The 52500-nt window shown below is 42.6% G+C and overlaps 1 protein-coding gene and 1 pseudogene across 2 annotated transcripts; both read left to right on the forward strand.

Annotated features, from left to right (window-relative positions):
• Window positions 1-5490: 5490 nt before the first annotated feature.
• LOC306825402 (NACHT, LRR and PYD domains-containing protein 3-like) lies at window positions 5491-30890 on the forward strand. Its single transcript, XM_079346129.1, has 10 exons — window positions 5491-6301; window positions 7235-7550; window positions 15858-16090; window positions 16322-18188; window positions 20271-20444; window positions 22232-22405; window positions 23709-23882; window positions 28326-28499; window positions 28889-29062; window positions 29841-30890. Exons 2-10 carry the CDS (start codon window positions 7246-7248, stop codon window positions 29848-29850), a joined length of 3285 nt encoding a protein of 1094 aa, XP_079202255.1. The 5' UTR covers window positions 5491-6301; window positions 7235-7245; the 3' UTR covers window positions 29851-30890.
• Window positions 30891-46405: 15515 nt separating this feature from the next.
• On the forward strand, window positions 46406-48416 carry LOC306825773 (carbohydrate sulfotransferase 1-like; annotated as a pseudogene). The gene is made up of 2 exons: window positions 46406-46563; window positions 47422-48416. The product of its transcript is annotated as a carbohydrate sulfotransferase 1-like (transcript).
• The last annotated feature ends 4084 nt before the right edge of the window (window positions 48417-52500 follow it).

Raw genomic sequence — 52500 nt, forward strand, 5'->3', positions numbered from 1 at the left:
ATATTTCTCTGTGGATGGATTGTGACGTGAGCTCTCTGTAGAGACGATAACACACAGTCTGCTCTGAAGCTGCTCCTCATGTGAGCTTCCTGAATGAACTCTTTTTGTGATCTGCTTTAATTAACATCAGACATGCAGAAGAAGAATCCCTCCCACACAGTGTCTTCATAACCTGGTGATTTGGAAGATTTTTAAAATGCTGAGATCCAAGCAGGACATGAGAGGACAGATGACCCTGTGTTCAGACTGTGATGTTGACTGATTCTCTCTCATGTTCTCATCCTGATTCATTTCTAAAACAGTAGATATTTTGTCCCATCTGCTGTGGGACATGAACACAGGAGCCAACATTCATTATCATGAAGCGTCTCGTCGCCTTCCTCTCTGCATACGCCTCGGCCCTGCAGACGCCTCGACCCTGCAGACGCCTCGGCCCTGCAGACGCCTCGGCCCTGCTCTCTCCTGCAGACGCCTCGGCCCTGCAGACGCCTCGGCCCTGCTCTCTCCTGCAGACGCCTCGGCCCTGCAGACGCCTCGGCCCTGCTCTCCCCTGCAGACGCCTCGGCCCTGCAGACGCCTCGACCCTGCAGACGCCTCGGCCCTGCAGACGCCTCGGCCCTGCAGACGCCTCGACCCTGCAGACGCCTCGGCCCTGCTCTCTCCTGCAGACGCCTCGGCCCTGCTCTCTCCTGCAGACGCCTCGGCCCTGCTCTCCCCTGCAGACGCCTCGGCCCTGCTCTCTCCTGCAGACGCCTCGGCCCTGCAGACGCCTCGGCCCTGCTCTCTCCTGCAGACGCCTCGGCCCTGCTCTCTCCTGCAGACGCCTCGGCCCTGCTCTCTCCTGCAGACGCCTCGGCCCTGCAGACGCCTCGGCCCTGCTCTCTCCTGCAGACGCCTCGGCCCTGCAGACGCCTCGGCCCTGCTCTCCCCTGCAGGCCTCCTGAGTTGTCAAGTTTCACAGATCACTCTGTTCGCTTCACCTTTACTGTATTTATCAGCATGCACACCTGAACCTGCTCCACCTGCTCCCACTGAAGCTGCCAACATGGAGCCAAAGCTGCTAAAAACATTGAGGTACTGTTTGAAAGTGTGATCTTTTCTCTGACTTGCACTGAAACAACAGGAAATCAGAATGTGTTGTTTTAGACTGTGACATTGAGTCGAGCTGCGGGAGCTTATTTCTCTGATCAGTGAGCGTCTTTTAAAGCTGTGTGCACTTTGTCTCTGTTTTCTCTGCTTCAAGGAGTGCATCTATAATGGATCTGAACACTGATGAAGGAGCAGTTATTGGTTTATCGGGACACATCACATCTCTGTAATGGGATCAAAAAAAACCTCAGATGGTAACGTGTGTGAATCCACCGCTGCCTATAACAAATATATTCTCTAAGATCGGAGCGCTGGAGCTGCATATTCTTCTGTTAGTCTGATTGAAATGAGAGAACCATGTGCCAGCTGAAACACTTTCCTTTCAGACGGCAAAGAATCAAATGAAACTTTAAAAAGAAATATATTGTGCTTTTAGTGTTAATAATACAGAATTATAACTACAGTGGCTGGGAAGTCAAAAATAATAAAAACTTACAAAGCTGGAGAGAGATTTAGATTTTTATAAAACAAATGTACAAGTGGCAGAACACCTTCAAGAAACAAATTTACAAATAAATAAAATCTTGTCAGACACGAGACGCACCAAGCATCAACCTCCAATGCTGAAGTGCAAAATCCTGCAGTTCCTTGAGTGTCCACTAGGGTCAAATGACAAACAGAATTTGAATTCTAAAATGATTTAGCACATTTTTAACATCTACTGAATATGAGAGATTTATTTATTTTAAAATTCTCCTTCTGTTGCCTCACACCTGCTGAAATCAGCACCTCACTATGTGGTCGAAGGCACAGAACACTGAGGTGCAGGAAGGCTAATACATCTAATACGATCAGGTTACACTCTGACAGGCCGACATGGTCACAACACTGTTTGCTCTCATTCACACACCTGGCTGTGATCACCTGTAGTCTTGGCTTTCAACACATTAAGTTAAAGCTCCACATAGTGTTCAGGAGAGGAATTACACACTTACACAAAGGAAGACAGAAAGACAACAACTAAAGAGGGTGTAGTGGTTGTCATGGTGATGGTGTTATAAAGGTGGGATCAGTTGGAGGTGACCCGGCCAGGGCTGAATGTGAATCTGGCTCCAGCAGAGTCATCGGGCTGCACATGATGCAGCTAAGCTTGGCTGCTGTTTGGAGAAAGCTTTCAATATTTGTCCAGCAGGTGGCGCTGCTGCTTTAAAATGAGCTAAATCTCAAACACATCATACTTTCAAATCCAATCGATGGGGATGATCTCAAAATCTGAAACTTTATGCAAAGATAATTATCATATTGATATCAAACAGCTGTGACATAGATCACAGGTTAGTGTTCATCTTTACTTAATTTAATTTTCAGAGAGGAATCTCCTTCAGGAGTTTACACTTCTGTAGGATCTCCTTCACACACCTTCATCTTCTTCTATTATTTATTCACAGATTAAAAAGAATTACAATTCCATTAATCCAAAGTCTGTGACCTGGTGACCAGCTGCCTGAAGAACCACAACATGTTTTAGTTCCTCCATTTCCCTCATACTAAGCAATATTTATATTTTTGCTACAGTTTAGTTCATATTGTGTGATATTTACATTTTATATTTCAGCAATATCTATCCATAGTTTACTATGCTGCTACCTGTAAATAACTTTACTATACAGAGCCCATTTTACCTTAATTAGAGTTACTTTTTTATATTCCTCTTCTGTGATTTCTTTTTAGCTGTGTGCACTTTAAGATGAAGCCAAATTATGTATTGACAATAGAGACACTCTATTCTATTATTTTCTGGTAATAGAAACACTAACCTCTAATCACTGAACACATGAACACAATGAGACTAAAGGCTAGGCTATAGAAAGCATTGAAGATGGTGATACTGTTGTTATGTAGGACTGTATGTATGTATGTAAGACTCCTGCTTCTTCATTAATCTCTATATAAACCTGCAAACATCTTTGTAATCGACTCAAACTGACAGATGTCTCATCTTTGTCACTTTGTTGTGAAATTAATAAAAACTCTGGAGAAGTTGTTTTTATTCCGACGCTGACTGTTGGTCTTGAACTCATCAACACAAACAAGACGTGTCCTGCGCATGCGCCGCACCTTTTGACGCAGCCGTTACCTTTTGAATCCAGAAGAATCGACAGAAATCAAGAAGGAAGAAAGAAAACAACTTTACATTTTTCTGTGAGAGAATACAGGGAGACTGATGTGTGAGTAAGCTGGGGTTTGTTTTAATCTAAAGTAAATTCAGTTTAAGTCCAAAACCGGAGTTAAGACTGTTCCTAGCTAGCAGCAACCAGACCAGTGTTTGAGTTTAACACAGTGACCGTCCTATCAGCTCTCTTTCAGTCAAGTGTGTGCAGTGCATGTGTGGTAGTCAACAGCTACTGGAAACAGAAGATATAATATACTTATTGGATGTATCTTTAATGGAAAAACTGTAAAAACAGACTCGCTGACTGGAAGACAGCCCTTATCACGGTCACACTTCAAACCTAAACACCGACATCTTCAGTAAAGATGACTGAGTGAAATAACTGCATTCCTGTCGGTCCACTAACTCACCTGCCTTTCTGCACACTCTTGACCTGTTCACTCATTACACATAACCACATGAAAACGGTTACTGAGGACAATGTGCTGGTGAGATTGTCTTTTCTCCGACGTTCATGAACGCCTCATCGGACACAATATTTGGCGGTAAGCGCGAGCGCTTTTTGTCTTCATCCACTTAAAGCCAATAAGTGATGGTTGGCAAAAAGAAGGAAACATGACACAAGAACTGAATATTTTCAAACTTTTCAGCGAGACAAGGACAGGAGAAACGTGTGAGTACACTGAGGTTTTATTATATTAATATTAATGAACGTTTAAACTTTAAAGTACTGGTTTTAAGTTGAGCTAGCTAGCAGGATGACACAGCTAATATTAGCATTAGCCCTCTTAGGGACCCTTCCAAAACATGTTTTACTGATCTTTTTGTCATTTTGGATGCTCTGGCATTCATTTTTCACAAAGTTGTGTATTTCGACTCAATTTTTATAAATGGAAATGATTAATCTCTATATAAACCTGTAAACATCTTTGTAACAGACTCAAACTGACAGATAGCCCAGCTCTGTCACTTTTTATGCCTTGACTAAAAACACTGTAGAAGTTGTTTTATTACGTTGCTTAATGCTGCACTTGAACTCATCAACATGAACGAGAGGTCTCACTGACTTTATTGTCACAAAGAAATGATGTGTTGGATTCAAAATATAAAGATATAGATTCTAACTGTGCTCCCTGCAGACCAGACAACAAGACTTCTGATAATGTCCAAAAGTTTTTCTTATGGAATCGTATACCAGTCGGGGTCCGGGAGGCAGACACACTAGGTACTTTTAAGAATAGACTTAAACCTTTTCTTTTTGATAAATCTTATAGTTAGGGCTGGCTTAGGACCAGCTCATAGTTATGCTGCTATAGGCCTAGACTACTGGGGGAACTGGCACCAGGATCTCTTATCTCTCTCTCCCTCTTTCTCTCCCAGCTTTCTTATCTTATAGTAATAAGATATGTCTATAGTGACAAGCAGTAGCTTGTCACTATCTTTGTATTCTAACCTCTCCTTTTGAGCTCTCTTAGGTTCCTTGAGCTCTCTTAGGTTCCTTGGGACTGTTGGTGAGGATGGCCTGCCCAAACACCCCCCCCCCCCCCCCTCCCCCTGAGGATGGCCTGCCCAGACCCCCCCCCCCCCCCCCCCAACCTATCCCATCCTATTCTTCTTTCTGCATCTTGTCCCATCTCCCCCATCCCATTTTCAAGCCCAGCACAGTTTAGCAGATGACTGTTCCGTCATGAGCCCGGGTCTGCTGAAGATTTCTGCCTGTTAAAAGGAAGTTTTTTCTTGCCACGCTATGACGGATTAAGCTGGGCTCTTGTAATATAGCCATCAGTAAGGTCCTTTACCTGCTTTTTGTAAACATAACAATGAGCATGGTCTTGTTACCTGCCCTTTTGTTAATGTTAACAGACAAACAGTAAGGTCCTTTACCTGCTTTTGTAAAGTGTCTTGAGATAACGCCTGTTATGAATTGACGCTATATAAATAAAGATTGATTGATTGATTATGTTGTGTTGTGTGCCTTGTGTTTATTTTGTTGTTGTTTGGCACTGAAACCATCAATAATATAATTTCTTTGTGTGTTTATTGAGGAACATGAAAGCTCAAGTACTGAGCAGGCAATGAGAGAGTGCAATAAGATAGTTAAAGGAAAGGAAGCATTAGTGAAGGTGCACATGGCACCTTCAGATGGTTAAAGTTGATTTTGTTTGCAATAAGTAGATGTTTCATTTCCATTGTTTTAGCGATGTATGTGAAGTGGATTTCAGTTTAAAAATATATATATATATATATTTTGTGTGTTATCTGCATTTCTTTAAAATAATAAAGTTTTGCACTTTCATTTGAAGAAATATCCCAGCTCTGATTGAGTATATTAAAGTAGAGACCATGTCAATGAACTATGAGGGCAAAATACTAAAACAAAGTAATCGTTCATTTATCGTAATCCAGGTAAAATGTAGTGTTCACTGAGATCATTTTTCTCTACTGTTCTTCTTTTAATGTTTCTAAAATCTAATACATTTTTAAAAACTTAACTTACACTATAACATATGACCCGTTTCTTAAAAACATCATACCTAAATGTATTTTAAAAGACTGAAATACTTCCTGTTTGCGTCCACATGAACAACTTTAACACTGACTTCTTTTCTCTCAGACGCTGCACAGGGATTTATCGGCTGTGTATTTATTTTACACCATGATGATTCTGATCCATGGATCACATGTGGCTTGATACCATGGGGGGTGATCTGATCATGGATCATCTGGAAACTGTTTCATCACCAGTCTGACGTCCACAACATGCTGAAGGTAGGTGATCCCAACTTACTCTGTTAAGTTTGCTGACTTACTATCCAAACCTAGTTAGCTTAATGCATTTTACTGTGAGCTCAGCAGAGAGGTCATGAAGAAACCTGAACTGATGATGGTAAATTATTAATTTTTATTTCTTGTTATAACAAGGGGAGGAGAAGAGACTCTGACCTGATATGGGTTTCTAATAAAACAATAAAACTGAAAGAGTTCCTGACAGTCTGAGCTCAGACTCTATTTTGAGTGGACCGAGCAGAAGGACACAGGGTGAGTTTAATTTAACATTATTCTGACTTTACTGTTCTAACCTCAGGTTCATGCTGAGTAATAATTTAAACTGATCAGAGACAGTACAGGATCAGCTCTGTGAACGTGGAGTACTTCCTCTTTTCTCAGCTTTTACTCAACAAGTAAGGTCAAGTAAAAGTTGTGTAGCTAAAAATCGGAATCGTCCAGAATCGGACTTGTTTGTCAGGACTCCTGCGGTCGACACTCTCAGTCTGTGTTGCTGGTTTTCTCTCAGATGAAATAAAGTCCAGAGGACGACATGTTCCACAGTATTTCATTTGATAAGTTAGATATTCTCCTTGATAAAATAATGCATCTTCATAAAATGTTATCAGTAACTAACGTCTCAATAAAACATCTATCTGACCAAAGGTGGTTTTATGACATGATTTGATCCTTACAGGCATCACAGACTTTGTTTTATATCCTTCTAGAAATAAAACTGTTGGTCCAAAGGTCATAACTGCTGTTAAATATTAACATACTGCTTTAATGTTTGAAGTTTAAAATTCAAAACCTCGATATTATCAGACACACAGGAAGGATAAATGTTTGAACTAAATGTATATCAAATCCTAAAAGCAGACCAGGGTCAAATACCAAGCAGGGAGTCAGATCAGAAGGACAAATCAGGTTAAGATCAAAACAAAGTGCAGTGATGTGTTTGATCAGGTACTAAGGCAGACAGGAAGAGAGGCTGAGTCACATAAAGGTTCACATTAGGGGGCGCTAGTAGCCAAGTGGTTGGTGTCATTTCCTGCTCTCTCTCTCTACCTGATTTATGAATCTGTCTCGACTATTAAATCATTGATAAAAGGACCACAGTAGGTATTAAAATATGGAGGCTTGACCACCTCTATTTAACATAACCTTCCTGTTTGTGTCTTACCTATATGTCTTCCCTGTCCTCAGGTCGATGTACCATGAACGTCATTGATTGTCCTGAGCAAACTGGAGATCAGAAAATGAATGATGGAGGAGACAAAGAGGAGGACAGAGCAGAGTCTCCTCTGTCCAGCTGTCTCTCTATGAAGAGTGACTGGTCTAAAGGTCTTTCTCCAGACTTCAGTAATGAAGCAGGACCCTCAGATCAGAAGATGAGTGATGGAGGAGACAAAGAGGAGCACAGAGCAGAGTCTCCTCTGTCCAGCTGCCTCTCTATGAAGAGTGACTGGTCTAAAGGTCTTTCTCCAGACTTCAGTACTGAACCAGGACCCTCAGATCAGAAGTAAGAAAACTTCTTTAAATCCCCAAAATGTCAAACTACAGAAATGTGCTTGTTGTTAAGAACAAGAGTTGAAACAGTAGAATAATTTAATAGACATTTGATGCATGTTTGTGAAACAGTGATTTTATTTACACCACTGACTTGAGTCAAGAAAATATAGTAACACTTCCCAAGAGACTCAACAGCATTATCAATGAACTCAAACACGTTAATTTTTAGTTTTTTTTAGTCAAAATCTTTTTTTATTGAAAGTCAAACATGGTGTACATAAAATATAAAATCAATAAGTCAATAAAAAATAAAGGTAGTTAGCGCAGTCAACAGCCACACCTGCCAAGGCAGAAAGAAAGCACACGCACAAAAACAGAGCTATTGACTGCACCTAGTCAGTAAGTAAAGCATGGACCTACAGCAGCAGTCTGTGTTACTGTACTTATTTTAGGTAATGGGAAAAACAAACGGCAAACACAACAAAACAAAATATATATCCGTTATAAAACAATCCCTACCCCGTCGCTGCCAGTGTTGCCACGAGAAGAAATAAAATCCCCAGTCACATTACAGATCTAATTATGCATCTGAAAGAGCTAAATAACCAAGCTGCATCTGGATCAAGGCTTTTAAAAGTTCCTTACAGAGTTCAACAAAGGTCCCCAAATTTCATCAAAATGAGCATTTGAATGTTGGAGTGAAAATCTAATTTTCTCGAGCTTTAAGTAATGCAAAACGTCTGTTAGCCATTGTGCATGCGTGGGCGGGGCAGCGTCCCTCTACCTGAGCAGCACGGCGCTCCTGGCCAGAAGAGAAACAAAGGATAAGGTCTGCTGTTTCTGTGTCGATAACTGTAACACTCCATCAGTGACTCCAAACAGAGCAACAAGAGGATTGGGTTTCAGTTTAACATTTATCATCTTGGAAATAGTATAAAATACCTCTGTCCAAAACTTGTTAAGACTAAGGCAAAGCCAGTACAAATGAACAAGTGATGCTTCAGCACTCTTGCATTTGTCACAGTATGGGTCAATGTCAGGATAAAAACGAGATAGTTTAACTTTAGAGAGATGAGCTCTGTGTACCACTTTGAACTGGATGAGGCAGTGGCGAGCACATAGAGACGATGAGTTAATGCGCTTAAGTATAGAGCCCCAAGTGTCTTCCGTTAAAGACAGACCCAAGTCTTCCTCCCATGATCTTTTAAGTTTGTCTGTAGTGTCCAACTTTAGGTCTGCCACGAGGTTATAGAGGACTGAAATGAGTCTTTTCCTAGAGGGGTTCAGAGACAGGACCGAGTCAACAAAGGATGTTTCTGAGGACGAGGGAAGACGGGGAAACTTTAAAATGAGAAATTGTCTTGGTTGTAGGTACCTAAAGAAGCTAGATTTAGGGAGATTAAACTTTTTGCTCAACTGCTCAAATGATGCTAATGCCTTATCAATGAATAGATCTTTAAAGTGTATAATGCCCTTCCTGTGCCAATCACGAAAAACAGGGTCATGCATTGATGGTTCAAAAAGATGGTTTGAGTCAACAGGGCTTAAAAGAGAAAAACTGTTAAGGCCAAAGAATTTCCTGAATTGAGCCCGTATTCTTAAAGACTGTTTAACCACTGGGTTATTAATGGATTGGAACGGAGGGAGAGGAAGAGACGATCCCAGCAGCGCAGGAACAGACACCTTTTTGTTGGAATTTAACTCCATACCCACCCAGTTAGGGCAGTTAGGCTGGTTGAGAAAAACGACCAAAATGAGAAGCAACGCAGATTAACAGCCCAATAATAGAAACGAAGATTTGGGAGCGCCAAACCACCACTGACTTTGGATTTCTGAAGAAAGGTCTTATTGAGGCGAGGATGTTTACCCTGCCATAGATATGATGAAATAATTGAATCAAGCCTGATAAAAATCGCACTAGGGACAAAGATCGATAAAGCCTGAAATAAGTACAACATTTTTTGTTGGATGTTCATTTTCACGACATTAATACGACCCATGAGAGATAAGGACAGAGGCGACCACTGGGAGAGTTTAGTTTGGTCCAGCAGTTTGACATAATTCTCCTTGAATAAGTCTTTATATTTACGAGTGACTGAAATACCCAGATAAGAGAATTTGCTATTTTCAACTTTCAAAGGGAGGTTGCTAAAGTCTAATGAGCGTGCTTTATTGTTGATGGGGAAGATTTCACTTTTATGGAAGTTTAGTTTATATCCAGAGTGTTGACCGAACTGATCAAGCAGTGATGGGGCAGAGGGGTCGTCGGGTCCGAGATGAACAGCAGGAGGTCATCGGCGTAAAGACAGACCTTGTGTTCTCTGCCGTTCCTCTCAACACCTGATATGGCCTTACAACTACGGAGGGCAATGGCTAGAGTTTCAATAGCTAAATAGCATTGGGCTTAGAGGGCAGCCCTGGCGAGTTCCCCGATGTAGATGAAGTGGTTTCAACCGCTGGGAATTTGTGCGGATTGAAGCAGAGGGATTAGAGTATAGCAACTTTATCCATGAAGTAAACATTGGACCAAAGGCAAATTCATCTAAGGTACTAAATAAGAACTTCCATTCGATGCGGTCAAATGCTTTTTCAGCATCCATGGAGACCACACACTCAGGGGTCTCCCCGGAGCTCGTATAGATAATATTAAACAAACGCTGCATGTTAAAATAAGATTGTCTGTTTTTAATAAAACCAGTTTGGTCCTCTGAAATAATAGTGGGAAGTATGTTTTCTAATCTGTGAGCTAAGATCTTGGCTAGGACTTTGTCTGTATTCAAAAGAGAGATGGGTCTATAGGAGGCGCTGTCCAGCGGGTCCTTTCCTGTCTTAGCTATGAGCTTTATACAAGCCTCATTAAATAATGGTGGGAGAGAGCCCTTTGAGTGTGATTCAGACAAAACTGCACATAACTGTGGAGAAAGTAAAGATGAGAATTTCTTGAAAAAGTCAACCGGAAAGCCATCAGGGAAAGGACATTTTCCAGACTGCATTGAAGAGATGGCTGAGATGATTTCTGATTGGGTTATGGGCTCTTCCAATCTCTTTCTACAGTCTGGAGAGAGTTTGGGAATTGAAAGATTTCTTTGGAAGTCGATGGCAGCGTTGTGATCAACATGAGACTCTGAGGTGTAGAGCTGTGAGTAGAAGTCTCTGAAAGCTTCATTTATTTTGAAATGCTCCAAAGTTGTGAGACCATTGGGCATCCGTATCTCAGGTATACTTTGTTTAACTCTGCTACCTTTGAGTTGGTTGGCGAGTAGTTTTTCAGGCTTGTCACCATGTAGGTAAAACATGGACTTATTTTTCAGAAGTAGATTTTCAGTAGAATGAGTTGTGAGATCTAATTTGGTTTGAAGTTCTACACGTGTTTTATAGAGGTCTGAATTTTTACTTTGGGCATAATGTTTGTCGATGTCTTTAATTTGGGCAGCCAGCTCAGAGTGCTCTCTACAGGACCTTCGTTTCAATTGTGCAGTGTATGATATAATCTGCCCCCTGAGATATGCTTTAAGCGTGTCCCACACTATTAAGCTAGACATGTCAGGGGAGTTGTTAGTAATAAGAAAAAAGGCAATTTCTTCCTCCATAAATTTTACAAATTTATCGTCCGACAGGAAAGTTGTATTCAGTTGCCAATGCCTGCTTTTCTGTGGGACTCCAGGCAGGGACACTGTCAGAGTGACAGGAGCATGGTCAGAGATAATTATACTTTCATAAGCACAGGAATGGACAAGCGGGAGAAGCTGGATTTCTGGATGCTATTTCTGTCTGAAGCTGTTTGAGGTGTGAGAAGACCTTTTCTTCTTTTAATAGGATGGTTAAGGCCCTTGACATTCCAGCTTACAAATTTCAGATGCCTCTCCATATAGCTCGACAAAGAGGGATGAAGTGTAAAAAAGGTAGACCATAAAATAGTCCTATGCTAAAGCTGAAAAAGGTGTAAACTGGTTTTATGTGTGGATAGCTAAAATATTGCTGGCAGCGACTATACCCGTTACCTCCCTCCCCACCCCAAAAAAGAAGGCTGCTAAAAAAAAAGCAGCGAGCTCTTAAAAACCATTGTCAAAACGAACACACTTCCTATCTTGAACTAACTATAGAGTAACTCCAGTAAAAAAGAAAAATAAACGTGCGTATAAGCCCTTATAGAATTAGAATAAAATTATGCTTCATTTTTCCACAGTAGTGGCAAAAAATGAGAGGGGGGAAAAAACACAAACAACCCCACGGTAGGATGCTGGGAATACAATACAGAGCTACAGTGATAGGGAATTAAATCTTATAGAAACAAGTAGGTTCTGGACCGTCATATCTGAACTAAACGTTATGATGAGCAGGGGACGGTTATATAAAAACTGGTAGAACGAACACAGTATTCATGTGTAATAAAACTGACACAAGAGAAGTATACATGAGCAGACATTTCTGGTAGCTGACTTAATTATAGACTGCGTACTGGCCTTAACAGATGTAACAGAACAGAGTTACTCACGTGCGGGCGAAATGAATGACATACTGACAGGTAACAGAGTGCATAGTGCTGCACTTGCCGAGCACCGTGCGTTACACTGTTGCAGATATTGCTACCATTTATGTGTCCACATACACCAGGTCGCCCATTCAGGTAGAAGTCGGTGGCTGAGAGAGGTTATTGATGTAGTCTTGTGCCTCCACAACGGAGCCGATCTACTTTCTGGCTCCACTCTGCAGAGTGAGGCGAAGCCGCGCCGGGTAGAGTAGAGCAGGCTTTAGGCCGCGCTTGTAAAGTTCTGCCATGACGTCCTTATATTCTGCTCGCAGGTTGATGATTTCTGGGCTGTAGTCTTCCACAACACAAATCGTTTGTTCACGATATTCGAGTTTCCCTCTCCGCCGCGCTTCCCTGATGAGGAGATCTTTCGTCTGGTACCGGTGCAACCGCAGAATGACCGGGCGCGGTTGCTGTCCGGGGGCCGGTTTAGCTGCTAGCGAGCGATGAGCTCTATCAATGTCAGGAGGGGACGGCAGCGTCTCGGTTCCAAAAATCTCACACAGCAAGTTAGAGAAGAATTTAGTGGGTCGCCCACTTTCTATGGACTCTGGAAGGCAGAGGATGCGAATATTTTGGCGTCTGCTGTGGCTTTCCAAGTCTGTCACTTTGGCCTTTAGCTTCATGTTGTCCTCACGCAGAGCGGAACAGGTGCCTTCGAGGTCCAAAACCCGCTGGCTCAGGTCTTCAGTGACAAGCTCGAGGGAGGAGACACGCTGGCCATGTTCTTCCACTGCAAGTCGTGTCTAGTCGAGTTTGGAGTCCAGCTGAGTGAACGAAGTTCTGAATTCAGCAGCTATCTCCTCTCGGTGTTTTTCAAGCAGTCTCCAGTGTTAAGCTAGCCTCGTATTTTTTGCTCAATTTAGTGGCTTTGGAAGCCATTTAAAAAAGGATTTGAGCTACGTTGAGGGAAAGAGTAGGAAAAATATCAAATTATTCCCAAATTTGAAAGGGATTAAAGGGCAAAGTGGTGTGGAAAGTCAGTCTTTTATTACAATCTTTATTTATATAGCGTCAATTCATAACAGGCGTTATCTCAAGACACTTTACAAAAGCAGGTAAAGGACCTTACTGTTTGTCTGTTAACATTAACAAAAGAGCAGGTAACAAGACCATGCTCATTGTTATGTTTACAAAAAGCAGGTAAAGGACCTTACTGATGGCTATATTACAAGAGCCCAGCTTAATCCGTCATAGCGTGGCAAGAAAAAACTTCCTTTTAACAGGCAGAAATCTTCAGCAGACCCGGGCTCATGACGGAACAGCCATCTGCTAAACTGTGCTGGGCTTGAAAATGGGATGGGGGAGATGGGACAAGATGCAGAAAGAAGAATAGGGTGGGGGGGCGGGGGGGGGGGTCTGGGCAGGCCATCCTCGGGGGGGGGGGGTTGTTTGGGCAGGCCATCCTCACCAACAGTCCCAAGGAACCTAAGAGAGCTCAAGGAACCTAAGAGAGCTCAAAAGGAGAGGTTAGAATACAAAGATAGTGACAAGCTACTGCTTGTCACTATAGACATATCTTATTACTATAAGATAAGAAAGCTGGGAGAGAAAGAGGGAGAGAGAGATAAGAGATCCTGGTGCCAGTTCCCCCGGTAGTCTAGGCCTATAGCAGCATAACTATGAGCTGGTCCTAAGCCAGCCCTAACTATAAGATTTATCAAAAAGAAAAGTTTTAAGTCTATTCTTAAAAGTACCTAGTGTGTCTGCCTCCCGGACCCCGACTGGTAGACGATTCCAAAGGAGCGGTGCCTGATAACTAAAGGCTCTACCTCCCATAGTACTTTTAGAGACTATAGGCACCACAAGCAGGCCTGCATTCTGGGAACGTAATGTTCTTGTCGGATAGTACGGTACAATTAACTCTTTAAGATAGGATGGTGGCTGACCGTTTAGAGCTTTGTAGGTGAGCAGAAGGATTTTAAATTCTATTCTAGATTTTATAGGGAGCCAATGGAGAGAAGCCAATACAGGAGTAATGTGGTCCCTTTTCCTCGTTCTAGTCAGAACACGAGCTGCAGCGTTTTGGACGAGTTGGAGGGTCTTTAGAGATTTACCATAGCACCCTGCTAAAATAGAATTACAGTAATCCAACCTGGAGGTAACAAATGCATGAACTAATTTTTCAGCATCATTTTTTGACAGGATCTGCCTGATCTTAGAGATATTACGAAGGTGAAAATAAGCTGTCCTTGAAATTTGTTTAATGTAGGAATCAAAGGACATATCCTGATCAAATAGAACTCCTAGGTTCCTAACAGTGGTACTAGAGGCTACACTAATACTACTAAGGGCAGTCATATCGGCAGAGAAAGTCTCTCTAAGGTTCTTAGGTCCAATCACTATAACTTCAGTCTTGTCTGAGTTGAGCAGTAAGAAGTTTCTGGTCATCCAGGTCCTGATGTCCTTGACGCAGGCTTCTAGTTTACGAAGCTGGTTGGTGTCTTCTGGCTTCATTGCTATGTAGAGCTGAGTATCGTCTGCATAGCAATGAAAGTTCATGGAGTGTTTTCTCATAATACTACCTAGAGGAAGCATATATAATGTAAATAGAATCGGACCAAGCACTGATCCTTGAGGCACTCCATGGCTAACTTTGGTGTACAAAGAGGACTCATCATGAACATGCACAAACTGAGATCTGTCTGATAAATAGGATCTAAACCAACTTAAAGCAGTCCCTGTAACTCCAAGCAATTGTTCTAGTCTCTGTAACAGAATCTGATGGTCAATTGTGTCAAAAGCAGCACTAAGATCTAACAGGACAAGCACAGATAGAAGTCCCCTGTCTGAGGCTAACAGAAGATCATTTGTTACTCTAACTAGTGCAGTCTCAGTGCTATGGTAAGCTCTAAATCCCGACTGGAACTCCTCAAACAAGCTGTTGTTGTGGAGAAAATCACACAACTGATTAGCTACCACTTTCTCTAAGATCTTGGAGATAAAAGGAAGGTTAGATATAGGTCTATAGTTAGCTAGAGTTCCTGAATCAAGAGTAGGCTTTTTAAGGAGCGGTTTAATTACAGCTACTTTAAATGACTGGGGTACATAACCTGCTGCTAAAGATATATTGATCATATCTAGTATGGAGCTGCTAACTAGAGGAAAGACTTCCTTAAACAACTTTGTTGGGATTGGATCTAAAAGACAAGTTGACGGTTTAGACGCAGAAATAATCGAATTTAGTTCTGAGAGGTTAATTGGAAAAAAACAGTCAAGGTTAGTATCAGAATTTGGAACCGTTTCTGCCGAATCGAAAATATAGGAGGAATCTGCACTAAGTAAAGGTAGTAAGTTGCTAATTTTGTCTCTAATGTTTAGACTCTCTGTCAGCCTGGCTACAGTGCTGAAGAGGTATCTAGGGTTGTTTTTATTTTCTTCAATAAGAGACAATAATAGGCAGTGCGGGCCTGCCGTAGAGCTTTCATACATCTATTATGACTATCTGGACAAATTAAACGAGATTCTATCGTTTTGGTGGAGCGCCAAATTCTTTCACATTTACGTGACGTTAGTTTTAGAGTACGGGTTTCTAAATTGTACCATGGAGCTGATCTCTGTCGTTTGATTGGCTTCTGTTTTAGGGGGGCGATTGAATCCAGAGTAACTCTAAGTGAATCCACCGCACTATCTACAAACTGATCTAACTGAGAGGGACTAAAGTGATTATAGGAGTTTTCAACTAGGTTAGGGGATGGAACTGAATTTACTGGAGCACCTGCGCCATGCATCTACTCCATCTGCCTTTCTCCCGGAAGTTCCTCATCTTATCTTTTATCTCTACAGAAAAACAAAGAGGTCTGTTTCTGTGGAGGAGCAGCTGTCCAGATGTGCTTTGTGTCGGGACGTCCTGAGAGATCCAGTTTCTACCAGCTGTGGACACTGGTTCTGCAGACAGTGTCTCACCTCATACTGGGACCAGTCCACTTCATCAGGAGAGTCCTCCTGTCCCCAGTGTGGACAAAGACCTGTAATAAGACGAGGACTGCAGATATCCAGTCAGTCCAGCACTGAAATCAGTAAGACTGAAGTCACTGAGTCTGAAAACAAGACTTTATCATTTATTACATTTCTTGTTAATGCTGTTAATATTTTCATTAATATAGTCAAATGTATCAATATAATTTAACCTGGTTATATTTAATATGTTCTTCTTCTCTTGTAGCAGCACACATTTATCACAGGGAGGTTTTTGTGTCAGTCAGTTTGTTTAATAAATCCAGTCTCAGGATATGTTTCTTCTCTTTCAGCAGATAGAGGTCTGCAGGAGGTTTTAGATGAATATAAGATCAGTCTGAGGAGGAGATATGAACATGTGACTGAAGGAAGTGATGAAACGGGAAGGAGAATCCTCCTCAACAGGATCTACACTAAGCTCTACATCACAGAGGGGCAGAGTGAAGAGGTGAACACCCAACATGAGGTGAGACAGATGGAGACAGACTCTAAAAAGAAGACCCTCCATGAGACTCCAATCAGGTGCCAGGACATCTTTAAAGCCTTACCGGACCAACAGGAACCAAAGATAGGAGCTCAACCCGACCAACAGGAACCCATCAGAGTGGTTCTGACAAACGGCGTGGCTGGTGTTGGAAAAACCTTCTCAGTGCAAAAGTTCACTCTGGACTGGGCCGAGGGCTCAGAGAACCAAGACGTCAGTCTGCTGATCCTGTTTTCATTCAGGGAGCTGAACTTGGTCAGAGATCAGCGCTACAGTCTTCTTGAGCTGCTCCGTGTTTTCCATCCAACATTACAGAAGGTGGCAGCAGAGACGCTCGCTGTCTGTAAACTGTTGTTCATCTTTGACGGCCTGGATGAAAGCAGACTGTCATTGGACTTCACAAACAGGGAGGTTGTGTCTGATGTCACACAGAAGTCATCGTTAAACACACTGTTCACAAACCTCATCAAGGGGAATCTGCTCCCCTCAGCTCTCATCTGGATCACTTCTCGACCTGCAGCAGCCAATCAGATCCCTCCTTCATGTGTTGACAGGGTAACAGAAGTACGAGGCTTCATTGACACCCAGAAGGAGGAGTACTTCAGGAGGAGGTTCAGTGATGAAGATCTGTCCAGCAGAATCATCTCACACATCCAGTCATCCAGGAGCCTCCACATCATGTGTCTGATCCCGGTCTTCTGCTGGATCACTGCCACAGTTCTGGAGCACATGATGAGCACAGAGCAGAGAGGAGAGCTGCCCAAGACCCTGACTGACATGTACTCACACTTCCTGCTGGTTCAGACACAGAGGAAGAAGAACAAGTATCATCAGATGAGTCCACATGAGCTGACGGAGGCCGACAGGGAAGTTCTTCTGAAGCTGGGGAGGCTGGCGTTTGAACATCTGAAGGACGGAAACATCATGTTCTACCAAGAAGACCTGCAGCGGTGTGGTCTGGATGTCACAGAGGCCTCGGTGTACTCAGGAGTTTGTACAGAGATCTTCAAAACAGAGTGTGTGATGTTCCAGAAATCAGTCTACTGCTTTGTTCATCTGAGCGTTCAGGAGTTTCTGGCTGCAGTCTACATGTTTCACTGTTTCACCAATAGGGAGAGAGGTGTAGTGGAGGCGTTCCTTAAAGAATCATCTGGAAATACTTTTTTAAAGAAGATTTTGAACTTTTTCAAAACTCCTGAAAGCTATGACTCATCTCTGGAAGTCTTCCTGAGAGGTGCCATGGAGAAATCCCTGAAAAGTAAGAACGGTCACCTGGACCTGTTTGTTCGCTTCCTTCATGGTCTTTCTCTGGAGTCAAACCAGAGACTCTTAGGAGGCCTGCTGGGTCAGACAGACAACAGTCCAGAAATGATCCAGAGAGTCATCAACAACCTGAAGGAGATGAACAGTAAAGATATCTCTCCTGACAGAAGCATCAACATCTTCCACTGTATGATGGAGATGAAGGACGTCTCAGTCCATCAGGAGATCCAAGAGTTCCTGAAGTCAGAGAACAGATCAGAGAAGGAACTCTCTGTGATCCACTGCTCTGCTCTGGCCTACATGCTGCAGATGTCTGAGGAGGTTCTGGATGAGCTGGACCTGCAGAACTACAAGACATCAGAGCAGGGACGACTGAGACTGATTCCAGCTGTGAGGAACTGCAGGAAGGCAGAGTAAGTCCAGATGTGATTAAATATGAGTATAAATAAAGTAACAATAAGCCGTTTAGTTCTTCATATATATATAATATATAATCTCTCTGTTTGTGAAAACAGAGTTCATCTATATTCAGTAAATGAAGAATATTTGTCTCTGTCTTGATTCAAAGCACTAGGACATTTGTGTTTTCCTCCTTCATGGACTCAAGAGTAAAGTCTGAGTTGTGTTAGCGTGCGTGAAAAGGGACATTTGATGAGTTTGTCTGTCCTGACTTCATGCTGACAGTAAGAAGTTAAAGTAACACAGCTAACGAGAGGTTGATTAGTAACAGTGACATGATGAGTGAAGTTACCAACAGTCATGTCTTACATCACGTTACAGACAGAAGGTGGATCAAAAAGTCAAGCAGCCAAAATAATAGATTTCAGTACATTGAACTGTGTTAGTCAGGTATTATGTTGTGTTGGATCAGATCACAGATTGAAGTCATGGATGATTTTATTGGCCGCTCTCCTCTGAACTGCCCCTTTATTACAACTTTACAAACCCCGAACAAGAATCCATCTGAGAATAATGAATTTACTAAAAGCTACAAAAACAAGATTTATTTCTCTGTTGAGCTTTGATAAAGTTGAGCATGTGACAGCGGGGTTAGAGGTAAATAAAAGTAACAGAGTGATTTATGACAACAAACAACATAAATTGAGTCCCCGGTCTGCTGCTTGTTCTGCTCTGACTTTATGAGCAGATGCAGCTTGTCACAGGTTCGTTTTTAAAAGTGAAAAGATGATGGCTCAGTCGGGAAAACTTCTGTTGGTGGGTTTTTATTCACCAAAGAAAATATATACAACCATGTAAAAAATGTGCCAAAATCCCGGTCAGTGAACAAACAAAAGAAAACAAACAAAGTATTTACAATATTTTACAGAAAAGGGCAACACGATGTGTTGGGAACAAACGTGATCTGGTCACTTTTTCTATTCGCTCTCATTTTGTCTCATTTTGACACAGAGGGTAACAAAGACAAAGGGTGCGTTCAGATTGTCCCTCCTGTCCACTAACACTCACATTTCTTCCTTTAACCCTGGAAGCAGTTAAGTGGCGGCCATGATTAGAGCCGTCCATAGTCCATTTTCTGTAAACTGTAGTTCCACCACGGCAGACTCACGTCTCTGACCTCCGCCGCCGTCACATTATTATGACATCACCGAGTGAAGTTTACTAACGCCTTTCCTAAATCCTTTATGAAGTTTCCTAACACCTTTCCTAAGTCCTTTATGATGTCACCTAACACCTTTCCTAAGTCCTTTATGAAGACTCCTAACACCTTTCCTAAGTCCTTTATGAAGTCTCCTAACACCTTTCCTAAGTCCTTTATGAAGTCTCCTAACACCTTTCCTAAGTCCTTTATGAAGTCTCCTAACACCTTTCCTAAGTCCTTTATGAAGTCTCCTAACACCTTTCCTAAGTCCTTTATGAAGTCTCCTAACACCTTTCCTAAGTCCTTTATGAAGTCCCTAACACCTTTCCTAAGTCCTTTATGAAGTCTCCTAACACCTTTCCTTCACCCTGTGATGTTTTCACGGGGTGAAGGAAAGGTGGATAGTGAAAGTAGATAGGAGGGACAATCTGAACGCACCCAGAGACTAAATAGACATGGGACAATCAGACACAGGTGAGACTAATCAGGGTCATCAACAAGGCGGGAAACACAAGAAACACAAGACCAGAACACTTGAGCACAAGTACAAATAAAAACCTGACACTGAAAACACAACCTCAACAAGATATTACAAAATAAAACAGGAAACACCAAACTAGGAACCTTAACATAGGAAAACATATTACGGACAACATACTGTAGAAGGACACAAGGATACAAAGTAAGACAGGAAACAGTGAAGACTAGAACTATAATATAAATCTGAAAACACACAAGGAACAATGAGAACTAAAAACAGGAAATCAGAACTAAATCATGACATAAGAGAAACACGTTTACAAGTGATGGAAATGTTTGTTAACAAAATTAAAATTGGATGAAAATATGAAGACGTTCCTTTAAATAACATTATCTACCATTTGTTTTACAACAGGTTTAATAACTGTGGACTATCAGAGACTCACTGTGAAGTCGTGGCCTCAGCTCTGAAGTCCAACCCCTCCCATCTGAGACAGCTGGACCTGAGTGAGAACGAGCTGCAGGATTCAGGAGTGAAGCTGCTGTCTGCTGGACTGAAGAGTCCAAACTGTAGACTGGAGACTCTGAAGTAAGACTACAGGTTTCATTTCTCTCTTCACATTAATATGATGAGAAGCTAAACTTTAAGAGAGTCAGTCGAGGATTTAAGACATAAAGTACAAACATGAGATGATGTCAGTCTTTCAGACAGCGCTGTCATCAAAAACAACAAACGTCTCTCTGTCATCAGAAAAGGACGAACACAAGATGAAGTGAGAAAATCAAACCTGAGGGGGAAATCACTGAGAACAAGAGAGAGATACTGATCATATATTAAAGAAAGATGAAGATGTGACGGTACATTTCTTCTGACAGCTGCAGCTGTAAAACCTGGAATCAGGGTTCCCACGCGTCCTGGAAAACCTGGAAAATGATCAATGCATTTTCCAGTCATGGAAAACGTAAAATGAGAAAAAATGTCAAATGTCCTGGAAACGGTTTAGTTTCCCTGGAAATGTATTTCTCCTCCCCCGGCCAATGTGAACGGATTAAAAGTTCTGCGCATGGATTTGTCCACTTATCTTCTGACAACATGAAGACACAGCGCTTCTTTGCCGGCGCAGCGCCCCACGTGACGCTACCCAACACAGTCACATGAATGATTGTCATTATCAGCACATCATCACCATTACTTACTGTATGTTTAGACTGGTGCCAAGAAGGCAGACTATCAGACAGAATGCTATTTGGACTTTCAGAATAAAAGACAGTCTTAAGATAACCTGAAGAACTCCTCACAGAAGATCACAACAGATGGATCAGTGTTCCTGTCTCACCACAGCCATGACAGCACACATGTGAGAGGGAGTTTTACATGTTCTTAAATCTGCTTGGTGTGATAAAGGTCATATGTGTCATTTTAATTCTAGGAATTGTATATGTTACACATTTAGATAAGGCTGTAGTGTTTTAAAAGCAGCCTCCCACAGTGGTCAGGGATAAGCCCAAGTCCCTCTCTCATTGGTGTTTGATGCAGGATAAGCTGTCAGAGGAGGCAGTGGACCAATCTCCTCCCTGAAGTTCTCTCCCTCAGTCTGAAGTCAGTGAAAGGCCTCATCCTTTATGATGTGTCCCAGGTGGTTTAAAGGCTAGTCTAAGCCTACCCTGGAAGTTTCCATGTTCAGTTTGTCAGTGTTCTAGCAGCAGCTGTTAATAAGGGCTTATTCCATACAGGGCGTGATGGTTAAGACCACCCATTAAAGGATTCTGTAAGGATTGAACAACATCACAGCTGAATGAAAGAATTGTCTCTTTTAAAAGAGTTTAAGGGTGGAACCATGAAGCTGATAAAGAGACAGACTTGCTCTGTTCATAAAGGAGATTTTCCTTCATCCATATAGACGTAGACTTCACATGATGATGCTAAAACAATTCAAGTAGAAAACAGGAAATGAAGCGTCTGACCCTCAACAAGAATGACACATGACCATGTTACCTTTTTAAAGATTTGTTACTAAACAGTCAGAGTTTCATTATAAATACATTTAAATTATAGATATTTTATAGAACATGTTTGGTTTTACACACACACACACACAGACACACACAGACAGTCCCAGGTGTGTGTAGCTCAGTAGAGTAGTGGGTGTGTAATCTTGACTGAGATCAGTAACATGTTGGTGTCTTTATTGACATGAACAGCTGGATGAATGTTTGGATGATGTCTGTAGAAAGCTGACATTTGAATGATCCACAATAACACAATGACAAAGTCTCTCTACTTATTTTAGGGACACACTCACTGATTGGACCTAGTTATGTTCTTATCATCTCATTCATCATTCTTTTTATTCTCTGCTTTTATTCTTTATTCAGATTGAGTGACTGCAGTTTGTCAGAGATCAGCTGTTCTTCTCTGGCCTCAGCTCTGAAGTCCAACCCCTCCCATCTGAGACTTCTGGACCTGAGCTGGAACAAGCTGCAGGATTCAGGAGTGAAGCTGCTGAGTGATTTTCTGCAGAGTCCAAACTGTAGACTGGAGACTCTGAGGTCAGTTCACTTCTTCTCTGTTTGTGTTTTACATCTCATGTGTTTGATTATCAGCTGAAACATTTTCATGTTCACATGTTTCTGACCTCCATGAAGTTTTAGATTGAATGCTGTTCATGTTATTTATTGGCACCTTTCACGCCACCCAAGGTCGCCTTCCAGTGGATAAAAGCGGTACAGGAGGTTAAAACCAAACATAAAACAAACTAAAGACAGGTGTAGTGTGAAGTGAACAGTTACAGTGAGTGTGCCAGTTTAGACAGGTGGGTTTTGAGTTGGGATTTAAAGGTGGAGATGGACTCTGACTGTCTTATGTGGGGGGGGGGAGTTCCAAAGTGTGGGTGCAGAGCAGCTGAAGGCTCGGGCAGCCATGGTTCTGAGGCGTGGTGTGGGGATGGTTAGCAGTCCAGCAGAGGTTGAGGGGAGGGTGCGTGAGGGGCTGTAGTGATGGAGGAGGTCGCAGAGGTAAGTGGGGGCTAGGTGGTGAAGAGCTTTGTAAGTGAGGAGGAGATTTGTGTAGTCGATGCGATATTGTACAGGGAGCCAGTGAAGGTCGATGAGAATGGGGGTGATGTGATCAGATGATCCGGGCGGCTGAGTTCTGGATGAGTTGCAGTCTGTTGATGAGTTTGACGGGGAGTCCAGAGAGGAGGGCATTGCAGTAGTCCATGCAGGAAGTGACAAATGAGTGAACCAGGATTTTGGTGCTGGACTGGGACAGTGATGGGCGGAGTCTGGAAATGTTAAGGAGGTGGAAGAGGGCAGTCCGGGTGATGTTTCTAATGTGGGGAGCAAATGAGAGGGTGCTGTCCAGAATGATGCCGAGGCTTTTGACTTGGGGGGAGAAGGGTACAGGGAAACCGTCAATGGTGATGGATGATACTGGGGTGTGTTGTGACTTTGTGAGGGTGGATTTGGTTTTGTTGCCTTTGAGTTTACATACACTCTCTCACACACACACACACACACACACACACACACACACACACACACACACACACACACACACACACACACACACACACACACACACACAGACAGTCCCAGGTGTGTGTAGCTCAGTAGAGTAGTGGGTGTGTAATCTTGACTGAGATCAGGAACATGTTGGTGTCTTTATTGACATGAACAGCTGGATGAATGTTTGGATGATGTCTGTAGAAAGCTGACATTTGAATGATCCACAATAACACAATGACAAAGTCTCTCTACTTATTTTAGGGACACACTCACTGATTGGACCTAGTTATGTTCTTATCATCTCATTCATCATTCTTTTTATTCTCTTCTTTTATTCTTTATTCAGATTGAGGGACTGCAGTTTGTCAGAGATCAGCTGTTCTTCTCTGGCCTCAGCTCTGAAGTCCAACCCCTCCCATCTCAGAGAGCTGGACCTGAGCTGGAACGAGCTGCAGGATTCAGGAGTGAAGCTGCTGAGTGATTTTCTGCAGAGTCCAAACTGTAGACTGGAGACTCTGAGGTCAGTTCACTTCTTCTCTGTTTGTGTTTTACATCTCATGTGTTTGATTATCAGCTGAAACATTTTCATGTTCACATGTTTCTGACCTCCATGAAGTTTTAGATTGAATGCTGTTCATGTTGATTTTCTTGTTTGAAGAAATGTTTAATTTTTCTGTATATTTTAATATTTTCATGAAAAATACTGGTTACACCAACTGACTATGTTGCTTTTATAGTCAAAGGTCACTGTTTCTTGAAAAAATGACACAAAGAATGACAGTAAAATGAATTCAAGGTTAAATTAACTTTATGTTGTGTGTGTGTGTGTGTGTGAGAGAGAGAGAGAGTGCATGAGTAAATAACTTTGTGTGTGTTAGAGTGAAAGAACAAGAACTTATTTTATTGTAGAAAACAATGTGACAAGAATCATCAACTAACATCTAATAATCAAAAACTGAGAGAGAGAGAGAGAGAGAGAGAGAGAGAGAGAGAGAGAGAGAGAGAGAGAGAGAGAGAGAGAGAGAGAGAGAGAGAGAGAGAGAGAGAGAGAGAGAGAGAGAGAGAGAGAGAGAGAGAGAGAGAGAGAGAGAGAGATAGAGAGATAGATAGATAGATAGATAGATAGATAGATAGATAGATAGATAGATAGATAGAGAGAGAGAGAGAATGAAGGTAAAAACAGAAGGGGGATTGAAAGCAGAGTGTTTGTTTTTAGTGCCATGCACGCTGTTTCAGAGAGGAGAACTTCTGAATCTTAAAGTTCAGGCAGTGTGTGCTTGGAAGTGTTTCCAGTCCTTTGCTGTGAGTTTTGAATGACGCGAGTTCAAAGGTTCTGGCTCAGAGACAATGTTCAGCACATCAGACTTGTAATAGAAAAGGAGATCAGGTGATTGAGGCCAGGTGAAGACACTCACTTCCAGTTCGTCACCCCACCACCTGCATGACCTGTCCCACAAAAGGCTTTCTTTCATATCTGACCAGGATGAACATTCCTTTCAGATCCTGCTGACATGTTGAGGGGTGGTTTCCTGGTAGGTTTGGGAAATCTACTGCGGACCATAGCAGTTGCAGGTACCAGGTCTTGCACAGAAGGATGAAATGTCCCTCCACTGCATTGCAGCTGGGACTTCAGAGGTCACTTGGTGAATTCTGAGTGTGCCTTTCACGGCTGGAACATTTGTTGGGACTGATTCATCATACTTTGCAATGGCTTCCTCTGATATCCAATAGTAGTTGATGCTAGAGGGCTGATCTTTCCCGGAAGTTTTACAGCTCCTCTGCTGTTTGCAAGTCAGTGCCTCTTTTGACTGCTGTATCCACAATACGCTTTACAGCCCCAACCCACTCCATCAGGAGCTCCCTTCCCATGCGATTTCTCACTGAAGTTCCATGTGACCCTTTGGAAGCCATACAGAAAAGGCACTGTGCTGAGTAGGTGAAAGTTTTTCTTGTTCTGGTACTGGGTCACTGGTCCATGGCTGATGATGTGTAGGGTGCAAGGTGGTGTCTCACATTTGCCTTTGACATCCCTCAACACAGGCTCCATGTGCGCCCATACAGCACGTTCATCATGGCGAGGAGAGGCAGAGAGAGTGGCACAGGAGATTGATGAGGAGGCTGTATACGCCACACAGGTGTGGACTGTAACCTGCTTGCGACTTCCACCAAAGTGGAAAGCCTGAGTTTCCCCGTTGAGCTTACAGCCATAGTTCTCTGAAAAGTCTACGTGAATGCAGACTTCATCCTCGCACAGAGTTTCTTTTAGCTCTCTGAGTGTTTTCACTTGAGTCAGTTGAATTGATGCTTCGCAAGAGAGTCCAGCTTCTCGTTAAGCAAAGCCAGCAGATCATCACACTTACCACTTTGTGTGACTTTTTCAAAGTTGGTAAATGTTTTCACTTCTTCAGAGGACACTACCCTGGACCACTGCTGCCATGTTATTAGAGTTGCCTCCAAAGGTCCCTCGAACTCAATTTCATTGTAGCAGCACTCCGCACAGGTGCGATACATGCAAGTCTTGCTGGTAGTGTTGCATGCAATAGATGCCAGCAAGTCAGAAATGCTGTTGGTCAGAAGAAGGCCTCTCTGATACAACTTGTCAACAAGCAGCTTGACATTTTCATGCTCTATGCAAGCACATGTATTTCTGTCAGAGTCTTTTGCTGGTGTTACATAAAAAGGACAATACCTAACAAACTGTCTGTATGACAATTTGAGGTGTCTCATGACTGTTGTATTGTACTGTGGATGGAGCTCCTTCAGAGAGTAAAGTAGTACCCTCCTTTGCTTTTTGATTTTATTTTTCGTTACAGTGTCCTTTTTGCCTGATAACATGCGACTATTCTCATCCCTGCAAAGAAAGCTGGCCACTTCTTCTCTTCTCGCCTGTGATGCTTTCTTTTTGAGTCTCGGTTTGTTCTTTTCGATCACCATTTTCTGTTTTTCCTTTTGCTTCTTTAGTTTCCTCTGTATGTTTTGTGTCTTGAGTTTTGCTGCCTGGAGTTCCCTTTTAACTTTGCGAAGTTCAGACCTCAGCCTTTCCCTCTCTTTTAGCACTGAGCAGTAGGTTTTGTTCTTTGTTTCCTTTTCTTTCCTTTCAGGGGTTGAGGATGCTTGCAGCCCCTCACCAATTGGCTGTTCATAGTCATGATCATCAAGGTGATTACACATTGGATCAGGATGGTCTAGCTGCTGAATATCATCTGCTGATGTGTTTATAGATGGTGGAGTTAAGTTCAGCACATCAGAAAGCACCCTTTTCTTTTCTCTGAAGTTTCTCTGATCTTCTCCTGCTTTTTTTTTTGAAAGCTCGACTACTGGAGTATTTTTATTCTTGCCCTCTCTCTTTCTCCTACGATAACTATGAATCAAACAGACAAATGAAAACAATTACCATACTTGTAAAAACAGTTGCCTTCTTTTATTCCCACTGACTAACTCTTTCAAAACACCTGAATCACTACATCATTCTGACTTTAACTGTGTGTGTGTGTGTGTGTGTGTGTGTGTGTGTGTGTGTGTGTGTGTGTGTGTGTGTGTGTGTGTGTGTGTGTGTGTGTGTGTGTGTGTGTGTGTGTGTGTGTGTGTGTGTGTCACCTTTCCGTCTTTCAGCAAGGTAATTGGCCCTTGCTGCAGGATCGGCATTCATGCGTGCTCTGTGCCGAGCCACTTTTTCTTTACTTGAAAGAGGCATCTGTTGGAGGGAAAGAGGCTCTATTATGTTGTATTAATTATGAAACAGCAGAAAATTTAATAAAAATTGTGTTTTACAGATGAACTTTTTAATTGTTGACTAACATTTATCTGTTCATGTTTAAAGGTAGGTGTCACTGTACACCTACTTAATTCTTCTACATTATTAAATTAATAAATAATACTTTACACTTAAAAATAGTTCTACATAGTAATGTAAGGTGTAACCGGTTACACCATTTGACATTTCAATTTCAAATCAAATTTGACAGGCATTATTATAGACACCTATACACAGGCTTTGTGTGAATATTTCAAACATAATTTTTAAAGTAAACACTGGTTTTTATAATGATGAAGATTAATAAATGTTTTCCTGGGGTCATACCATTTGACATGTAACCATAAGCATACCTGACCGGACCCCAAAAATGTAGAATTATCTCAAATTTGAAAGAGAGTTACTGACCGTGGCACACGGCAGTTAGTCTCAGCAGGGGTCCTTCTCTGTGATGTCATTTCCTGTCACATTGTCTTCTTGCATCATATTACCAAAATGGCTCCTTGAATGGTGGTTACACCACCTTGACACTTCAGGACTTTGACTTGACAGACAAAATTGCCCAAATAGAATATAATATTCTGAACAACTGTGTTTTATTACTTGTATACACTATTAAATAAATCTAGTGTAAGATTATGCCAAACTAGTTGATAGCATGTTTTTTTTGAACATTTTAACCTTTTTAAGCAAGTTAAACTATTTCATGTAAAGTTTTTAGGGTTACACCACATGACATTTTTGCCATTATCCCCCAAATATTCTCTTAAAATATATTAAAACCATATATTTTAGACTAGGTCTTCAAAAAAAGGAATGTATGCAAGTAATATGTCAGTTTATTTTAAAATTTCAACCTTTTTAAATGTAAGCAAATCACATGGACACAAAAAAAATAAGCGTCACGTCATTGACCCTTTTAACAAAATACTTTAAATGGAGTTCTTTAAGTCTTTAAAGTGAAAGTTTCTGATTTGTATTAAATGTTCAAAACTGAAGACAAGATTATCTGAACTGACATATATTTGATTATTAAGCACACACACACACACACACACACACACACACACACACAGATACACACACAGATAGTCACCCTCACAAACTCACACACACACACATACATACTCTCTCTCTCTCTCTCTCTCTCTATGTTCTTATCATCTCATTCATCATTCTTTTTATTCTCTTCTTTTATTCTTTATTCAGATTGAGGAGATGCAGTTTGTCAGAGATCAGCTGTTCTTCTCTGGTCTCAGCTCTGAAGTCCAACCCCTCCCATCTCAGAGAGCTGGACCTGAACAACAACAAGCTGCAGGATTCAGGAGTGAAGCTGCTGAGTGATTTTCTGCAGAGTCCAAACTGTAGACTGGAGACTCTGAGGTCAGTTCACTTCTTCTCTGTTTGTGTTTTACATCTCATGTGTTTGATTATCAGCTGAAACATTTTCATGTTCACATGTTTCTGACCTCCATGAAGTTTTAGATTGAATGCTGTTCATGTGGATTTTCTTGTTTGAATCTGCATCAACAACAAATCTGATTTTTAACAAAATATGTTAAATGGAGTTCTTTAAGTTTTTAAAGTGAAAGTTTCTGATTTTTATTAAATGTTCAAAACTGAAGACACGAGATTTTCTGAACTGACATATATGTGATTATGAAGCACACACACACACACACACACACACACACACACACACACACACACAGTTATGTTCTTATCATCTCATTCATCATTCTTTTTATTCTCTTCTTTTATTCTTTATTCAGTTTGAGTGACTGCAGTTTGTCAGAGATCAGCTGTTCTTCTCTGGCCTCAGCTCTGAAGTCCAACCCCTCCCATCTCAGAGAGCTGGACCTGAGTGAGAACAAGCTGCAGGATTCAGGAGTGAAGCTGCTGAGGGACCTTCAGAAGGATCCAGACTACAGACTGGAGACTCTGAGGTATGTAAAGGGTTAAGTTGAGTCCGTCCTGGTCTCTGCTGATTATTATTATAATAATAATAATAATGATCTTATATGATTATAATAATAATAATGATCTTATATGATTATAATAATAATAATGATCTTATATGATTATAATAATAATAATAATAATGATCTTATATGATTATAATAATAATGATCTTATATGATTATAATAATAACAATGATCTTATATGATTATAATAATAATAATAATAATGATCTTATATGATTATAATAATAATAATGATCTTATATGATTATAATAATAATAATAATAATGATCTTATATGATTATAATAATAATAATGATCTTATATGATTATAATAATAATAATGATCTTATATGATTATAATAATAATAATAATAATGATCTTATATGATTATAATAATAGTAATGATCTTATATGATTATAATAATAATAATAATAATGATCTTATATGATTATAATAATAATGATCTTATATGATTATAATAATAACAATGATCTTATATGATTATAATAATAATAATGATCTGATATGATTATAATAATAATAATGATCTGATATGAATAATAATGATCTTATATGATTATAATAATAATAATGATCTGATATGATTATAATAATAATAATGATCTTATATGATTGTAATAATAATAATGATCTTATATGATTATAATAATAATAATGATCTTATATGATTATAATAATGATCTTATATGATTATCACTCATGACCTCTCTGATTTTTGTCTTTTTATATCAACAGCTGGAAGTGAGTGTTTAAAGAGAGGATCCTGTTGTTCCTGACGATCACAGAGCTGGAAGCAGCAGCAGCTGGTGTTTGGTGAGTCTGTAACTGGGCCGTGTTACTGGGAGACTGACGGACCAATCACAGCTCAGATGAGTCTCAGTGCTGCAGTCTGAGCTGCTCTGAGATCAGCTCCACCGTCACACACAGGACCATGACCTCGGACTGTTTTCTATTCTCATATTCTGAACTTAAACTGCTTCATGACTCAACGAGCCAAGATGAACTCTTTGGATATAAATGTTTGTGTTACAGCACCACCCTGTGGACATGTGCAGTGCTGCACTCTTATTCACAGATAACAGTAGAAGTTGATGCCACCTGTTAAAGTGTGAAGTTGTGTTTGTAACCACGAGTCGTTGATCGTCTGATAATATATCAGTCGTCTCTTTGTTGGATCCAAACAAAGAGGAGGCTTCACTGAGTTTTTAAAAGAACTACAAACATGGATGTCTGGATCCAGGTGCAGACTCAGCACCTGAATATTGCTTCCTTTAAAACCTCCTTTAGGAAACACTGGAGCATCCTTTACCAAAGGAGATAAGAAAGTGCCGACCCACAATTCATTGCGGCCACAACTTTTAAAGCGACTTGCTCATCCGACCCGTATCGGAGCGTTCAGGAAAACTAAGGATCTGTGAGAGGAGACATGTGGAGACAATCTGCATATTGATTTGACTTATAATTATTTACAGCCTTTGTGTTTATTTCATTTCTTTTTATTGTGTGAAGAAGGTGAACTTTGCTTTTATACATTCTTGTATCATGTTTGTGGAGATGATTTGATGTTATTTGATGATTTAATAGGAGAAATTGTAACAGGCCAATAAAACCTTGTTTATAAAAACAGAAAAGAGACGCAGATCATAGAAGTTAGCTCTGTAATAATTTACCTTAACTTTAAACGATCTTAAACCCAGAGGTAAACTGTGAACGTGATGTTGATGTTATAAAACCATCACAGTGAAGTTTCCTGGTGTCTAATAAAGCCTTTTATTTTTATTCACACCACGTGGTTTGTAGGATTATTTCACCTGTAAGAAGGCTCAAACATTTTTAATGAAGATGTGACGAGAAGAAATGGAACGACACATGACATCAAAACACAGGTTGAATTTTTAGAAGATAGAAAAAGAATAACATCTGGATATATAATTTCTAATGGTTATCAAATGCAATTTTAATTGTTCTGACAGAATAAACCATGCGACGTATTTAAGGTACCTTCTCTGTTTCAACCTCTGGGGGGCAGTAGTGCTCCATGCAAGTTTTAACAAGATCACGTTGGTCAGAATTTGGAAAGTTTGATTTCTGATAACTCCGCTGTACATGGTCGGATTTGAACCCTGGTTGGATGAAAATGTTCGTCTCAATGTCCTAAGAAAGTTTATCCACCTGAAAATTAAAATAAACATTCGTTAGCATACAAAGTGAACATGGCGGTATTCTTTCTTTGGTCAACAGATGTGGCTATAAAATCCATTAGGCAAATTCCAGAGGAGGCCGGAGGAGTATCTGGTTGTCATGTAAATCAAGTATCCCAGGACATACAGTAGATGTTGACCTAGCCGTCTCTGGTTTGTTTCAGGGCTGGAACAAACCGGTTTCTGATTAGCAGATGCGTATTGAAATTCTTTGAAGGTGTTTTCTGCGTCTCGCGAACCCCCCAAGGAGTTCAGTTTGGTGTCAGAGTCATTAACTTTGTCTGTAAGGGAGTGTGAATCCAGAGGAAGAGAGAGAAGCTCTCTGTGGGTTCACAGATTTAGATCAAAATATTCTATAACAGCTTAAAATTATAAAGACAAAAAGACTGATGTCTTGAGAGAAGTGATCAGACCAGCAGAAAGACGAGAAACAAAGAAGACTCAAAGAAGACGCAACAAAAACTCTTCAACTCCTCCTGTCTCATCCTTTGCAGCAGGCAGAAAAGGGGCGGGGCTATGCTCCACCCATAGTGAGACAAGGATCCAACAACTCAACGGTTGAATTCCTTGTAACTAAAGTCAAAGAAGAATGAAAGTAAATAAAAGGCTTTATGACGTCACCATATTGAACTAATTATGAGCTCTCATTGAGACAGTCATCTCTGAACATTCAGGAAAATATTCTGGAAATCTGTCACTCAAAGTGTTAATCAATGAATCAGAGGAAATGCATCAGTATGAAAACAGAAAAGATAATGTGACCCTCTATATATGATAATACAGAGTCTTAATATATGTTTAAAGTTGTATGAGCTTTAGAAAAATACTGAGCACAAGATGGGAGGAAGATGTTCAGTTTAAATCCAAGAACTCACTTTTAAACAATTCTTTTCTTTTCCTTTTAAACAATTCCCAGAGATTTTACAATGTTTGTCATTGTTGATTAATTCACAGACAGGAGGTCTTCTGACCTGGTCTCAGTCAGTCGTCTTATCTGGAGGAGAAGGATCAAAGAACTCAATGGTAACTCTCAGTTTAGTGCCCCCATGAGAGAGTCACCAGAGACGCCCCTGTAAATGGTAAATGGACTTGAGTTAACCAATTTGGGGTTAAGTGTCTTGCCCAAGTACACATCGGACATGTTGCTCGCAGGAGCTGGGGATTGAACCCTCAACGACTCTACCAACTGAGCCACAGCCGCCCCTGTGGCTTGGATGAGCTTCCCAACAGGACGTCGTAAAACTCTCAGCGGTCATCTATCTGAAGTTAAGAATCAGTGGATAACTGAGAGAGAGGGGATTTTGAGTCCAGTATCAAATATTTAGGCTCCACGAGCATGTGAGGGAGAGCGAGCGACAGGTTACTGGTGCAGTTCACCTGACGGCCATGTGCTGTTTTAGAAAGTTACTTATATCCCCTTCAATAAATCTTTCTCCTCCTGGGCTGTCTCGTCACGTCGGTTCCTGTGGATCGATGGCGTGGACGGCCTGCTGCTGTGTGACCCGTCTGAGTCCGACTGCTACGACAAATAATATAAGCCTTACATGAGTATACATGTCAACGTGGATCTAAGAGTTTTTAATGCTGGTTTGTTACTTAAGCTGTTTATTTAGTAGAACATGAAACCAAAACAAACGGCTGTTTGGCCACGCCTCCTCCATACTGAAGCCTCCGCTCTCTTCCAGAGACACACCTCCAACCGCCCTATACTCACGTTCGCCCTATACTTAGCTGGTAGCTTCAGCCACCTGTGTCCTGCATTGTAGTGTTAGCATGCTAATGTTAGCGCACTTTAGTTAGCTGGTAGCTTCAGTCACCTGTATCCTGCATTGTAGTGTTAGCATGTGTTACGTGATGTGCCCTATCTGATCAGATAAAGGGGGGCCCCTGACGGTCCTCTGAAGATAATGGAGCCCCTCATCTTCACTCTCCACCAGATGTCCTCACACAACTCAACTTTACGACCCTCCTCCCTCTCTGCATTTCGACAAGACACTCTGTCTGAACCTGTCTGAAGACAATTCAAACCTTAAATCATAAAGGCTATCGCATCTCATGTAAACATCTTCAAAAGACTTCATATTTCAAAACCATCTGGAACTATTTTTCACTTCCTTTTGTTAATAAATTCCATTGACTCTTAGAAAAACACTTTTCGCCACGTACCCCTGATTTACAGGACAACTCTAATCTCCAGGGAATGTCTGACTCTTTAGTGAACCCCATTAAAATGAAGGGAGACCATATGCCTTCATTTTCAGATGTATATTAACTAATATGTATTTCTTATTTTCAGGTGAATAATCTTTCTCAGAACCTTTTAACTAACGTTTTCATCCAAACCGGACTCAGATCGGACAATCTATCGTGAAGTTAGGAGAAGTCAATCTGCATTAAAAAAATCAACGGCTTGACTCAAAGATTTGCATGGAGCACTACCGCCATCTAGTGGTTCTTTTAAATCAATGTTTGTTACAACTCAATAATGATTCGTGTTTAGTTTTATTTCAAAGGTTAAAACTCTGCATTTCTTTCTCTTGTTTATACTAAATAGAATTAAGAACTCAAGTATGGTATAGTGTTTACGTTAATTTAGTTTAAGAACTTTAGAGAATTATTTTTTTTTTTTCCCCGCCTAGAGACGTCATCGAGGTGGGCGTATGTATCTTCGGTGCCCCCTTTAAAAGGCCCGGCGCACCTTTCCGCTCCAGGCTGGACCCACATATTTTTTGCTTGTAACTTTTTATACCTAGTATAATTTTTCTTTGTTCTATACTCCGTTCTTGGACTTGTCTTCAAAGCGAAACTTTTACTCCAGAGCGACTTCGTTGTTTTTTTTAGCTTTGATTCTTGTTTTCTCAATATTTACACGCTTAAAGAGACATCCTATTGAGGCTCGGCGTAGCTTCAAATTGAAAGTTTTATCACTTCTGAACGACATTTTTGGATTTTTTCTTTTCAACAAATGACTTGAACGATTCGTTATCTGAACTAAACTGAGTTGGCCACTTCAGCTTAAGCAGAAGATTGACGAACGTTTATCAAACTTTTCTGGACAATTCATCCGAGCTGGGGAAAGCTGACGTGAACGCACCGGCGCGTCTCTAAGTGTATCGCTAAACCCGACTCCGACCTGTTCACTACGGTGGATTCCGGGCTGTAAAACTGGAAAGGATCGTCCAAAATCCGCTCTCCAGGCTACAGTACCATTTTGGCGGACTTTGGGTTCAGTGAGTAAGATAGCTCAACAGTTTGTTGTCAACTTAGAACTACGTGTCATGTGGTGTTCATCTTAATTCTTTCCCCCCCCCCGGCCATATCCGCCGTAATATAGTTCCACTCTTTTCTGTTTACATTTTTTTTTCATCCGGTATTTTTGATCCTAATCTAATCAATAATTTTGTTAGACAGACGTTAACACCATACCATACTAAATCAGTTAGGATAGTATCTATAATTCCTGGTTCTTCTTACGAGGTGTGTTAATCAATTTAACACGTAATATTAATGATAGTTTTCGCTACAGATGTATTAGAATAATAGGCCTCTTTCTACTTATAATCAAAGTGTTTACTGCAATAATGTATTGTTGAATAAAGGTTTGATCACCAAAGAATGTGGGAATGATTAGATATCCATTGTATGAATGATGTTTGTTCACATGTATATTATATCAGTTATTATATCATGTTTTACTCTAAGTGTTTTAATCTAATTGTTTGAGATTTGAGTTCAGAGGTTAAAGGTATTCTGTGAAGAGGGCTTGCAGAAGTGAGTGCACATTCCAGCATGTGTTTTGATGTGGCCCTTTAAACTGAATCACTCACCAAATCAAACATAGGTTTAGTTTAAAGCCCTGAACAGTTAATCACTCACCCACATTGATAGGTTCAGTGGGCCTTGATAGTTAATCACTTAAGTGGTTTGTTGCTTAAAAGGAAATGAAGACTAGACTAGATGTCTGCTTGTGATAAGAAACAGGCCAGGTAGGATGTGTCTTCCCCTATAGAAGGACAAAGGATTCGGGAGTATGATGCACCAATGAGAGAAGGGGAACCAAACATCAGGAGGCGCATAATTTGGAAAGATGTCCCAATCGGAGGAAGGACACCGCACATTCTCAAATGCATAATTTGGTTAGATAATCTCTGTCTAATGTATAAAAGGGTTCAGGGAAAGATAGTCGGGGCTCAGACTTCATGAACTGACCAGGTATCTGTCGGTGGTCAGGGAAACGTAGTGTTGAACCCAGAGACTCTGTAACTTCTATTCTTGATTCATCAGGTTAATAAACTCTGTTAACCTGAAAGAGACTTCTTCAGTCATTCCTCTCATCCCATCAAAAGAATGCACAGAGAGATTTGAGGTAATTATTTAGAGGAGTCAGATTTCTATTAACAACATTTAGGAAAAGGATTAAATAGCATTTTTTATCCTTCACTTGGTGACCCCGACATGATGGGGGATGAGGTTTGACTGAGGACGTAAGTATTGATTAATTTATTAAATTTTTTTTAAATATGTTTAATTCAAATGTATTAATTTCTTAAGGTGGTAGAACGACTGCATTGAAGTCTATGGTGCAACGTCCAGACCCATCCAGACATCGAGAGGCCTCACAAAAACCAAAGGTGAACACAAACCTTTTCCATAAAATTGTGCACATTGGAAAACCTAAATTATCGTTGTCTGATTTGGGTATAGACGGTGTAAATGTCTAAATTTAGAAAATTGAATCAAGAATACAAGTAAGCGATCGAACAGAAGGCCGTATGAAGAGAAGTCAGGGGCGAGAGACTGGCTGTGAAACCAGGGGCGAGAGACTGGTTGTGAAGTCAGGGGCGAGAGACTGACTAGGAAACCAGGGCCGAGAGACTGGTTAGATAGCCAGGGGCGAGAGACTGGTTTGTAAGCTAGGGGCGAGAGACTGGCTGGGTTGAATGTTGGGCTGGGTCTTTTCTTCTGACACTGAATGACAAAGTCAAGAAGGCAACAGGTTGAACGCTGGTCATTTCAGTCGACAGAGAACTGTGTGTGGGATCATTGAGGAGGCGGTGAATCAGCAGAAGTGTATTAAAACTGTTTGTGAGTCTGGGATAGAACCCCCAGTGACTGGCTGCAGTTGTCATTAGGACTGCTGTAGAAGCTTGCCAGTTAGGACTCCAAATAGGGCACTGCGTCTATACATTTTCTGCTGTTCACGTGTATATAGTGTCTTTTGTTGTGTGTTAACTTGGACAGAAGTTCTGTTCCTTAAGTTCAAGTACAAATATTTAGAGATATATATTTTTTTATTCCGTTCATTTCACCTCCTTTTCTCTTTTCTCTCACTGGTTCAGAGAGTGGAAAGGGGAAAGGTATGGGCTTTTTCTTCTACCCTGTTACTAGTATTTTGAGCAACACCTCTAGCTCTACCTAGTAGATGTGTGTGTGCTGGTGGAGTCTTTGGATGTGTGTGTGAGTGCTGTGCTGAGTAGATGTGTGTGTGTGTGTGTGTGTGTGTGTGTGTGCTGTGTGGTAAATCATGTGTGTGAAGGCCTGTGTAGTTATTTTGTTTGAGTGTGATTGATAAATAGAATTTTGGTGTTAATAAATAGGCAATAATAGTGGAACATTTCCTGAAGGAGAGGAGTAGATCTTTTAAAATTCTTCTAAAAGGTTTAAAATAGATGAACTATACATTTGCATAGTTAAGAGGAGGAGTGCCTTTCTAACTGCTGGAAGATTCATTTTGGGTTTTGGCTGTTGATTGGAAGAGTGGGGCTCTGGTCTGTGTGCTTGCTGACTCTGTGCACTGGGTTGATCAGTATCTTTAAAGGAGAGATTAGATAGGGTGTTTTACAGGAGAGAAGACGGCCCCATCCTTTCTTAGCCCATTCAGTATCACCCCACAGTCCTCACTGTTGTTACTTTGTTTTTATGTAGTTAAATGTGTTCATGTTTTATGGTGTTTTTTTCTTGTTGTTATATCGACATTATATAGCTAAATTTGAGGATTGATTAATTCAAGGAGCGTAGGAAATGAGTTAGCTGTCGTAGGTCACTAGTACTTATTTGCATGCATCTATTATGCAAACAACCCACTTTGTTTTTTACATTCCAACCAAAAATTGCTTTATTTTGGCCCCATAGCTTCATTTAAACTTTGTAATATGTTCACCTTGCTGACATTTCAACTATTTCTAGACTGTTTACAAGTGATGTTTAAACAATTAGACTGGACATTTTACTGATATGACTGACAAAATGTACACAAACATGTTGAGTCAAAGTCAAATTAGATGGTGCTAATCTTGTTGGCATGTTCTTAGTATAAGGTCGTACTAGGGGGGGCATAGCTTTAGTTCAAACAAGCAGTCCTAGTAGCAGGCCTCCCAGAATCAGTAACAGCAAAACTAGTTGAAATGCCCGGTTTTAATAGTGTATCGCTCCCCAGATGGGAGATACACGTCTTACATCACTTACGCTCACATAAACAACAGCAAACAGCAGATGATAGAGTTAATAAGACTTAGAGCTTCACCTCCTAAAGATGCAGCTTCAAGAGGCAGAGGCTACTTTGTACTACTGTCAAATACAAGCCATCCAAATAAGCGCTGGTGTTTCATCTACAGCAACCATATGTACAGCAGCCATATAACTCTTATGGGAGGAGTACAGGGTACAATTTCAATCCGTACAGGCGTGGTTACAGGGGATATGGTGGACTTGGCTGGGGTGGGTTTGCTCCATGTCCACAGAATCAAGGATGTTTTTATTGTGGGACACTCGACCACTGGGCCAGACACCGCCCAGACAGTGGGCTGCTCTGGCCCTCCCTCACAGGGCCCTCTGAAGCAGCAAGCAGCATGGTTCTTTTCAGTACCGGCCTCCTAATGGACAAGGAGCCACCCAGGTGTAACAGCAGCCTGGTTAAATGTCAAGGGTCATCCAGAGTGCTTTAAGGGAGAGGGTTTGGCAGAGCCCCTCCTCACAATGACTGTTGAATTCATGCAGCTCTATGGTTGACACAGGACTGTTACTCCACTCTCACTGGTGATGTTTCACAACCTTCAATCTTCATCGCAATGGGTTCCAGTAGTGGAGTTCACGGGTACACCAACGACCATTCCCAGAGACACTTGAACAAAAGGGACATTCTTGCGTTTTACAACTTTTGGGAAACTTGGGTGCAGTCAATCCAGCCTTTAGTCCCTCCAAAAGACCTGTACCACGTTACTTTAAATTACATTCGCACTCCCAACTTTGTGTATCATGATGCTTTTGAAGCATGTTGTTAACTCTCACTGGTGTATTAACTGTCTCTGTATTCTTATGGGCCTAGAGGGTGTTGTAGCTGCTGTTCATTTGACCTCTAACAAACAGAATGGTTTTAATTCTCAGATTATTTTACTCCATTCTTCTTAGATGTTTCTGAAAAAGGGGGTGTTGTTAATGCGGCCCTTTTTCAGAAAAAAGGGGGATATAGACGGGCATTGATGCATAATATATGCAGTGGCTGTAGTAAAAGCCCTTGTAGAGACAACACATAGTGTGACTTTCATCCTTATCTAAAGCATTCACCGTGACAAATCTCAGACAAACAAAGTTGTAAATAGTTTTGTTCCATCCACACATTATTTACACTGCAGAAAGCATCAACATAGCTGACTAAATGAACCTTTACTTCTCACATCTGTGAAGAACAAGTCCAGAAATATGTCAAACTAAGGGCTAATTTGTCAAATGTGTATATTGCTCATTTAGAGGTGAGTTGACATCTGTTCCCCATTACAGGTCTCGGAGATCCACACCTAATTCTTTTGATTTGACTAAAGGTCCCACTTATATAGATTCGATTGGGGTACCTAGGGGGGTTCCAGATGAGTATAAATTAGCAGATCAGGTAGCCTCAGGATTCGAGAACATTCCCATCGTTTCTTCTATTTTTCCAATAACACCTAGTAAGAATGCAGATAGAATTAATTATATACATTATAATGTTCAACGGCTTGCAAATTTAACCAGGGATGCTGTTGCTGGATTGTCAGAGCAAATGGCAGCCACCTCTCTGATGACTGTACAACATAGAATGGCCCTAGACATGCTTCTGGCTGAGAAGGGTGGAGTGTGTCACATGTTTGGAGATCACTGTTGTACCTTTATTCCCAATAACACAGCCCCGGATCGCTCAGTCACTAGGGCGCTTGCTGGTCTCCGCACTCTGTCTGAAGAGATGACAGAACATCCTGGAGTATACAGCCCATTCAATAGCTGGGTGGATCGAATATTTGGTAAATGGAAGGCTGTCTTTCTGTCTATACTAACCACTATCATAAATGTTATTGCTTTGCTTGTGCTCTGTGGGTGTTGGTGCATTCCATGCATCCGCTCCCTCTCAATACGTTTGATTTCTACTGCTATTGAAGGTAAATTAGATGCTCCTCCCCCTTATCAGTTGCCCTTGATTGCATGTGAGACTCAGGCTTTGCTACTCTCCGATGCTCCAGTTATTGAACTAGATCTCCAATGTTTGTGAAGAAGATTCTTTATAAATTTACCTCATGTTTGATGAGGTCAAAAGGGGAGTTATTAGAATAATAGGCCTCTTTCTACTTGTAAACACTTTGGTTATAAGTAGAAAGAGGCCTATTATTCTGCAAAAATGTATTATTGAATAAAGGTTTGATCACCAAATACAAAGGAATGATTAGATATCCATTGTATGAATGATGTTTGTTCACATATATATTATATCAGTTATTATATCATGTTTTACTCTAAGTGTTTTAATCTAATTGTTTGAGATTTTAGTTCAGAGGTTAAAGGTATTCTGTGAAGAGGGCTTGCAGAAGTGAGTGCACATTCCAACATGTGTTTTGATGTGGCCCTTTAAACTGAATCACTCACCAAATCAAACATAGGTTTAGTTTAAGGCCCTGAACAGTTAATCACTTACCCACATTGATAGGTTCAGTGGGCCTTGAAAGTTAATCACTTAAATGGTTTGTTGCTTAAAAGGAAATGAAGACTAGACTAGATGTCTGCTTGTGATAAGAAACAGGCCAGGTAGGATGTGTCTTCCCCTACAGAAGGACAAAGGATTCGGGAGTATGATGCACCAATGAGTATTGGTATAGACGGTGTTAATGTCTAAATTTAGAAAATTGAATCAAGAATACAAGTAAGCAATCGAACAGAAGGCCATACGAAGAGAAGTCAGGGGCGAGAGACTGGCTGTGAAACCAGGGGCGAGAGACTGGTTAGAAAGCCAAGGGCGAGAGACTGATTAGATAGCCAGGGGCGAGAGATTGGCTGGGTTGAATGTTGTGCTGGGTCTTTTCTTCTGACACTGAATGACAAAGTCAAGAAGGCAACAGCTTGAACGCTGGTCATTTCAGTCGACAGAGAACTGTGTGTGGGATCATTGAGGAGGCGGTGAATCAGCAGAAGTGTATTAAAACTGTTTGTGAGTCTGGGATAGAACCCCCAGTGACTGGCTGCAGTTGTCATTAGGACTGCTGTAGAAGCTTGCCAGTTAGGACTCCAAATAGGGCACTGCGTCTATACATTTTCTGCTGTTCACGTGTATATAGTGTCTTTTGTTGTGTGTTAACTTGGACAGAAGTTCTGTTCCTTAAGTTCAAGTACAAATATTTAGAGATATATATTTTTTTATTCCGTTCATTTCACCTCCTTTTCTCTTTTCTCTCACTGGTTCAGAGAGTGGAAAGGGGAAAGGTATGGGCTTTTTCTTCTACCCTGTTACTAGTATTTTGAGCAACACCTCTAGCTCTACCTAGTAGATGTGTGTGTGCTGGTGGAGTCTTTGGATGTGTGTGTGAGTGCTGTGCTGAGTAGATGTGTGTGTGTGTGTGTGTGTGTGTGTGTGCTGTGTGGTAAATCATGTGTGTGAAGGCCTGTGTAGTTATTTTGTTTGAGTGTGATTGATAAATAGAATTTTGGTGTTAATAAATAGGCAATAATAGTGGAACATTTCCTGAAGGAGAGGAGTAGATCTTTTAAAATTCTTCTAAAAGGTTTAAAATAGATGAACTATACATTTGCATAGTTAAGAGGAGGAGTGCCTTTCTAACTGCTGGAAGATTCATTTTGGGTTTTGGCTGTTGATTGGAAGAGTGGGGCTCTGGTCTGTGTGCTTGCTGACTCTGTGCACTGGGTTGATCAGTATCTTTAAAGGAGAGATTAGATAGGGTGTTTTACAGGAGAGAAGACGGCCCCATCCTTTCTTAGCCCATTCAGTATCACCCCACAGTCCTCACTGTTGTTACTTTGTTTTTATGTAGTTGAATGTGTTCATGTTTTATGGTGTTTTTTTCTTGTTGTTATATCGACATTATATAGCTAAATTTGAGGATTGATTAATTCAAGGAGCGTAGGAAATGAGTTAGCTGTCGTAGGTCACTAGTACTTATTTGCATGCATCTATTATGCAAACAACCCACTTTGTTTTTTACATTCCAACCAAAAATTGCTTTATTTTGGCCCCATAGCTTCATTTAAACTTTGTAATATGTTCACCTTGCTGACATTTCAACTATTTCTAGACTGTTTACGAGTGATGTTTAAACAATTAGACTGGACATTTTACTGATATGACTGACAAACTGTACAAACATGTTGAGTCAAAGTCAAATTAGATGGTGCTAATCTTGTTTGCATGTTCTTAGTATAAGGTCGTACTAGGGGGGGGCATAGCTTTAGTTCAAACAAGCAGTCCTAGTAGCAGGCCTCCCAGAATCAGTAACAGCAAAACTAGTTGAAATGCCTGGTTTTAATAGTGTATCACTCCCCAGATGGGAGATACACGTCTTACATCACTTACGCTCACATAAACAACAGCAAACAGCAGATGATAGAGTTAATAAGACTTAGAGCTTCACCTCCTAAAGATGCTGCTTCAAGAGGCAGAGGCTACTTTGTACTACTATCAAATACAAGCCATCCAAATAAGCGCTGGTGTTTCATCTAGAGCAACCATATGTACAGCAGCCATATCACTCTTATGAGAGGAGTACAGGGTACAATTTCAATCCGTACAGACGTGGTTACAGGGGATATGGTGGACTTGGCTGGGGTGGGTTTGCTCCAGGTCCACAGAATCAAAGATGTTTTTATTATGGGACACTCGACCACTGGGCCAGACACCGCCCAGGACAGTGAGCTGCTCCGGCCCTCCCTCACAGGGCCCTCTGAAGCAGCAAGCAGCATGGTTCTTATCAGTACCGGACTCCTAATGGACAAGGAGCCACCCAGGTGTGAGAGCAGCCTGGTTAAATGTCAAGGGTCATCCAGAGTGCTTTAAGGGAGAGGGTTTGGCAGAGCCCCTCCTCACAAAGACTGTTGAATTCATGCAGCTCTATGGTTGACACAGGACTGTTTCTCCACTCTCACTGGTGATGTTTCACAACCTTCAATCTTCATCGCAATGGGTTCCAGTAGTGGAGTTCACGGGTACACCAACGACCATTCCCAGAGACACTTGAAAAAAAGGACATTCTTGCTTTTTACAACTTTTGGAAACCTTGGTTCCAGTCCATCCAGCCTTTAGTCCCTCCAAAAGACCTGTACCACGTCACTTTAAATTACATTCACACTCTCAACTTTGTGTATCATGATGCTTTTGGAGCATGTTGTTAACTCTCACTGGTGTATTACCTCTCTCTGTATTCTTATGGGCCTAGAGCGTGTTGTAGCTGCTGTTCATTTGACCTCTAACAAACAGAATGGTTTTAATTCTCAGATTATTTTACTCCATTCTTCTTAGATGTTTCTGAAAAAGGGGGTGTTGTTAATGCGGCCCTTTTTCAGAAAGAAGGGGGATATAGACGGGCATTGATGCATAATAATATATGCAGTGGCTTTAGTAAAAGCTCTTGTAAAGACAACACATAGTGTGACTTTCATCCTTATCTAAAGCATTCACCGTGACAAATCTCAAACAAACAAAGTTGTAAATAGTTTTGTTCCATTCACACATTATTTACACTGCAGAAAGCATAAACATAGCTGACTAAATGAACCTTTACTTCTCACACCTTCTAACACTTTATCCTTCTCACCAAATACAAAGGAATGATTAGATATCCATTGTATGAATGATGTTTGTTCACATTTATATTATATCAGTTATTATATCATGTTTTACTCTAAGTGTTTTAATCTAATTGTTTGTCGTGTTTGTCTGTGTGTGTGTGTGTGTGTGTGTGTGTGTGTGTGTGTGTGTGTGTGTGTGTGTGTGTGTGTAGATTGTAGGGGTTATTACAGTACGACTTCTTAAAGAGAGGAGGAAATGTTTTCCTGGGAGCTGCTGCACCTCCTCCGTCACAAAGAAAAGTCTGCATTCAGCTGTGAGACCAGAACCAGAACCAGAACCAGAACCAGAACCAGAGCACACATTACAGCGACTCTGAAGTCTCTGCATTGTGCTCCTCTAACATGTGTCTCTCGTCTGTCTCCAAAACCCCCCAATGATGAGAAAAGTCTATCCTCTCCGTCTTCTGCCTGCTCCACTTACAGACGACGTGTCCTCAAACAGGCCGTTTGATGATGAATAGATAGATGAATAAAAAGGTAGAAGAAGCAGGGAAAGCAGCGCTCTGTGTGTGTGTGTGTGTGTGTGTGCGCACGTCTGACTGTGTGTGTATGTGAAGCTCCATAATGTGAATTCACAGACTCGGACGTCACAGGATCAATCTGATGGTATGAAGACGTGGTGGAGGCTGAGCGTGGTTACTGCTCGCAGTTTGAAAACGTGTGAGAGACAAAAACATGGTGGATCTTCGGCTGGGAGGAAGAGTTCAGAGAGCGATAAGGCGCTCAGCTGCTTCTTACTCTAACTAGACTGAGAGCGGTGTCACCTCAAGGTCAGGTTAAAGATCTGAAGGTGACACTGTCAGCTTCTTGATTAGAGTCAAACACACACACACACACACACACTTCACTGTTCCCCCCGCTGCTCCTCTGACCCCGCCTCTCTCTCTCTTTGTTACTAAAGCAGAGGGATGACTCTGTCCCTCCTGCACACTCAGACTGAAGGTGAACTGTTAGAATATGGCAGGTTGAATCAGCGGTCTGAGCAGGGCGTCACGTGAGGAAGCACAGAGCTCTGAGACGACTTCCTGTGACCACGTGGCATCAGTGAACGCACCGAGGCGTCCTGTCACATCCCTCCATCACTCCCCAAATCCCTCAGTCCCAACCTCATTACTCACTTCTAACCTCATTGGTTGCTTCCTTTTCCACCGAGGGCGCCTCCTCTCCTGCAGCACACACACACACACACACACACACACACACACACACACACACACACACACACACACACACACACACACACACACACTCATCACTTCCCTGTGTGTTGACATGTACAGAGCTGGGTGTGATCTTTGGCTGCTGCTGTCCCCGAGGCGTTTATCCTCTGTGTGAGACTGTTATTGTTGGAGGGACACAGAAGCTGAGGCCCCCTCCAGAGTCTCCTGCTGTGAGACCCTGTGCAGGAGGAGCTGTCAGCCTCCTCATCCCTCCTGCCTGCATGACCACCATGAGGTCCAGGGTCTACAACTCTGCCCCCCCTCCCCACCTGACATCCCAAACATCGACTCTCACGTCTCTAAACCCACCTGTTCAAACAAGCCTCCTGTTTTTAATGTAGTTAAACCTGTTCATTATTGATTGATGTTCTCACACTGTCCTCAGCTTGTCTTTGGCTCTAGTGTCCGATGATTAGAGGCTCATCCCTCCTGTCCTTCAACCAGAAGAAGAAGCAGATTCATGTGTGCTGAGAAGAAGAGGAAAGGCTGCAGTGTTTCCTCAGAGGTCACTGTTTTAATATTCAGAATGATCGATGGATTTATAAAACGGAGCGTTTCCATAAGAACAGAAGGAGTAAAGCAGCGTGGGCCTGGGAGAGCAGCATTTCCATCAGGATGTAGCATTACAGATCCAGGAGGACTAGTGCTGCCAGACTGGAGGCTCTGGTGTGAAGACCAGACCAGACCTGAGTGCAGGTGGGGGATGAGGTCTGAGAGGGACTGGGGGGGACGAGGTTTTGGATGTGGTGTGAGACTTCACTGGGAGCCGTGAAGGTGGATGGGGGTGCTGGACTTCTGCTCATCCTGGTGTCTGTCTCTGTGTGGTACCCCGAACCAGACCCGGCCTGAGACTGATCCTGCATCAGGGTGTGTGAGTTCTGGAGATGTTTGTTTTTGTGATGGTAGAAAAACAGGCAGGAAGTGAGTTCAGGCGGGCGGGTGGAGCAGCCATCAGCATGGAGGATAACTCCAGCCTTTTAGAGGATTCATCTTCAGAGAGTTCAAAGCTGCTGCAGGTGAAATGTTCTGATGTTCTGTTTGGACTCCAGAGAAAGGAAGAATTAAATCTGCAGGTTGTGTCCAACAAAGCAACGCTCTCCCCCCGATGACTTCACTTCCTGTGGTTGCAGCTTTCAGCCCTTTTCAGACAGAATGATGGCGGCTCCAGTAAACGCCTTTGGTTTCACGCTGTTTGTGATTAATGGAACATCAAGAGCCGATCTGAGCTCTGCGTGATTTGTTCCTGAGGACACGAGTCTGCCCGGGACACACACATCATTAATGAACGAGGGGAGTGTGTGTGTGTGTGTGTGTGTGTGAAGCTGTCTCTGAGAGGGACAGGAGAGCGTCCCTCCTTTGAGTCGTGTCTTTACACAGAACAAATCTCAGCTTGTTGTTCCTCGTGGTTCAGATGCTGCAGGAGAGATTGTGTCTGTTGAAACAAGCGAAGAGGAAGCTGGATATTACAAATGTTGTGTTGTAAGGAAGTGGTTTTGGTAAATACTCTGTTTGACTTCCTTGCTCATCTAAAGCTACGACATGCAGCTGGTTAGCGTAGCATAGCACAAATAGTGTGTAAATAAAGTTGGTGTGAAGGTGAAAGATGTTCAGCACAGTGAGAGGGAGGGAAAGTCTCCCACATGTTCATTTCATGTAAAGACGCTTTAACAAGCTCCTGGCAGCAGGAACTTCAACTGCTCCATCAGTGGAGGTCTGAGGGAGTCAAACGAGCCTGGAACTAAACTGACTCAAGTCTTATTGTGTGTCTTTGTTTTCACTGCAGAGCCGGGTGGGGGGGCAGGATGGAGTGCTCCTGGAAGACGCTGCTGCTGCTGGTCTGTGCGTCTCTGGGGGTGCAGTACACCGCCATCCGCACCCTGAGGGACTCCCTGTCTGGACCCTGTGAGGGAGCGTCCCACTGCAGCTCCACGCCACACAGAGGTACGCTCCAACAGCCAATCAGCACTGAGGATTCATACAAACTGTATGTTGAAGAGTCAAAGCAGACTGAAGCTTCAGTAAAGGACAGACGAGAGGAAAGACAAACACCTGCAAACTGTCTCAAGTATAAAAACCACCATATGCACAAGTTTACCTGCAGTTATTGAAATAAGTGAAAATAAGAAATGTCCAAATATTGGCTGCTTAGGAGCTCATATTGTTTATAGCAGAAGATAAACTTTATTGATCCTGCCAGGGGAAATTCAATGAACATTGAGTTTCACACACACACACACACAGCTCAGAAGCGCTAGCTCGCTATCAGACCGATTTCCAGATTTGGTCGGTGCTGGGACTTGAACCGGTGACCTTCTGGTTCCCAAATTCGTCCTGAGCTGCTGCTGCCACCTCATCACTGGTCTCACATCAGAGCACAGAGTCTGCATGGATATCATGTCAACAAGATCAAAGTGGACACGGTCACAGAATAAGTTGGACATGGAAGCAGTTTGGAGAAAGACGTGTCATCAAAGGTGTAAGTGAAGCAACAGACAGACTCCCACAGCTCATTAAATCCTCCCTCAAGAAGAACAGGACGGAGAAATGACACATCCCTGATTCTCTAATTGATCTCCTTTAATGTGCTCATCAACTCCTGGTCAGCAGTGATGTATTTAGAGATGGGCTGCTTCCTGTAACCACATGACTGACTCGTGCATCTTGACTCTCTGAGCTGTTGAAGCTTCATCAGCTTGATGTGTTGACGTTCTCCTGGGTGGAAGTCCAGACGAGAACAGATTCAGCTCTCTGAAATGAAAGAACTCATTTAGTCTTGATGCTTGTGCTGCTCTCTTGCAGACTCCAGGTGGAGACCGTTGTGTGACGACGGTTGGATGCAGGCGGCGTCGCCACGGAAACACATCCTGCTGTTTGCCACGACCCGCAGCAGCTCGTCCTTCACGGGGCAGCTGCTCAACCAGCACCCGGAGGTGTTCTACGTGTTTGAGCCTCTCTTCCACGTGCAGCAGGCCTTCACCAACTCCAGCAGCAGCCGCCCGCGCCGCTGGCCGGACCGCCGGGCGCTCCTGGGAGCGTACAGGGACCTCCTCCTCAACCTCTACGCCTGCGACCTTCACTTCATGGAGAGCTACATCCGCTCTGAGCCGCAGGACCACGTCACCAGCGCCTTGTTCCGTCGAAGCTCCAGCCATGACGTGGCCATAAAGACGGTGCGTGTCCCTGAGGTTGGCGACCTGCGCACCCTGACCGAAGACCCTCGCCTGGACCTGAAGATCATCCACCTGGTGAGAGACCCCCGAGCCGTCCTGGCCTCCCGCATCGTGGCCTTTCCAGATCAGTTCCGTGCTTGGAAGATATGGAACTCCACGGGACGGCAGCCCCGTCACGTGGACCTGTCCCAGATCAGCAGCACCTGTAAGGACATGTCAGCCTCCGCAGAGACCGGCCTGCAGAGACCGGCATGGCTGCAGGGACGCTACATGCTGGTGCGATACGAGGACCTGGCGTTTGACCCGGAGGAGAAGGCGGCTGAGATCTACAGGTTCGTGGGGCTGGAGATGGGGGAGCGAGTGCGTCTGTAGATTTCAAAGAACACCAACAGTCATGTGTCTGCTCCCTCCCAGTGGAATTACAGATACTCCACCAGCAGAGACTCCAGAGCCGCCGCCCAGAGCTGGAGGCTTGGACTCAGCTTGGACATGGTGAGGACGGTGCAGCGACTGTGCAACCACACGCTCACTCTGCTCGGGTACAAACCGGTTCAGTCTGCAGCTCAGCTCAGAAACCTGTCGCACAGATTAATCCAACACCTGAGCTTTGACACCCACACATAAGCCTTTCTCATGTATGCACATGCACGCCTTGAGCTGCCGTTTCCCCTCCTCTCACCACTAATCACACTCACACAAGAGGACGGGGACACATCTCCTCAGCTTCTTTCAGGACTCAGAAAGAAGATGTTGGTTCAGAGTCACCATTTCCAAAGTCAAAAACACTTGTAATGGCGGCTTGCTTCACTTTGAGGTGGACAGGCTGCAGGAGTTTGCTCTCATGAAAAACAATGTGCTCAGTGTTCAGGACTAACACACATGTAAAGACACCAACCAGCCAGGCTCAGACTGAATGTGGATTCTGAAAAGACAAACAGCCAATCAGAGTTTGTGGTTTCAGGTTGGGGGGCGGGGCGTTCCTGTGGACACGCCCCTGCTCACAGGTGTCCCTCACAGCGTGAGCGAGGTGAGCTGAACAGAAGCACTGAGGGGAGTTTACAGGAGTTGTGTGCAGCTTTGGAACAGGACTGTTTCTCTCCTCTCTGTCGTCGTGCTGATGGGATGAACGTTATTTCACTTGTTTCATCAGAGTCATTTCATTTCACTCCTTCTTCACTGTTTTTATCAAAGACATGAAAAGAGCTTTCATCCTAACTCTCTGTACTTCTCAGAGCGGGCCGCCCAAACTCGCCTTCTTTTATTGCTGCATTTTCAAACAATGTCATGAAATCTTCTGCAGCTCGATGACGACAGAACAAAAACTGTGAATGCTGTTTGTGTTTATATTTGTAAAGACTTTTTAATAAACCATTCAGAAGTGAAACACCACACAGCCGTGTGTGTGTGTGTGTGTGTGTGTGTGTGTGTGTGTGTGTGTGTGTGTGCTGCAGCTTCTCTCGTCCTTGTGTCTGAACGCCGTGAGGCAGCGTGCCAGCTCCACACACGGGCCCATTCATGTCCACGGCGTGCTGCTCTCTGGAGAGAAAGGCTGAGCTCGTTTCAGAGGAGGAGCTGGATCGGATGAGTAACAGAAGAACCTTTGATTGACAGTGATTTTCTCTCCTTTGAATCTTGCATGGAGGCGGAGCTTGTTGCCCGCTGGGCGCTGTGAGCTTCAGTGTGATGGACAGTCTACAGTTTGAGCAGAGCGCTCATGCTAACCGTGCTAGCATTAAATGGGAGCTGAAATATTCTCTGATGTATTTTTAGACTCCAGCGGTCCTTCAGCTGCTGACAGCGGAGGAATCTCAGCGCTGCCCCCGCAAACAATCGATCTAGATCTCCAGCTGAGGAGGAACAGGATTTAAGATGCGTGCAGAACAGATTGTCTTTCTTTGGACTTCATCTGCACGGCTCTACAAGCGGGCCATGAAGCAGAGCTTTATGACACCCGGGGAGATACGCTTCATCCGCTTTAGCATCACTGACACACAAAGCTGCCACGGCCTGAGTCAGCCGTCAGCTAATTACTCCATAGCGCCGCTCCTTTCTGTCTCCTGAACTGTGCTGACTGAATGTAGCTCTAATCAATACTGCTGACTTCTCCATGTGCTGATATTAGAAAACACAAAACGCACCTTTTATTCTCTCCGCTGTTTGTTTCAACTATCGTCCGTCATGTTCAGGAACATTTGTTTCAACCTCATTTAAAGCCCGCTATGTGTTTGTTTTCTTTCTGTGACAAACTGTCAGTTTGTGTTGACTTTGGCGCCCCCCCGTGGACGACGCAGCATATTTGATCTCTTCAAGACGTGAGCTAATCACACCTATTTGGTGTTTTGAAGCAGGCTGTAAACATGTTCATGTCTGCTGTAAAAACAGGCTTTTTGAATGGGTGTGTATGTGACTTCCTGTGCTGCTGCAGCAGCCAGCCTCTAGTGGACACTCGGGGTACTGCAGGATGTTAAACTTCAGCTTCAGCTACACTGGAGTTTGCTGCTTGGTCTCCACATGGCTCTAACTTCCCGCCCTGAAGGACTTTGCACACGGAGTCCGTTTCTCTCGTTGGTCAGTATTTTTTATTTTCACAACAGGTTTAATTTTCTGTGTTTTTTCACATCGATAAAAAGAAATGAAAACAGACTCGGTGTGTAAAGAGCTGAAGTGTGGTGTCAACATGTAAATATATTCCATGTCCTCAGTTTGAGCTTTCAGCTGCACTGTTGTGACGCTTTATTGAAGTGGCTCCATCAGCCTGCTTTGCTTTGACGTCTGTAATCATCAGCTTTAACTCTTTATGATAAGACGTGTGAGCATGAAGGAGGTCACCAGGCGTCCTTTGGAGTTTGTCCCCACAGCAGCAGGTGTGTCCTCCAGGTCCATCATCCCACTCTTGATTGTTTATGGTCTTTATCTGGACGGGAAGCCAGAAAGTCTGCAAATGATCAAACACATGACGGCATGTGGAGATGAATGTGGTCCTGTGTGAGCAGAGACAAACATGCAGCTTCATGTAACAGCTGATCGCTCCTCCTTATCTGAAAGAATTGATTTTATAAAAGAGGCTCTGAGCAGAGCGAGAGCAGACGAGCAGAATCCAGACGAGCCAGTTCAAATGGGAAAGAGCGGCTCGTGTCCAGAGAAGGAAGAGGAGGATTCCTGCTTGGTGTAAAGCAGCACTTAGAGATTGTGCAGGCTGTAAAGAGAAGAAGAAGCAGTGTGAATGTTTGACACCATGAAACAAACACACGGCGCTCCCCTGGCGTTAAAGCTCACAAGCTTTCTCCGTATCCATGTGACCATTAAAAGCACAGCAGCACAAACACTTTGTCACTCTGCACACTTTACGGAGAGATGAAGGAGCGTTTAAGAGCACAGCCATCATTCACCCTGTTATTACTGTACACACACACACACACACACACACACGGCGTCCATCTCTCTGTAAGCACTGTGACATCCTGGCCTCCTCTTCAAGCACGCAGCCTTTGATATGGTCAGTAAGGAGAGTTTCTTTCTTTACAGTAAGTCTCTCTGTGTGTTTGTCTCCAGCTCGCTCACAGACTCTTCATGTTGTTTTCCTCTGATCCTAATCGGAGGCTTTCACAGCCAACATCAAACCGCCAGCTGGCACAGATGCATCCTGGGTAAATGCATCACACTGAGCACCATCAGCAGCTTCTCTCCCACTCTGCAGCTTAACAAAGAATGTCAGCCAGCTTCATAGAAAGAAACACATGTAAGGCAGCACTGATGATCTGTCTGCATCATGTTATTCCATCTTTCAAAGAAGAAGAAGCTAAACTGATCTCGTCCTTTATCGCTGTGTTGGCTGCAAACAAGCTGCAGGAAGGATTCTTTTTACAAAGCTGGCAGGAGGCATTCAGTCGCTCTGATTTTAAAAGGCATCTGTATGAAAGCTTTGATTTCAACCTTTATTGAAGCAGCTAATGAACACACTGACATGAAAGTCTATTTGTGTTTGAAGTCAGAGCAGTAACATCCAGTCAGAGGACAGAGTCACATGTAGCCAGAGGTTTGATGCATTCTGTTCCATGTGTGTATAAAAGGACTTGATGTAGTAAGACAGCAGAGAAACACACGTGCACTGATCTTCATTCTTCAGGGCTTCTAAAAGGATTCTGGGCTGCTGACGTGTGTTTAGTTGCTGCTGAGTGCGGCTGTGTTGTTTGAGCTCAAAGTGTTGCTTTGGTTCCTCCTGGCCTCCTCAGGGTTCTCTCAGCAGAACACAGAACAACATTTGATCTGCTGCCGTTCAATCCCTCCCCCGCTTCACCCCCAGACCGCTCTGAACCATCGAAGCCCGAGGAGCCCACGTGCTCCTCAAGGAGGAGAAAGCTCTCAGCTGTTAGACATGTGAGGGTGGCTGCTCCTCCTGCTGCTCCTCCTGCTCCTGCTGCTCCTCCTCCTCCTGCTGCTCCTGCTCCTATTCCTCCTGCTCCTCCTTCTGCTCCTGCTCTTCCTTCTGCCCTTCCTGCTCCTCCTGCTCCTGCTGCTCCTGCTCCTCCTGCTCCTCCTTCTGCTATTCCTCCTGCTCCTCCTCCTCCTGCTGCTCCTGCTCCTATTCCTCCTGCTCCTCCTTCTGCTCCTGCTCTTCCTTCTGCTCCTCCTGCTCCTCCTGCTCCTCCTGCTCCTCCTTCTGCTCCTCCTCTCCCCCCTCCTCCTGCTCCTCCTACTGCTCCTCCTG

This window comes from Symphodus melops (assembly GCF_947650265.1).
Source record: "Symphodus melops genome assembly, chromosome: 6".
Lineage (NCBI taxonomy): Eukaryota > Metazoa > Chordata > Actinopteri > Labriformes > Labridae > Symphodus > Symphodus melops.

Excerpts from the sequence above, each read along its gene's own strand:
- LOC306825402 (XM_079346129.1), top strand. The coding sequence starts at position 7,246 with ATGAACGTCATTGATTGTCCTGAGCAAACTGGAGATCAGAAAATGAAT. Across the intron at positions 18,189-20,270 it reads AGGAACTGCAGGAAGGCAGA|GTTTAATAACTGTGGACTAT; the intron begins GTAAGTCCAGAT and ends GTTTTACAACAG. Across the intron at positions 28,500-28,888 it reads TGTAGACTGGAGACTCTGAG|TTTGAGTGACTGCAGTTTGT; the intron begins GTCAGTTCACTT and ends TTCTTTATTCAG.